At 45.5% G+C, this 70,763-nt stretch overlaps 5 protein-coding genes across 5 annotated transcripts; 3 read left to right on the top strand and 2 right to left on the bottom strand.

The window, feature by feature from the left end:
* Window positions 1-8,864: 8,864 nt before the first annotated feature.
* SPAG11B (sperm associated antigen 11B) lies at window positions 8,865-10,880 on the bottom strand. Its single transcript, XM_004766790.1, has 2 exons — window positions 10,826-10,880; window positions 8,865-9,046 (listed from the first exon to the last, which is right to left on the bottom strand). The coding sequence occupies exons 1-2, from the start codon at window positions 10,878-10,880 to the stop codon at window positions 8,865-8,867; spliced, it is 237 nt and encodes a 78-aa protein (XP_004766847.1).
* Window positions 10,881-33,727: 22,847 nt separating this feature from the next.
* On the bottom strand, window positions 33,728-36,476 carry LOC123393611 (beta-defensin 15-like). The gene is made up of 2 exons (XM_045086154.1): window positions 36,428-36,476; window positions 33,728-33,879 (listed from the first exon to the last, which is right to left on the bottom strand). The coding sequence occupies exons 1-2, from the start codon at window positions 36,474-36,476 to the stop codon at window positions 33,728-33,730; spliced, it is 201 nt and encodes a 66-aa protein (XP_044942089.1).
* Window positions 36,477-41,011: 4,535 nt separating this feature from the next.
* LOC106007254 (beta-defensin 105A-like) lies at window positions 41,012-44,318 on the top strand. The gene is made up of 3 exons (XM_013063619.1): window positions 41,012-41,078; window positions 41,423-41,464; window positions 44,191-44,318. The coding sequence occupies exons 1-3, from the start codon at window positions 41,012-41,014 to the stop codon at window positions 44,316-44,318; spliced, it is 237 nt and encodes a 78-aa protein (XP_012919073.1).
* Window positions 44,319-53,450: 9,132 nt separating this feature from the next.
* Window positions 53,451-56,985, top strand: DEFB107B (defensin beta 107B). Its single transcript, XM_045086162.1, has 2 exons — window positions 53,451-53,520; window positions 56,843-56,985. Exons 1-2 carry the CDS (start codon window positions 53,451-53,453, stop codon window positions 56,983-56,985), a joined length of 213 nt encoding a protein of 70 aa, XP_044942097.1.
* Window positions 56,986-64,400: 7,415 nt separating this feature from the next.
* On the top strand, window positions 64,401-65,992 carry LOC123393618 (ubiquitin carboxyl-terminal hydrolase 17-like protein 6). Its single transcript, XM_045086161.1, is given in 6 exon segments — window positions 64,401-64,478; window positions 64,545-64,558; window positions 64,560-64,818; window positions 64,820-65,188; window positions 65,191-65,229; window positions 65,231-65,992. Coding segments are annotated over 6 exon segments (1,521 nt in total).
* The last annotated feature ends 4,771 nt before the right edge of the window (window positions 65,993-70,763 follow it).

The following is a 70,763-nucleotide window of genomic DNA, read 5'->3' as shown; positions in this document are numbered from 1 at the left end:
GCCAGGCATTATCAGCTCATGAAAAACACAATCTATCTAAGATAGGGATATATGCACATGCCGATTTAAACTACCATGACTCAAAATGTATCTTGTGTTGAGGGCATACTTGGGTTTCGTTATAAGCATTTCACAAGATGTCTGTTTTAGGAAGCTCTCCAGCCTCGGGCCAAATCCTGGCTTTAGCACGCTACTTAGGTACACACGTGCATAGTTCACAACACCTGCTCAGACCTGCACACCCAGCATGGAACATGTCCAGCTGAGGATAACCTATAAAACCTGGGGGTTAGGTGGGATTAACAAAAATATCATCAATATCTACATGTTGTCACAAGTGGTACATATTTTAGAAAAATAATTTTGATCATGGCCTGGATTTTAATTCTCCTGGAGACTGACCATTGGGGACAACCTGCCCATTGTGTTCATAGTGCTGTGAACAAAAGAGACTCTTGTTCACAGGACAGGATGAAAGGGGTGGGGTGCTACATTCCAAAGGGGCGAGATTTGCTTCTGTACAGTTGGTTCCCTGTAGCCTCTTGGGAACTAGATTTTCTTCAAGAGACTGGGTGCTCAGTGTCACAGGCTGCTTTGTTCAGGTCCCTGAAGTGTCTATTAGATGTCCCACTTTACTGACTTTGAGTATTTACCTCTTCCTTGGAGAGATGCGGAAGCTCCAAGTATCCACCTGCAGACCCACTACAAAGCTACGCCCACTTTCTCAACAAGCAAGAACTATTATGTGTACCCAAATATTTCGTTGTCTTTTCAGTCTAACTGGAATGGCCTGTCTTTCCCTGGAACCATCCCCAAATATCTGTATCTTTTCCTGGTCTCTCGGCGTCGCTGCTGTGGGCTGAGTTCCATCCTTCTCTGCCCTGCTCTTGCTTTCTCTCTGCCTCATGTCATCACTGTCTGTGTTCCTGCGTCTGTCCTTATCTGTCTCTTACGGTGTTCTCTGTTTTTCATCACCGTGTGTGTGTGTGTGTGTGTGTGTGTGTGAGTGTGTGCATGTGCGTGAGCATGTGTGCACGCGTGCCCATGCACACGCACACTGCCTGGGGGTCTCTCTATCTCCGCCTTTGAGGATGGTGCAGCGGTGTCCAGTCTCGGAGTCTTTCCACACCAGAGGTCTCTTCCTGACTGGCTGCAGTGTTCCAGCCCCTAGGACCACCCTTTGTAGCCAGCCGGGGGGATTTTCAGGCAGCCTCTTCTGGCCACCAGGTGCCTCCAAGGCTCACGTGGGAAAGCAGGGCCAGGACAGACACAGCCTTTTCCGTCAGCAAGCCCAGCCACAGAGCTCTGTAGTGACATCCGTTGAAGGTCATGGGGAATAAGGTAACAGAGATATGAACCAACCTTCATTTTTTTTTTTTTTTTTAAATCCCTCAAGCTCTATCCTTCCTTCCACACAAGCCTGAGCTCAGAGAAGGTTACAGGCATTTTTCATCCTTTGGAGACAGTCTCCTACAAAGAGAAAAGCCCCTTTCTCTAGTGTGCGACATCGATTTCTATTTTTACTTCTACATGGGCAAATAAACGAGGTGGCTATTCGTTTTCCTGACCCCTACTCGTATTTGTTCTTCTTTGAAGGTCCCAACTTCCCCAGCCCACCGTCCTCACCTTCTCCAGGAGGACGTGGTCATTTGATTGGATCCTAACTGGGAGAATCCAGCCCCTCCGCTGGGATATGAAGCGGGGGAGGCGCTCCTTAACGAGCAGGGAGCCTCAAGGAGCAGCAGGACAGAAACCAAATGCTACTTTGTTGAACAATGGTGTCCTGACTCTCCCGGAAGTGAGAAACATCTTAGCAATCAGGGAACTGTTCCCTTCCTCCCTCTGAGTGAAGCCTGTCGTCTTCAAAACCCAGTGCCTGTCCTGGGGAGGCGCCGCTCGAACACGGTCAGGAGCTGAAGAGAGAGCTGGGCGCGCGCCCCTTACAGTCACTCACGAGGCCAGCCGGAGGCGTGGGACCACCCACACCATCCTTAGAAAGCCCAGCCGCTCCCAGCTTAACGTTCCCCCGGGCCGTGACTGTCCCCAGACACCCCTGGTTGTCCTGCTGCCGCCCAAAGGGCCACTCCAGCTTGTTCGAGTGAATGGAAAGAGGTGGGGGAGGGAAGAGGAACACCCCTCACCATAGCGGGGCTGGGGGAGAGCATGGCGCTGGACTGAAGAAAGACAATCCGGGCACAGGAGACTACGGCTGGAACGGGAAGAACACTCCAGGACACAGCTTTCTAAAGGATCTTCTAGAACGTGGGGAATACATTAATTTGCCAGACTTTAGGTTTTTACCCTTCTTTTGATAAGGTGTCCAGAAACATCAGTAAAATATTCTGTCCCTGCAAGGTCCCTTTCAAGAGTGATAGGGAGTTTGCAGGACCGTTGGGGAAGGGGACATCATCTGTTGCGTGGAGGTCGGGCAGCGGGGGCCACAGCTGGGAGGACTCGGCCATGGTTCTCAGCTCTGAACGCACAATAGCTTCCCTTGGTACCTTCCCAGAAACAACCAAGGAGCCCATCAGATCCCTACAGGTGGTGCCTGGGGCATAATGAGGAAGTGTGAAAAGCTGCCAATGAGGCATGAGAGGCATGAGGCATCATGAACCACAGCTCTAGAGGAAGATGATTTCTAAAGAGCGAGGACACTCCCCTGGCTTAGGGACAGACCTCACCGTCTGTGCTCCTCCGGGTTCCTCCCTGTGGCAAGACAGTGACAACGATCAAGTGAAAAGTGCAGCTTTTCCAGTTCCTTCGGTCATGCACACCTGTGGCAGGTGCCACACCCAGCATCAGGCATCACCCTGAACACCCAGTTCTGTGAGTCACTGTGACTCTGCTCTCCGTGGGGCAGGCAGGCAAGAATCCCAGGGAGCACTGGGCTGCCTCCCCCACGGCCGGGTCTGCTGGGAAAGGGCTGGGCCTCCGCTCCCTCACCCCGTGGGTGTGAGCGCCTCTGCCGTGCCTCAGTTGCCCTCCTGCCTTTCCTCCCAGTCGTTCTGGCCTCGGCTGGCTTTGCTCCCGCAGAGGGGCCTGTGTAGAGAGAGCTCCTCACACAGCGAGAAGGATGCAGAGGCACGGCCAGGCTGAGAAGCCTTCCTCGCAGGGGACTTCAGCTCCGGCCGCATTCCTGCCTCTCGGTGCGAGCGCCCACCCTGGGCCACGCCGGGGAGAGTCTGATGGTCTCATTGGTAGCTGCTGACCCACCTGGGCTGCAGGGGTGGGGCCAGCGGGATGCGGGAGTGGGGACAGAGTTTCTGAGCCTCCCTACATTCTAGTAAGAGCGAGTCTGATCACCCTTGCAGATGCCATGAGGAGGATTCACTGACTTCCTTCCTTCGTTTCTTCCGCTTCCCTTCCTCCCCGTGCTCCCTGGACACTCACTCCTGTCCTCGTCATTTCCTGTCACCGTGTTCCCTGTGGTTTGGGAGCCAACCTCCACCCTGTAGGAGGCCCCATTCTCCCCGGGGCCCGGAGCCAGCTCACCCGGCTCCACCATGTGCGCATCTTTCTTCTTCGCTCTCTATGCACCTGCCGCGCCGACCCACCCCATGGCCGTGGCCATGGCCGGAGAGCTCAGTCCTGCCTCGGACACCCTGGCGGGTGGTTCTTGTGTTCGCACCCACCCCTCCCCCCTCCACTGCCCGAGCTGCAGAGGCGACGTCTACACCGCGGACAGCTCCGGGGGTAAGGGAAGGCCGCAGTGGGCTTCTACAACAGCCTCCAGCCAGAGTCTCCACGTCTCTTGTTCTTTTCAGGCTTCCAAGTGGAGAAATGCAAACAGATTCCAAGTGTCCTTGGGTGCTCGGGTGGAAGGAAGAAGCCTGTTCGCGGGAACCGGGACAGGGAGTGGAAAGCCCAGAACTCCCTTCCTACCCTGCCCACATCTGGGGTTCCAGGAGCCTCGGCAGAACCCCAGACACCTTCCGCACAGACACCCAAATGGCAAGAGAGGAGAACCCAGGCTCTCTTCTGCAGCTCGTTAGCTGTGTGGAATACACACCCCTTCCTGCTGCTTCACTAGCTGTGTGGTCTCGGGCAGGTCTCTTTGCTCTGCGAGTGTTAATTCACCCCTCCCCAAATCCGGACAGTGACACACACCTCAGTGCGGATCGTGAGTGTGGTAGAAAAGGCCACTCGCTGCTCATGCTCTTTTACGATCACTGCCAAGATCACGCCGATCCTCACGTCAGTACTCGTGAAGTTAGAGAGAGCTGGACGGACGCTGTGTGGACGCGGCTTCCTCTAGATTTGGCAGGAGGCAGGAACGAGGTGGAGGGGAGAGGGCCCACCGTGGACTTGTCGTCAATGTCTACCATCTAAATATCACCTGCCTACATGACCTCAGCCCAGCCTCTGAAACCTCAAAATAATATACTCCATTGTGCTGGCTTCCTGGCAGATCCAGACAGGCCTGCCCCCCCTGAGCGCTGTGTGGCTCCGGGTAAGCTGCTTCCCTGCTCTGAGCCTTACACGTTGAACCTGTGTTATGAGCACACTCAGACCTGCTCCTGAGATGAACCGAGACAGGAGCTCATGAAGCCTCTCACCCTGGAGCTCTTGCCAAGGAGCTGGCAGGTGACGCCGGCAGGGATACCCCGAAAACCACCTGTGTCCCTTGGCATTTAGCATGTGAATTCTTCTGGACCTGGACGCAGGCAGACCCAGCCGGAGTCATACATCCCTGGGCCCCAAGCTGATGCTCTCTGAACCCTCCCTGGGGCCTCCCTCTGGGTGACCGTGGGCATCAGCCGCTCCCAGCCAGGCCCCTCCCTGCCTGAGTTCTCAGACTTCGGCAGGGCAGGCAGGTGCTTCCTGCAGAGGAGACACATGCCTGTCTCCCGTGGAGTCACCTGGGGAATAACCTGTCAGTGGGGCACCACCGGCCTGCCTTCCAGCGAGGGGGACGGTTGCAAAGCGCAGGTCCATCTGGCATCCAGCCATGATGAGGACACCCTGCATTGCAGACGTGGCTGCTCTTCACGGTTCCTGCGTCTGGCTGAGGCTTCCTTCTCCCCCGAGTGAGGGAGGTCGCCCTCCGACCATGGGTGGATTTCTGATCTCCCGGAGCTTTTGGTTTCTTTGGCTGGTGAAGTTTACGGTGGTGCTGAACTAGATTCTTTCTGAGTTTTTATGGAAGAGGATTGCTAAGACAGTTCCGAAGGAGGAATTTTAATATGTCGAGCGATTGCAGCATTATTGTTTATGTGGATGGCCTGTGGCTTTCCAAAAGGACTCTTTTGAAGGGTGTTCTTGTTTGGTTTGTAATAAACCCATTCCGTCCCTGTACTGGTGTGCTGCCTCAGCAGACAGGTGCTATTTAGATGGTAGACAGTCAGTCTGTGGGAGCCCGACTCTGCCCGGCGTGAGGATGCAGGGTTTGGCCCAAGAGACATGGCAGTGACATTAGCGTGCTTGTCTGCCCCTGCCCGAGGTTGTCCGGGCGCAGGATCTGGTGGTGACATCTCACCTTCAGAGGCAGCGAGAGGACAGGCTTCTCACCTTTCTCTGCAGCGTATCCGCACTGCTTGGCTGAGCTCTTGTGCTCTTTTACATGCTGGTGGCTCTTTTAAACCGTGGCTTTTCCCCTGTGCCCCAGGCAGAGAGATCTGTTCTGGTCCCGACACTAATTTGGGGTGTTCCCTGGAGGAGGTGCATTCAGAGGCTTCTTACATGGCCGTCTTGAACTGCAAGCTAAACCCAGCTCGGCCGTTTTGATTGCTTCTTCCAGAGTCTTCCCGTGACAGCCTGCTGTCTTTCGGAGGACATGGTTTTTATCAAATGGTCTCTCAGCTCCCTTTTTTGTCTAAGATTCTATGGCCGAGAGGCAGGGGACAGCAGGCAAATGCTCCTTCTGGGGAATCAGGATCCAGGAGGACTCCCTAAGGCATCTCCAGCCCATGTTCTGTGCCCCGTACTGCCCACAGGGGAGCCACTAACCCCCCTGAAAAGGAGCCGGCTCTGAGCTCAGTTGTGAGGCTGTATAACAGGGCAGGGCTAGCAAGGGCTCTGTCCCACTCCCTGACCAGCAGTGAAGAGACAGGGCTGCAGGCTTCAGGGGGTGTCCGGGTTCCCTGGCATCCCCATGTTCTATGTGAAGATCAGTAACGACAGTGCCAGTGGACTGAAGACCTGTGCTTGAGACGTGGATTAACTGATTCATTTCTTCACCCTTTTCACATTGAGCTTGGCTGGTCACTAATCATTTAAATAGGAGTGAGGCCCAGAACTGAGTGAAGGATCACCTAGTTTAGCAGGAGAGGTAGGCATGGCAATGGATAATGGCTGGATAACTGCATCACAGAGGCAGAGCCCCTAAGAGGAAGGCATGAGGGGTGCAGCCATTGATTCTGCCTGCAGAAATTCAGGGCAGGGGGTCAGGGAAGGTTCCACTGGAGGGGACATTCGAACCCATATGATTGCAGGGAAGGAACATTCTGTCATCCCTAGTTACGTACTAAGTCATCTCAAAGAGGCGGCTGAGTCTTGGAGAGGTTCAGTGGGGAAGATGATACTTGTCTTAGAAAAAGGAGCTATGGGGAAGATGTACAGACTTGCCAGGTATAAAACACTGGATCCTGTCGGCCACAGCCTGGCCCCTCTGCCTCCAGCTGGCTGCCTGGGGCCCCCAGCCATCAGGAAACTCAGCCCCTCCTTGGATCAGTGGAGGGTTCTTGCTCCCAACTCCGGTTCCACCAAGAGAAAAGGCTTGCCACTGCTGCACGTCTGCCCACACCTCCTCCCAGCTGCCCCTAACTGTGTGATGCACGTGTCTGAGAGCAAGGCCGAGGTTGTCCTCGTAAGTCCCCAGGTTGAGACAGATCTGGGACCCAAAGGCAGGAGGCAGTGCCCTCAACCATTTTTATGTGATTTATAATCCTACCCGAGTCTCTCCTGTAAATCCCTGGGGGAGGCAGTCAGGGAGCACAGCTCAGTGGCAGACTGAGGTTAGAACCTGGGGAGGCTCTTCTGAGCCCCCCCCTCCCACCTTTCTGCTGTTTCCTGACAGCAGAGGCTGCTCAGCGCTGGTCACTGCTGGGGGTCAAAACGCCAGCAGACCAGCTACAGCAGGAAGCCAGCAGGCTCTGCTGTCATTATTCATCGTTCCGCAGCCACCTGCCTCCCCCCACCAAAGAAGAGCTGCGCGGTGACACCTTCGTACCTATCCTGATCCATTCAGTTAATTCCCACAAACCCATCGTGGGGCAGAAATGAACGAGACACTATAATTTATCTAACGCCAAGAAATGCAGGCTGGAAGGGTTGCTAATTCAGGCTCCCTTTGTTCTCAGCCCAGAACTGACTCCGCCAGCGGCTTCGTTCAGCGACCCCGAGCCTCTCTCTCCACGCCGCGTTAGATCAGGTTTGCGCGCTCCGAAGGCAGCAACGCGCCCTCTCGAGGTAGGTTCTGGTACCGACCCGCTGTGGGCCCGCCAAGGCAGGCTCTGGCTTTGGGAAGTAACAATTGGAGGAGTTTTTACCTCAACTTAGAAACATACTAGGGCTTTGTAAGACCACGTACAACGGGATAATTTCAAAAAGTATCACGGATATGAAGTAATTTGTTCAGTATTTCAGAGAGGCAAGCAAGAACCTGAATCCAGGCCCCTGGGCGCATCTAGACATCTGGGCAGGGTCCCATCTGGGTCCTTCCCAGGAGAGAGGAAAGCAAAAGGAGGTCACTGCGCACATCCTGGACACCCGACCCCCTTCCTGGTCCTCCTTACCTTCACCTCAAGTCTGTCCCTCTGAGCCCCAGCGAACACCCCAGGGGCCAGCTTTGTGCTGGGCAATGCTGTAGGTTTTCCTCCTCACATCCACATTGCCCATTCAAGAAAGATAACATTTCCCCCATTGAAAGCCACACCAGGCCTGATTTCTTTTTCTCTATTTCTTTCTTTAAGATTTTATTTATTTACCTGAGAGAGAGAGAGAGACGGTGCGAGCACAGAGACGGAGAGAAGCAGGCTCCCCGCTGACAGGGAGCCATATGTGGGGCTCGATCCCAGGACCCCGGGATCATGATCTAAGCCCAAGGCAGATGCTTCACCGACTGAGCCACCCAGGTGCTCCTCTTTTCAAAAAATATTTATTTATTTATTTGAGAGAGAGAGAGAGAGAAAATGCATGTGCAGAGGGGGAGGGAGAGGGACTAGTAGACAAGTAGACTCCATGCTGAGCGAGGAGCCGATGTGGGGTTTGATCTCAGGACCCCAAGATCATGCATGACCTGAGCTGAAATCAAGAGTCAGCTGCTTACCTCACTGAGCGGGCACCCCAGACCAGACCTGGCTTCCACTAGAAATCAGAGGGCGACAAGCCGGAGAGACTCTGGATGGGGGGAAACAAACTGAGGGTTACAGAGTGGGGGGCGGGGGGGTTCAGCTGGGCATGAAGGAGGGCGCGTGATGTGGTGAGCACTGGGTGTTATACGTAACTAATGAATCACTGAACCTTACATCAGAAACTAGTGATGGTTTCATACGTTGGTGGGAAAGGGGCCAGAAGACTGACTGCATTTCTGTCCCTCTGTAGATGAGATCATTCTGGGTGCTTGGTGTCTAGTCCCCCCCTGTCTGTGGGTCAGTGAGACACACTCTCAGGAACAGGCAAAGGAGGTAGGCTATTACACATTTCTGAGACTCTTTAAGAAAAAAAAAAAAACAGAAGAGGTCAAGTAAGCAAGCTTTTAGGAAAATTTTTTCATCAGACCTTCACCCTTGCTGCTGGATTCATTCAACAAACATTTATTGAACACCTGCGATGAGCCACACGTCCTTCCACGTCCTTGGGATGCTTCAGAGCCCTCCTGCCTTCCAGAAGCTTACATGTTAGGTCTCAGCTTTATCCTTTTTGCCTTAGTTTTTGCTGTACGTCTCTGGTTTGTTTTTTCTTTCTGCCTCAGTAGCTGGCAGGCAGCACCTATTCCAGGGGTTGGAGCATATTTCCGCCTTTTTCTCACCAAAATGGCAGAAGAAAAGTCTGCAGGTTCCATGTTCCGTAAGGCAGATAACATCTCTGATTCCAGGTGGAATATCCCCTGTTGATACAATTAATAGAGTTGCTATTGAGTTCAAATGGTAGAGAGAGAAAAAGATGACCCTGGCCCACAGCTCTGAATATTTACTATATTCCTCCAAAGTTCCATGTCTTTGGACTAAGTCCAGTTTAACTGAGGTTTGGTTTCTTAACTTTAAAACAGGAACAATAACCTACACCTCAAATGTTCTACACCAACAATAAGTCATGGAACACTCCATCAAAAAATAATGATGTACTGTATGGTGACTAAAATAACAGAATAAATTTTTTTAAAAAGAGTGTAAGTGAGATTTCTCCAAAAAAATAAAAATTGTTTCCAGAAGGGTATAGATTTCATCCTAAATTATTACATCAGGATTCTCAAGCTTCCTGGTGACAGACAGGAGTTAGTGAATTAGGGGAAAGCCAAGACATTTCAGAGAACAGAGAGGAATGAGGGAGAGGTGGTCTCCATCTCTAAAAAAACGAAATAGTTCTGATTCTCAGCTTGCGGTCCCATTTTTAGTTTCATGTCTTACAATGAAAAGAGGAAAATAAAACCTTTTTCTTCACCATGACTTGTGAACTTGGAGGTCAAGGACAACCCCCCAATATGGAAAGTGTTTTCCATTTGTCACAAGGAAAAAAAAGTGTAATTATGTATGGTGACAAACGTTGACTAGGTTTCTTGTGGTGGTCATTTCACAATACATATGAATACAGGATCACTATGCTGTTTATCTGAATCTAGTATAAAGTCCTTTGTCAAAGCACTCCCTATTTGGGAATGAGATGGTTGAATGACAGTTCTGATGTCAGGTCCGCAAATGTCACCTACAATGACCACGAAAACCAACAAAACCCACAAAATTTCCACAGTGTTGGTCTTGCACGATTTATTTTATTTTATTTTTAAAGGCTCTATTTATTTGTTTGGTAGAGAGAAAGAGAGACCACAGCAGGGGGAGAGGTAGAGGGAGAGGTAGAAGCAGGTTGACTGAAAACAGGGAGCCCAACACGGAGCCTGATTTCAGGACCCTGAGATCATGACCTGAGCCGAAAGCAGACGCTTTACCGACTGAGCCACTCAGGAGCCCTGGACTTGCACAATTTAAAAAACAACCCTGTGCAAGATCTCACAACAGCCGGGGCCTACCCTGGGATCCTGTATTGCCTCTGCTGTGGCTTGTGGGGGAGACAGCCACATGAAGACACGGGCCCCACAGCAATGAAGGTAGAAGTACCACAAGCCTAGGGACCTGGGGATCTGCACTCTAGTCTTACCTCCTCCAGGAGCTAATTCTCTCTCCTTGGAGAGTTTGTTTAACCTGTGATGCCTCAGCGTTCTCCTGTAGAACTAACCCCCTGGGGTGGGGGGTGCTGGAGGAATGCTGTCCTAGATATAAGTCACTCACTGCTGTTGCTCTCCAGGAGCTCAGTGTCCTCTCCTGGTACAGCACAGGGCCGCCATGGATGACCCATCATCCCTTCCAGCACTGACATTCATGGGACTGTCATTTCCTCCTGGGAACTTTTCTCAGACTGTAGTGAGTGTTTCCTATGTGTATCAGAGCCTTTGTCTGTGTTAGATGACCCCGATAACTCATATTTCACTTTCTAAAAAACTCTTCCCAAGGAAGATCCAAATAGTCCTGAGCTGAGCTGCGGAGGGGTCCACCAGCACCATTACCAGTACACAGAGACCCCAGCCCTCCACACGGGCATCGTCCCTGGGGTTCCTGCCCTACCTGCTCTGGTCACCTCCAGTAGGTTTCTGCACCAGCCAGGAGATATTTACCTGAGTTCACTTGGACCAAACAGAAGAGGACACTGAAAAGTAAGAGGCCCTTCATGGTTCAAGGTTCCCTCCGGCTCTCCCAGCCCTGCTGTGCAGAAAAACCAAGCCAACAAAACAGTGGAGTGGAGTAGCCAAGACACAAAAATGGGACATTTATAGGTTTTTGGGAACACTGATCAGGAATGAGCACATTTATCTGGTCTACTGAGTAAGACTGTGGGCAGAAAGTACTAGATACTCTTCCTTTCTGCCTAAAAATAGACAGACTTCTTGGTATTGGGAGAAGCAGGGCTTCGCCGACAGCTGGGTACACCAAGGTTGCCCCAGAAAGAGAACCAACAGCTGTGAGGGGCTCTTTACAATAGGTGCTGTACTGGGAGAGAGCCATGGGCCCTCAGGAAGCTTTTGTTTGGGCTGCAGGAACACATGAATTGGTCACAGAAATACACTTCCAGGTGTATACCCAATGGACATAAGCCCCTGTGCACTAAGAGACATGCCCAAGAACGTTGTTATAGCCTCCTTCATGATGGCCATCAGCAGACTACAAACCATGTAGCACATTCCACCCAGTAATAAAACCAATAAGCCATCACCACAGATGGTTACAGCACGGATGTGCCGCACAGACATCCTGCATGGGAAAAAGCCAGACACAACACACTGCATTATATTTTTAAATGTGGCAAATCTAATTTATGTATTAAAAATCAGGAAGTTGTCTACTTAGGTGCATGGAGAGTATCTTCATTTTTTATAACAGCTGCATATGAGTTCTTTTAGGTGGTCTCCTACCTGATTTACTCCATCCACAACCATATCTGACCATGCATCTTCCTCAGACAAGGGATTTCAATGAGAAGTCAAGTGGTGGCCTCAGAGTTCTGGAGGTGAGCAAAGACCTAGGTGATCAATGCAGGTGGCCAGAAGAGATGAGGGCCTGAAATTCAACTTTGGACATTCCAGGGCTAAAAGATGAAGCAAAGACAGTGGGTCCTAATGAAGGATAGCCTGATTCACTGGACTTTCTGTATCTTGTAAAAATATCTATGAAAATAGGAGTTCAGAGAGCCCCTGGGTGGCTCAGTCAGTTAAGCGTTTGATCTTGTTTTTGGCTCAGGTCATGATCTCAGGGTCATGGGATTGAGCCCCGGATCAGGCTCCTCATTCAGTGCGGAGTCTGCTTAGGATTCTCCCCTTCTTCTTCTCCCTCCCCTTCTGCCCCAACCCTGGCACTCACTCACTCTCTCCCTTTCAAAATAAATACACAAATTAATTAATTTAAAAGAATCTTTTAAAAAATGTGAAAATAGGGGTTAAGGAAAAACTGTTTGGAAACTAAATGCTGCTTTTCTCTCTTTGCCAAAAAAAGGTCACCCTATCAGTAACTATGAACGAAGCAATCATAAAAAAGATATCAAGATGTGTATGTGTGGGGGTCAAACAATATATAAGAACTCTGTTAAAATTTGAAATTCTTTTTCTCTGGAGCATTTGTTCTGAACAGATCTCCAGATGTTCCTGTTGTGAAAAAAGCATAAGAATCCCGATTCGATCCTTGAGAAAACTGCCTTCCATGTCAAGAATACATCCTAGGCTCATGACTTCCAAAGAATGATTATAATTCTGAATCCACCCACATGGATGGAGAATGTATAGCTAGGAGATGCAAGAATTACTGTCCAGTACAAATTCTAGCATGTATATACCCAGATGTATGGGTCATTTGTTAAAAGTCGCCTTGAAGAAGCATGTTTCATATCTGGTATTCTTTCTTGCCAGCTAGACTAACCTGATTTGGAAAAGATTTAAGGTAAATGTGGATGGTATTTTTTTTTTCTAGCAGTCCACCAGCATACAAGTAGTTGTGAGATTAGAGTTTGGAAATTGTTTTCTGTATAGTTTGGAAATTTTATGAGCTATGTTGGGAAGGTAGGTCACCCAGGAGAAAAATACATGAGCCATATTAGAATTTATCACCCACTTCTTTCTTTACCCACAGATCTACTGTTTCCAAGTCACAGACTCCGATATAACTGCTAGGGAAGAATTTTGTGAATAGTGTTGGAGAATTAGACATGCCATCCCAACAGAAGACAAACTAGGAAACTGAGCTCATTGAACAATCTCATTAATCTAGTCATGCAGTCATTGGTTCTTATAATTACAGGGTTGAAAGGAACTTAAGCTCTGTTTGTCCCAACATGGAAGATAATTATTCTGGTGTGCATTATAGTCATACAGAGAAAGATGGCATAAGGAGAGATGAGAGATGTCCCTGGGTTTGAAAATATTTTAGAGTGGCAAAAGATTTTTATATATTTTTTAAAAACTTTGATATAATTCACCAATAATTAGATAAACAGCCTAATTTAAAAATGGGCAGAGGACTTGAATAAACATTTCTCCACGGAAGAAATGCAAATAGCCAAAAGACACACAGAAAGTGTTCAACATCAGTAATCATCAGGAAAATGCAATTCGAATCACAGAGACACCATTTCCCAGGCACAAGGAAGTCCATTAGAAATAATAATAATAATAATAACAACAACAACAACAAAGCCGAGTGGTGTTGCTGCCCCATGACCCAAGAAGTTTTTATTTCCAATTTTAGTCTCACCATTTCACTAAATGAGTACCAGAAGGTTAGCATTTGGCCGAGAATCCCACCCATCTGCCAACCGGGTGACTCTGAGATAAGGCTCCACTGCTCTCAAATAAATGGTGAGTGAAGGTATTTACTCTTTCCTCTTACTTATTTGCCCCATGAGAATGTAAGCTCCATTCAGGCAGAGGTTTCTGTGGTTGGCTCTTTATCTCTAGGACCTAGAATAGTGCTTGTCACACGATAGGAGCTCAATGGATAGCGGTTGAATGAATTTGTATGTTTTCCAGAAAAGATTGAATTCAAATCAACACAAAGCATAAGGAAAAAAAAGTACAAAGTAAATGCTCAGTGTAAGTCATCAATGGAGGGAGCGCCAAGCTCCAGTGGGCACACCTTGGTCCACTGAGGGCTGTGCTTGGGACACTTACAGGAATAGCTCTCAGTTTCCCTTCATTTTGGACAGACTAATTTTCATTTTTGTTCTTACAAATACGACTCACTGATTGTCATGAAGAGCTTAGGTTGAGAAGGACATGTTTTCCTACTGTGCTCACAAGGAGTCACAAAAAGCCACAACACAGTGATTGCTAGAGTCGGGGCCAGGACCACGCATCAGCATTCCTGGTGAGGGCTGATTCCTCTGCTCACACAGCCACATCTAGTGGCATCTGGAACTCACAGAGTCACATGCCCTCCTGCAGGGACAGTGCCTTCCCCAGGAGGTTGAGCCCCCATCCTGGCCAGGGTCCATCTCTCTGAGGTTGTGGCCAGGAAATATTCTGAGAAACATATACGTGTTTCTCAGAAACATCAGAGTCGTGTAGGATGAAAAAGCCCATACTCGGACTTTTCTGCCTTGAGTTGAGCTGGGTTAGTGTCCTGGTTATGTCATCTGATACCCTACCTGATTTGGGTTGGATCACTTAGCTCTCTGCCCTTAATTTGTCTACAGTGAAACAGGAACAACAACTGGCCCATTGCAAGGGCCTTGGATAGAGAGGTAGGGGGTAGCAAGGAATTCTCTGAGCAGAGTGGAGGCAAATCACAGAAGGGATCCGTAGGAAGTAGGCAGGAGAGAACAGACTGATGCTTTCCTGCTCTCCCAAAAGCCCATGCTTAACCACAGCATCCACTGATGCACTTAGACCCACAGAGACAGTTAATCAGACCCCTCTGCCTCCTAACTGGGCTCGGCGTCCTTTCCCTGCAACCAGGGTTGATCTTGACCCCTGCTGTCCACATGGACAAAGCTAATGCTCGTCATCTGACACTTGGGAATTTTTGGGGTCTATCAGGAAAGAGGCAAGCGCTGTGTTAATGGTCTCAGTTTCCCTTTATTTGGACATACTAATGTTAATTTTTGTTCTTAATGACGAGGGGACTCCCTGGGTCCAGTAAGGTAATTTCCTCTGACCCAAGAGGTAATCTGAGTCAGTCCAAGCCTGCAGGCTATGGTGACCACCACATGTGTGGACAGGTAGAAAAAACTCAGCGTGACTGTTATTAAAGTCATAGGATGCCAAGTCATTGGATTTGGTTGACGGAGCCTGCCCACCCAGCGCCCACCCCAGCAGACCTAGGGCTTTGAGGAGAAAATAGATTCCCTGATGAAGGGGTGCTCCGGGGGATGGATGGGTCACAGGGATCAAAGCTCATAGAAGGTCTGGGGTGCAGTGGGAGGCAGGACACTGTGTGTGCAAGGTGGGCGTGGAGAACACAGATGGGGGCAGCCAGGCGCGGCTGTAATGACCTAAGCAATTGCTAGCTCAAGGGCTAGCAATTCCCACCAGGGGTACAGCAGGTGTCCATAAAGCCTTGCCTTCCTCAGGGTCCTGCACGAGGCAGGCTTCTATGAAAAGAACAACACGAGTGTAATCAACAGAGCTGCTGACTTAGAACTTGCCTGGAGAGCCCACAGTGCTCATTCTCTTGTCTCTAAGCAGGACCGTAGGTGGTAGAAAAACATCAGTTGTTATCTGATTCTTATGCATCCCAAAGTTGGTTCCAGAATCTCTCTGCGGAATGTGCTTTAATGTTTCATAGTCTTAATACCCAGAAGTTCTTTCTTATGTTAGATTTAGGACTTTCCTGGTGCAAAGTCTGCCTACAATCAAAGCACATCTTTGTTTATATATACATACATACATATATATACTTAAGCACATTTATTTTATCTTTCTAAATGTATATTTAAAATTTAAAAGTCACGCAATGATGTTTTTAAAAGACTTTACTTATTTATTTGTCACAGAGAGAGAGAGAGCAGCAAGGAGAGAAGTAGGCTCCCCACTGAGCAACTAGACCAATGCCAGACTAGATCCCAGGACCCTGGGATCATGATCTGAGCCGAAGACAGATGCTTAACTGACTGAGCCACCCAGGCATCCTGAGAGTTATGCAATAACTTGACAGGGTATTTTCAAAGATAAAATAACTTAAAATTGTCAATAATCTAAACATTGGAGTGTAAAATCCATTTTTTTTTTTGCTCTTGGACATACTTTTAATTTTACATCAGAAGTATGAAAATTTGTATCTTGTACTTTGTAAGAAAAAGTTATCTTGAAATCTTTATCTTATGCATTTTTGTGGTTTTTATTTGTTTTTCTGTTTATTATACCTAAGGGATATATAATATCCCTTTAAGTAGATATACCATAGTTTGCTGATTATTCTAGTTTGAACATTTAGATTTATTTCAAAGAGTTTCTCCAAATATTTTTGTTATCTCCTGAGGACAATTACCCATCCTTTTTTAAAAAGTGAGGTAAGAACCCTTAATATGAGACTTACCCTGTTAAAAAATGTTTAAGTGTGTGATACAGTATTTCAACCACGGACACAATGTTGTATCACTAGAACTTACTCATCTTGCATAACCATAACTTTGCATCCACTAAAGATCCATAATTTCTGAGGAGAATAATAGCTAATGAGCACAAGTATTTCCTCTCTTGCATAAGTAATAAAAAATACCCTACTTATCAGAGAAGTTATGTAAATTGGCGATGCTCCTGGTTTTATATGTAACTACTGCTTTTCACCATGACTTCACTACCCCTTAAGTATCACCCTTGCATGAGTATGTCTGTATGTGGATTAAATATGAAACACATTCATCCAGAAAGGAGCCTGGAAAGGCAGCATTCTGGAGAGAGGTCTATCTATGCACCTAGTTTTTTTCTTTATGAGCTGAAGAAGCTTGATAATAACCTAGATAGATACCCATACGTAACAAAAGCACAGAAGATTTATTTTTTTTAGAACATAGCATCTCCTTTATTTTCTTGATTTTTTGATATATAATTAAGAAATGATGATCTTTTTTTTCTCTTTTTTCCAGTTTTATTGGGATATAATTGACATACAGCATGGTATAAGTTTAAGGCGAACAGTGTAATGATTTGACCTGCATGAATCTATCACAAAATGATTACCACAGGTTCAGTTAATATCCACCATCTCATATAGATACCAAAAAAAGAAAGGAAAGGAAAAAAAATGTTTTTCCGTGTGATGAGTAGAGAGAATTTGCAACTCATGAAAGCTAAAGAAAGGTGTAGAGAGAATGATGGGCTCAAAAGTTTATAACATGAGTTATGAACAGTTTATGAATAATTACCTTGAGTCTAAAAATAATCACCACATACACATGTCTCATAGTAAATTATTGAGTATAGTAATAGTAAAACTATTTTTAAGAATAGTAAAATATTTTTAAATTTTTTAAATTTAAATTTTTTAAATTTAAAAATAGTAATATTTTTAAGAATAGTGAAACTATTTCTTTACTATGGATCTATAAAGATATCCCTGAAGCTGCTTTTGATTAGGGATGCTTAACACAAAATTCTAAGATAAACAGCAGAGGGGTTCTGTCCCTGGAATATCCCACCCTTCTTACTTCACCTAGAAGACCTCTATTGCTGGTCTGTTGGGAGAGTAGGGGTTAGCAGATGGTGGGAAATGACTAAGTTTAAGAAGAAGGAGCATGTTAACAAAGTAGGAGAGACTAAACGGGACTGGAATCGGTGCCATTTTGATGGAGAAAATGCAGAGGATTTTTTTTTTTTTTTAGAGTTAATATGTATGTATTCTTGCTGAGATTTGAGAAGATACAGTTTGATCAAGAAGATGACAACAGGATCCTATGAGAAAGGCATAATTTGAGAGACAGGATTACTTGCAAAAACATGAGTATTTAAAAATAAATGAAAATCTAATATCTGAACATGAAAAATCCCTATATGGTGAAAAATGGAAGGCACTACCAAAGGAGAGATTGGTGATCTAAAATAATAATAATAATAATAATAATAATTACAAATTGGAAGTTGAGAGCAAAAATGGGCAGGCATGGAAATTATGGGCAAAAGATGGTAGGTGGGGAAGATGGTCCCAGGTGAACCAGGGTTTAAGCCGTTGGTATTCCAGAAAGAGAGAAGCAAAGTAAGGAAGCAAAGAATATGTACGGTTAAGTATCTCACCTATGAGAAGAGCATGTATTGGTAGTTAAGAATGAAGTTCTAACCCAGCAAAATTATTAACACATACAGAAGAGAAAACATGACCAATAAACAAATGAAAAAATGTACAACTACACAGTAATCAGAGTTCGCCTGATTCCAGAACTGAGTCTCTTGTTTTTCCACCCATCAGAGTGAAAAGAATTAGTTAACTTTTGATAATATCAAAATAATATCAAAGAGTGTGGAAAAACAGGTATTTTAATACATTGCTAATAGGAATATGAATGGATATTCATTCCTTAAAGGGCTATTTGTACATACGAAGATTTTAAACACAAACACTCTCCAAACTAACCCTGCCAGTTCTCAGTACGGAACACAATCTCTTAAAGACAACTGGGCTGAGATGCTTGTAACATTGTTGTGTGTAATGTCAGAACGAAGAGTCTAGTAAGTATGGTGCCTCCGTACAATGGAATATTATACAATGGAATATTATACACCCAGTAAAATCAAAAGATGAAATGACATACACTTTTGTATAGGGATCTCATAGATGTCATTTTTTTTAAAAAAAAGTTTATTTATTGCAGAGAGAGGGAAAGGGCACGTGTGAACTTGAATAGGTAGGGTAAAGGGAAAGAAGCATAGTCCCTCCTGAATGGGGAGCCCCATGCTGGACTCGATCCTGGAACCCCAGGATCATGACCTGAGCCAAAATCAAGAGTTGGAGCCTTCATTGATTAAGCCACCCAGGGCCCCTCATTGATGTTGTTTTAAGTCAAAAGTGAAAGTTACAGTTAACATGCCATTTTCCTGGTGACTGCTGAGCAGAGTTTCCCTAAATTGTTCTTTGGTCCTTAGAATACGTGTAATGAAGTGAAACGTGATCGAGTTTGGTTAATAGAAGGGAGATTCTGAAACAGACACATGAAGCAGGGAAGGAAATGGATGATGTCAGCCCACCCCGTCTTGCTCTATGACGCCTCCCCTGTCTTAGTTCTCATGGCTCAGGAGGTTTGGGAAGCTGGCTGGTTAGGACGGACCATTGGATGATCCCTCTTTTGAGAAAAGGGGCAGACCAGAGGGCAGTCTCACTGTCTGGGGCTCCATTTCCTGTTCTGTCCTGTGAAGAAGCTCCACTCCAACAAGAGCCCAGTGAGCCCCTCTTCCCACAGTTGCAGGAGGGTGGGCACCCTGCTCTACGGGTCCTCTCACTCGGCAGAGCCACCATGGTCCCGACCCCCAGCGCCCACCTCCTTCAGGGCTGCTGTCTTACTGACGAGGAGTCAAGTATTCTCTATCCTCATTTCTGTTTCTCACAAGTGTTCTTGTATGTGGAGGCCTGTCTCCTGTCGTCTTCCAGTCTACAATATTGAAAATCACAGGAGGGCCTGGGGCCTGCTTATCCTGATTGACTTTTGTTGGTGGGTTACTTTTAGAAAAATAAATGTTGCTGGATATCCTCTTTGTCCTTCAAGATCTGAGTAAAATCAGAAATTTCATAGGATTATTAGCTCTTGGGTAGATGGTGGAAGGAAGGCCTACCTAGTTGGCCCTTATTACAAAGAGTGACTCTGTCTGGGGTATTTGCTCCTACCATCCTCAGGACAGTTCCTGCAGTCCTGCAGGATTTCCATTCTAGTCACGGAAAATGCATCCCTACTGCAATCCTCCCCAGGACCTGATTAGAAACACGAAGACAAAGCCTGGCGCGGAGACTTGGAAGTGGTAGGATGTGTAAATATGGCATCTAACTTCTCTGGATGGAAAACAGTTCCTTGTCAGATGAGCCAAGCCAGGACCACTCACGAGGACTGTGAGACACAGCAGACTCCCGTGAAGACTGCAGGACAGGACAGGGCCTGAGACCTCTCCTGGAGTGCCCTCTGCCCCAGTGACTCTCCGTCTTCATTCTTACACTCACTCACAACTATTTCGAGCAGGTATGACGTATAAGACGTGCCGAACATGGCAGCATGGCAGTGAAGGGTCTGTTGGGCTCTCTCTGCTTATGGTAAGCCGTTCACCGTCTGGGCATTAGACACGTGACAGTCCTGCCATTACCTCCCTGTGGTCCTGATAAGGACAGCGAGGGCAATGGTGGGGTCTACCCGGTCTTGGGGGGCTATTCCAGAGTCTAGTGCTTTAACCTCCCTCGGAAGTTCAGTAGATCAGATGAAGGGACCGTGGCCGTGCAGGAGGATTCAAAGGGTGACGGGGGAGATCATGTGGCACTTGAGAAATGAAAAGCCACCGTGCCCAGGACTCAGCGTCAGAGGAGAGGGATCACCGGAGTACACTGGACTTAGGAGGCCATGCTATGGAGCTGGGGCTTTCTGCTAGGAGCAGCTGTCGCCCCTGCCTCCCCTCTTGCTTTCATACCCCAAATCTGGCGTTGGCTCCTACCTCACCTTATGCAGAATGTGACGACTTATCACCTCTATGGCCCGGCCACTCTCCTCTCTCACCTGGATTGCTGCAAGAGCCCTTCAAACGAGTTTTCTGCTTCTGCCTTATCCCCTCCTCGACCCTCACCACAGAAGCCTTCCCTTCCTGGACTACCCTCCCTCCATTCCACCACCCCTCCCCTGCTCATCTCCTGGGTGGATGCTGCTTCATGCTCTTCACATGCCTTCGCAGAACCCTACGGTGTCCCGCAGTGGCTCCCCTTGTTCTGTGCCTCCCCGAACCATTAGCATCGCTCAGCGTGGTCCCTCTGTGGCCCTGAAAGCTGCCTGGACACTAGAGGTTGCAAGTTTTCCACTCTGATTTCTTGTCTCCCCATCTTTCCTGGAATCCTTGTCAGTCCCTTCAAGTCCCCATTGGACATCGTGAATACCCCAGCCCTTCCAGTGCAATGTGTCCAGAACCAATCTGGTCCCTTCCGCTTGTCCTCGCCACGTGTGTGTTGCATCAGTTAACACAGTTCTTTTCTGCCCCATGTCCTTCCTTCTTCTTCATCACCAAAACTGTGACCTCCTCGTCTTTGCTGTCCCCCCACCCCAGTGCTTCTCCCCTATTAGCCATGATCTCCACCTTAGTCACCCAATGGCTGTCCCTGGACTTGCCCCATTACTGTTGGCTCTTACCTGTGTTTCTGCCTCTGGTCTCACCCATTTCCAATCCATCCCTAGTCCTGTCATTAGAAGGAACATTTTACATTAAAATATGACGATGTCACTCCCCTGGAGTACCTGATAAGCTCCTTTTGCTTAGCAGCCTGAACCCTTTAGTACAATATGTGTTTTCTTCGCAACTTCACACCATTTTCCTACATCCTCCTCATTGGACACTTGGAGTTAATCTCCCACTTTTGCAGGGACACGGAACTCACCATTTGCTCGGAAAACCCATTCTTTCACGTCTCCTCCGTGCTTTTCTGCAAATCGTATCCTTTGCCTACAAATCTCATCTCTTTCTTTCAATGCACACACTCCTATTCATCCTCCAAAACCCTGCTCACATTTCCTCAGGAATCCTTTCTTACATCTCTTGTATTTCTCTGTTCCACTTACTGCCTTGGATATAGGTGCGTTATAAAACGTGTGGCATTTTATTGTTTTTATTTCCCTGGGTGTTCGTCCCCCGCCCCCGACTACATATTTATGTTTTTAATTTGTTACATTTCTCAGTGCCTAGGGAAGGAAATAGGTACTCAAAAATATTTTTCAAACACAGAAGGAGATACTTGAATGTTTTCCGTGAAAGTTTATTACATTAAAGGCTGAGTGATTTTTGAAGCTTTAATCTGTCTCAGGCTAAGTCATTTTCTCTATGGCCAGACAGAGCTGGTTTTCTGTTGTTTTGCTACTACAAAATGTCTAGACTGTCCTGATCAAATGATAGCACCCCGCAAATTCATGCTCAGCCTCTTCTCCAAAGACACCTGTGTCTTGGGTCAGTGCTATGGCCCCTAGAGATTAGGCAGGTGGACCAAGATTTGGCTTCTGTGTCGACAACCTCAGTTCTGATGCAAACAGCAGGCATATTTCTTTGTAAAGCAGTAGCCAACTTGTGTTTCCATATAGTTACAAAATTCTTGACAATAGCCTTCACTTTTCTTGCAGTCGACAACTTTGAAATCCGGTTCAGGTTCTGTATAAAGAAATATCCAACATTAGCGTCTTGAGACCATCTCAAGAATCGGATGCAGGTTATTTTAGCCCAAAGGGATATGGTGGAGGAGGTTATAAGTGAGCATTCACATTTCCCTGCGGCCATCCTGATAGCAGAAAAATCAGATCTTTGACTCTGGCTCAAAAGTCACCTTTATTCTCCCCCCCAAAAACCAGCTGCCAATTCTGAGGCAGTTGGGAAAAGAAACAGTAATAGATGTGCTAAAATATTAAAGTTCCTCATAAGCCAATTTGGGATGCTGTGTAAGGGGACCCATCCGGGCTCTGTGAGGGGATGACACAGCACTACCTAACACTGGCGTGAGTGGGATGGTCCTCCCAGGAGGGCTGGGGCTGAGCCATCCCTGTAAGGGAGATGACAGGGAGCTGAGGGCATATTGTAAAGAGTCAAAAAATTTCTTTTTTCCCCTCATTCTAAGGGAGCACCTGGAAGGTTATTTGATGCCTCAAAGATGTGTCAGTTTATCTGAGCAGTGTGACATTGGTACCTCACTCCACAATTCAAGCACTGAGATTATTAATCAAGAATTCTTATCTTAAACTATATATTATGAAGACAGTTGATAAAACACGGAAGGACCACGGCTGGGGAAGCCTTCTGATAGACTCAAGCTGAGGCTGCTTTGGTCATCGTAATCTCCATCACCGACCTGAGATGTGACCTTCAGCCGGATTAAATGTGAAGAAATGGTATCCTCTTCCTGCCCTAATCTGTTTCACGGGTGTGCATCGCAAATCTGCCTAGATCGATGAATCTACTGATTAATTAAAATTATTTTCTTACCACTTCATTTTTAGCTAGTAGTCATCCTTCCCTATATATACACATAGATATACAAAGCCTGCACAGATTGACTGAGAATAGCGTGATGAGTTTGGACAATCTCATAGCCCCATGATACCATCACCACCGTCAGGGTAGTAAACTTATTTATCACCTACAAAATTTCCTTATGTCCCTTTGTTTCTATTGTTTTATTTTTGTTTTCCTTGTGGTAAGAGCACTTAACACAAGATCTAACTTCTCAACATATTTTTGAATACACAACCCAAAGTGTCAACCATAGGTACGCATTTGTAGAGTGGATTTCAAGAATTTATTCATCTAGCATAACTGAGACCCTATACCAAGCAAAGAAGGACCCATCTCCTCTCTGCACCGCAGGTCATGGAGCTCACCAGAGCAACTCCCACCTGTAGGTTTGGGAGACAGAGAAGACGAACTCCTCTGTAGCCCCATACAGCAGGAGACACACAGTAAGTTCTCCAGGTAAGCCGCAGCAATGACAGGTAACGGTGAGAAATGCGGATAGCACAGCTTGATGCCAGATTGGCATAGTCTTTTACAGCTGGCTAAGTATTTTAGGATGTATTCTTTTGGGATACTGTGTTTCTAAACACAGATCAAAGTATTTTGCCAGTAGAGGAGGTAATTAGACTTTTTCCTCAATTCAGGAGAAGGAACAATTAAGAGAGAGAATTCTCTTCATAATAAATACTTTTCCAGTACACTCAAATCAAGTAGGAAGTAGAAAACCAGTAGAAAAATAAAAATGTTTAAGAAAATTGTATTGCAGGGCGCCTGAGTGGTTCAGTGGGTCAAAGCCTCTGCCTTCGGCTCAGGTCATGATCCCAGGGTCCTGGGATCAGGTCCTGCATCGGGCTCTCTGCTCAGCGGAGTGCCTGCTTCCCCCGCCCCCCCCATCACTCTGCCTGCCTCTCTGCCTACTTGTGATCTCTGTCTGTCAAATACATTAATTAAATCTTTAAAAAAAATTTGTTTTGCAGAAATAGTCATTTTGTAGGACATTCTCTCTCTTTAATTGCTTCTTCTCTGAGTTGGGGAATGAGGTGGAGGGGGTCAGTATTGCATTCTGGGTGTGGCACTGGGCTTGAGGACACACAAGGAGGCTGCACACCCAGCCTCACAAGTGGGAAGGCAAGTAAAAATTCAGGAGTGAGGGATGCACCCTGAGAAACTGAGGCAGGAAATGATTACAGGGTATTGGAGAGAAGAGGGAAATGGCTATGTTTTTAAAAGAAGTACACTGGGGAGTGCCTGGGTGGCTCAGTGGGTTAAGCCTCTGCCTTCAGCTCAGGTCATGATCTCAGGGTCCTGGGATCGAGCCCCACATCGGGCTCTCTGCTCAGTAGGGAACCTGCTTCCTCCTCTCTGTCTGCCTGCCTCTCTGCCTACTTGTGATCTCTGTCAAATAAATAAATAAATAAAATCTTTTTTTAAAAAAGAAGTACACTGGGACATTTATCGGAGGATAACACTGGAAGTTTGACTTACGTTCTTGAAGGCTCCACTCTTGACTAGCATTCACCAGTTGCACAATCTCGGACAAGTTATTGTACTTTATTATATTGTATTTATTTTTAAATCACCATGTTCAATTAGTGAACAGATAGTACATCATTAGTTTCAGATGTAGTGTTCAATGACTCATTACTTGCGTACAACACCCAGTGCTCATCACATCACGTGCCCTCCTTCATGCCCATCGCCCGGTGACCCCGTCCTCCCCACCCCCTTTCTGTAACCCTCAGTTTGTGTCCTGAATCGAAGGACTAATTTTAAATCTCAGCTCCCTCGTGAATCAAATGGGAAGGATAATGCCGTCTCATAGATTTGCTGTTAGAATAATTGACACATGCCCTGTATTGTTTATACTGTTGTGATCATGGTGTTTTCTTTTTCCCTTTCCTTGGGAGGAGAAGCAGAGTAGCGAGTCCCTGGGAGCCGAGGGCCACCTCCAAAGGGATCGGAGTGAGGAGAGGACATGGGAGGGATAACGTGGCAGGATCTGAAGTACGGGCTTCCCTTTGCCAACGCCCTCGTGTGTGTTCCCTGCTCTTGCCCACTGAGCGTCCAGCCTCTTGTTCCCTGTTTCAAGGTCAGGAATGAGTTTGGGATTAAGAAAACGTCTTGGAGGGGCGCCTGGGTGGCTCAGTGGTTAAGCCGCTGCCTTCGGCTCAGGTCATGATCTCAGGGTCCTGGGATCGAGTCCCGCATCGGGCTCTCTGCTCAGCAGGGAGCCTGCTTCCTCCTCTCTCTCTCTCTCTGCCTGCCTCTCTGCCTACTTTTGATTTCTCTCTGTCAAATAAATAAATAAAATCTTTAAAAAAAAAAAAAAAAAAAAAAAAAAAAAGAAAACGTCTTGGAAATGACTGTCTCCCGTAGGTTCTTACGGACCGGCAGCTGGCTCCACATGGGTGTTCCGGACTAACCTGAGACGCGGCTGAGGTCTCCTTGGCTTTCTCATCCCTGTGGCCCATCTTCTGCACCTTTCTCTGGGGCATTCCAGGGCGCCCATTGCTCACCCAACACATAGCAAGTATTCAGCAAATTCTTGGAGGCCCAAGGAGCGGGACTCCAACATGGCAGGAGGAGGCCGTCTTGCCCGGTATCATCTCCTCTCTCTCTCCAGGGCGGGCTTGAAGTCAGGGGTTGCAGAAGTCCTTCAATACTTCTGCCTCTTTGTCCCTCACACTCCTGGGTCTCACAGGACCCTCAGCTGTCTGTCGGCGGGGGATGTCAGCCCCCGTGACCCTTCTGACAGGCGGGCAGCTCCAGCCGTCTCCCTGCTGTCTTCATAGACACAGCCCGTCCTTAACGCAACCGCTGCTCAGCCTCCCCCACCTGTCCAGACACCTCCCCCATCTGTTTTCACTAAACACTTCCAGAGTGGAGGCACTGGTCACACTCCCCCCCCCCACACTTACCCGGAAAAGGGGGAGTGCGTGGTAAGAGATAGCGTTTTTCTTGGTGGTGCGGCAAGGGAGACCCGATTTTCTCTTGTCCAGGAGACGCTTCCCCGGATTCTCTCAGTGCTCTCAGACGCTCGGCGTCTGGGTGGTGAACACTTCCGGCTCTGGACCGTCCTGTCTCACAGTAAATACACAGCAGGGTATTGTTAGGGCTCTCTCTTGAGCAGACCCCTGAGGCTGGGGGGCATCCCTGCAGGGGGCGAGTGAACGTGGAGGCGGAGCGGAGGTTACAGAGGTGGCTGCTCAGTGGGTATAAAGTCTCGGAGCTGCAACACGCTGCATTCTAGAGACGTGCTCTCAAGCACGGTGTCTACCCGTAACAGTGCGGCGTCGTGCACGTCACGGTTCGGGAAGAGGCTCGTTCTTTTGCTAAGTGTTCCTACCACCCCCACACAGAACACCACCACAAAGCGACACGAGGAAACGTTGGGAGGTGTTGCATGTGCCTATGCCCTTGGCTGTGGCGACGGGACCATGGTTGTTTGCAAACGTCCAAACTCGTCAAACTGTGCACATTAAATACGACCATTTCTTCTGTAATAATTATACCTCCATGCAGCTGTAAAGAAAAAGAGGAACTGGAGAATGGCGTGGGGTGGGTTGGAAGGAGGGCAAGTGTTATTTGTGTGTTGAGTGTGTGTGTGTGTGACACAGAGAGAGAGAGAGAGAGGAGGAAGGGAGGGAAGGAAAGACAGAGGGAGGTGAGTGCTGACCAAGAAGGGTGGGCAGTGGAGCCTGAGTGCTTCCTGGAAGCTGAGTCCTTTGTGATACAGGCTGTCCCTCTTTACAAGGAGTGGGTGAATATTAACAGGATAAGAAAGTGTAGTCGGGGTTGGGACCTGTCTCCTGGGGAGCCAGGGCCATCAGCATATTCAAAGTGTCCCTTACACACCCAGCCCAGAGACCCCTGCCCCAAAACCCTGCCAGGAAATGCACTCATGGGGCTTAGTACCTCACTGCCCAGCCCAGATGCCCAGCCTGGACACGGGCCATTGTGGAGACACCCTGGCTCCAGGACCGGGTCACGTTTCTGGTTTACCTGGAAACATCAGGGCCACAAGGAGAAGGCTGACGAACGCAGAGAAAAATGGCTTCATGTCACCGAGGAGACTGCCCACTGGGAAGGTGCTGGTGGGCAGAGAGCTGGGCTCCCTTTATAGCCCCACGCTGCAGGGAGGGGGCCTGCCGCAGGGCGAGAGAGGCATTCCGGAATAATCTCTGGGTCACAGAGGACCCACGTGGACGCATTATTCTCCCACTACTAGCTAGCGGAACAAACATCTGAGCCACCTTCCCCAGGACGTAAATCTCGTGACTGAAAGCCCTGGGTGGGTTTGGTGAGTAAGAAATGTCTGAGCCAGAGAAGAGGAGTAGGAAGAGGAAAGAGAGAAAGAGAAGGGCCGACGTCAACGCCATTAACCAAAAAAAGCACCAATTCCCTCCACAGCTGTCCGACCCCCCGCTGCTGTGATAACACATGTTTGTCCCCTATAAGGCTTCAGTCCTGTCTTCTGGACGCATTTATTTTGGGGTAAAATATCATGCAGGAAGACATCGGACACGTCAGGGATGACCTGGCTCGCACAACTGTCACTTCCCGGAGTTTCCAAGTCACTCCAGGTTTCCTTTCTGCTCTCTCTGCCCGACCCGTCTCTCCCCCATTTCTCGGCCCCCCCCCCCACTTCTCTTTCATCTCTTGTGAACTTAATTCATCTGACTCTGCTTCGTGTTTCTCCCTCCTTTCCTTTCTTGTCTTTTCCTCGGACGCCCGGGTATTGCTGCCATCGGGTCCAATTCAGTTATGCCTAAAAAATATCTATTATTGAGGCCGAGTCTTCTCTTTTGGTACGAAACGAACAAAAGGCTCTTCTTCTTCTCTTCTCTCCACTTCCCCGTCTTCTTCTTTTTCTTTTTAAAGATTTTATTTATTTATTTGACAGAGAGCGAGAACGCACAAGTATGCAGAGTGGCAGGCACAGGGAGAAGGAGAAGCAGATTCCCTGGTGAGCAGGAAACCCTCCACGGATCCCAGGACCCCAGGATCAGGACCTGAGCCGAAGGCAGACCTTGAGCCACCCAGGAGCCCCTCATCTTCTTCTTCTTAGCAGGGATGAGCTTTATGTCGCTGCATTATCTCGGGCACACATATCCCAGGCAGTCTGTCTTGGACACAACCAGAGAAATGTGGGCTTTGGTTCAAGAGTGTTATAACCACCCAAAATTCAATATGGCCTCAGTGGTGTTTGGAAAAGGTGGCCCTTGTCACATGTGTCTCATTTGTAGGCACATTTTGGTCCAAAGAAAATGTCTAAGATCACTTGTGTAAGTGAAAATAATTATATTCTACCTGGAGGGAGCTGGAAACAGACGAAGAAGGCAGCAGTGGGAAGCAATGGTGAAGTAGAGGTTTGGAGCTACTAATGTGTGCCCAGGGTCCCGGGGTCATCGTGCTGCAGCCTCTCCTCTAGGTCCAGAGGAAAATTCAATATTGTGGAGCACAGAGGTGCTAGCATAAGATCATTTGCATTCTTGATTTTTAGGCTTTCAGAAATCTTCAGTTCAAAGAGGGCCTTTGGGATCCTGGTAGAGGTGGGGGACGGTGGGTCCCTGATAAGGGTTGCTAATCACAGAAGCCTCCAGAGGCTGACAGCTGGAGGCTGGAAGAAATGACACGGTCAAGCAGGGCGTGGGAAGTTGCTGAGAGCCTAACTTCAAAGAAAGATGTTCTTATACCTTCACCTGTAAGCCATGTTACTTTCATATTCCAGCCCCAAAGCTGTGCTCATGATTGTGCTTGTATTTATTTCCAAGTATTGGGATCAAGGTAGAAACCATCTACCTTGATCCCAATACTTAGGAGGGACTGGGATTCGAGGGGCTGGGATTCGAGCTCACCATGGCTGGCTGTCTCAGATTTGAACCGGAGGTGTGGGGAAGATGCCTGGTCCTGCCTAGTATCCTGACCTACTGGGAAAGGCACTCCCCTCTCTGCACCTTTGTTTCCACACCTAAAAAAGGTCAGGGTGACGCCTCTTGTCTCACAAGCATGTTGTGGGGATCAAAACAGATTAGGCACATGGAAGCACCTTGTAAAATACACAATGTGAGAATCCCAAAGGGCGACACCAACATAGGACAACTTGAAATCGAAGTTAGGTTGTCCTAAAACATGTTCAGTATCCTGGTATCTGGGCTGCTGCCTCCTCGGGGGGCTGTTTCCCAGGCTCCCCCCTCCCCTGGTCACGGCTGAAATCAAAGGCTCACATCTGCACTGGATTTTCAATGCAATAGTTTACAGGGGAGACGGCAGGTATAGGATGCCACCCACAGAAGAGGCCTCGGAGGCCGGCCATCAAACATGGCGCATGGGTGGACTTCTGGGATCCTGAGTCTGAGAAACCAGTTTTGAAAAAAACATTTATGAAACAACCAGGATCATTTGAACACTGATCGACTATTTGATTATAGTAAGGGATTTGTTTTGATTTTTTTTTCTAAGTATGGTCCTAGCACTGTGGTTTTATATATACACAAATATGTGTGTGTGTGTGTGTGTGCATACTTTTTAAGAGTTATTTGCTCTGAATTATATATTCCAAAGTATTTTCAGAGAGGCGACAAGGCATGTTGAATCTTCTCGGAAATAATCCGGGAAGGGGAGTTCATCAAGAAGTGAAACGAGATTAGCCATACGTTGAGGCTGGGTGACAGTTATGTGAAGGTCCAGTTTACTGTTTGGGTAAAAAGGCCACAGCGTAACAGCTCCCGGGTGACTGTGTCCGTCCACCCGGAGGCAGGCCGTGACCTCAGGGGGTTGTCCTTGTCTGTTTGAGTGGGGCTGTTGACGCTCATGGGCTCGATCATTATGTCTGAGGCTTTAGAAAATAGTGATATTCTCCTTACGTTATCATTTTTTGTCATTTATTAGCTGGGCTACTTTTATAGAGAGAGAAGCTTTTCCCCATAAATCATTGGGTCGCCCCGAAAGAAAGTTTGGGCAGGAACAGCAGGTCCAAGGCTGTATGACTCCGCTTTCTTCACCAGATCTCAGGACCTGAGTCTGCACCGAGCTGATCTGCGCTCCGTCTGCGGGAGGTGACCCTCTATGGAGCCACGTGGGTCGTCGCATGGCATCTCTTTTGTTTTGCTCCGAGGAAATCTGTGCTTTGAATTACGGCGTATGCCAAAGGAAATGCACTCAATATTGATTTATTGCCCTATTTTGATGAACAAAAGATATATATGACTGCAGAGCAAAATTTCTGATCAGAAAACTAATGCTGTCAAGATTAATTGATACCATTCAGGCCAAAAACATAAAAAGATGTTCCCTTAGGCTTGTGGCCGGTGAGACGTATTTTTTGGTCCGGCTGTGAAGGCGTCGAGACTCTCACGTAACCCACATGGCTGTCCACCGCAGAACGTCCTCTCGGGGCTCCTACATGGGCTCTGCACTGAGCCACGGCGCTCAGCGAAGTCTCGGTAATCGGGCTAGTGGCTGCCGCTGGGCGGATTCTAGCTGTGAGGCCTCGGGATGGGAAGGCTTCCAGGTCCCTCCATCAGCGGCTCTGGGGACCAGGCAGCACTGGGCTTCAGGGCGCCACGGACTCAGAGGGTTCGCTTTTTCAAACAGCATGGATGGGCACTGGGGCACGCTCCGATTTGGAATTCCTCGGCTTTACACCTGCTCCGGCAGCGGGCCGTCCCGTAACCGCAGATCTTGTATATGTCAAACTCACTTCTCACTAAATAACAGAACAAGTCAGTGTGATTAATTGTGCCCCGAGGACGGGGAGGCAGGACTTTAGCAGTGGTTTTGAGGGAGAGTGGCTGAAACAGCGATAGAGAATGCCTAGGGGAGAGGGGACGTGGGGAAACAGGCCCCCGCGGGTGGTTTTCCCAACCACCCCCTCCCTCTGTGCTCTTCACTGGTGGACTCCACCATCTGATTCTCTTCCAGCACAACTAAAACAAAACAAGAGAAAACAAAACATAACAAAGCAAAAACCCAAAAAAAGTTAGTTGGCGTTCATCACACCACCTCTCAAAATCCCTTCAACAGTTTGTTAATACTTTTTGGTCGAATCCAAGTCAACCCCTTACCATGGGCTACAAAGCTGCCGTGCCCTGACCCCGGGGCCCCTTCTACCTGGGGCAGGACCCCGGGCCTCAGCCCACCCAGGAGGCAGGGCCTCCCTGCAGGGCCCAGTGCTTGGCTCTGGATGCCTTCACTTGCCCTAAAACACTCCTCTCCTCTGTCCAGGAATGACCTGTCAGGGGACCTCAGGGTCACGAGGCCGGGGAATCCCTCCCTGGAAGCATCGGAACTGTTGTCCGCACTACACAATTTTGTTGTTGTTGTTCTTTCCTCACATTTTTCCCAAGTTGGAGTTTCATATGTTTTTAATAACTTGGTCTTCCCGACTGAATTCTAAGCTCCTCAGGTCGCAGATAGTGTTCGGTTCCACTCACCAGTACAGGCTCACCCAGGACCCAGGGCCCGACCTGTGCTGAATAACCAATGCCTGTTGAGTGCATGGTTAGACAGAGTGAGTGAGAATGAAGCAGACGCTAGGCGAGCAGGGAGAGCAGAATGGAATGGAGGAGAAGAGATACACCCCTGCCCTCTTGGCCCCTGGCCTAGAGCAGTAAGTGGGAGATATGAGTTTAGCGACTCACAGTCCAGGGGAGTGATCTCTGCAGCTCACAGTAGCCGTCAGAGCTACAGCCTCCTCACCAGTCCAGCAGGCAGCATTTCACAGCAAGACCAGGAGATGCTGGACACATGGTCCTGGTGGAGGGAGCCCAGACGGGGATCCAAAGAGCCCCCCTGCCGAGAGCTGTGTTTGAGATGGTTCTACAGACAGGTGCCTCCTGCACTCAGCAGGTGCCAGGTTCAGGTTCAGGGCGGGGTCTCAAGAGAACTCTGGGGACGGGGGTCCAGGCTGCACCGGGTTGGGGGCTTTGCAGAGGTTTGGGAATTTGGTTTCAGCTGCTACAGGTACAAAACCTAGCACAGTATACGGTGGGAGACATCATTAGATTTTAGAGAAATTCACATTAAAATCACACACAAGCTGTTGATACACACTTACCTGAATGGCAAAAATTAAAAAAAAAAAAAAAAAAGTGACAATTCTGTGCAGCGGATGTCGGCCACAGTGAGAACAAGCCAGGCCGCGCTTACATTCCTGGTGGGAGCTTGAAAGAGTGCAGCTGCTCAAGAAGCCCGTTGGAGTTCTCTCCTAAAAACGAAACTCGCAACCATAGGACCGGGCAGTGCATGTCAGGACACGTATCTCAGAGAAAGGAAGAAGAACCTACAGACGTTAATGTTGGGGCACCTGGGTGGCTCAGTGAGTTAAACATGTGCCTTAGGCTCTGACTGAGCAGAGAGTCTGCTTCTGCCTCTGCCTCTGCCTCTCCCTGTGCTCGTTCCTTATTTGCTCTCTCGTTCTCTCTCTAATAAATAAATAAAGTTTTTTAAAAACTAAAAGACATAAATGTTGACAGCAACTTTACGTGTAATAGCACCAACCTGGGAAAGAGCCAGCTGTCCTCCGACAGGCGAATGGTTAAACTGTGCTACCCCCATACTGTGGCCACCCCACAACCACAAAGAGGAAGACGCCCTGAGATACACAACCTTGCAGAATCTCCAGAGAACTACAGCGAGTAAAAAAAGCCAGTCCCCAGAAGCTACCTCTGCATGATTCCATTTATTTGAAGGGATTCCATTCCTGAAGGGACAAGTTGTAAAGAGGGGGACAGATCAGCCCTACCAGGACTTAAGGTGGAGGTGGAGGCCGGAGGGAAGAGGGTGTGGCTCTGAATGGACAACATGGCGGGGGTCTTTGTGGTGATGCATTTGCTTTGTATCATGTGAGTATGTGGTGGTCATATTATTCTCTGGTTGTGCTATTGGGAAAACTGCATTAAAAGGTAGAGAAGTATCTATATGAAGTTTTACACCTGTACATGACTCTATAAATACTTCAAAACAGAAAAGGGTCATTTAAAAGGATTGTTAACAATGAATCTTGGAACACTACATTGAAACCTAATAACATACTCTATGGTGATTAACATAACACAATAAACAATTTTTAAAAAGATTGTTGATTCCAACAGGATTAAATACATTGACCTTGAAGAATCAAAAGGGAAATAAGGCAAGATTTCTGATCCAGCAGGGAACCAGGGCTGGATCTTAGGCCTTGGGAACATGACCAGGAATTCTTAATTGAAGCAGGTAATATGAATGCTTAGAGTCAGGGAGTAATTTGATAAATCATAGACAGTCAATCTGGGACCAGGACCCGGGTCATCAGAACTGCTATAGCTACCTACAGTCCCTCTGCCCATCAGTAAATTTGATCCCAGACTTACAGATAGGGGATGAATCTATAGGGAGTATTTAACTGTCTCCAATTAAAGCCATGGGGTCAAGACCATTAATTAAATTAATTAATTAATTAATTAATTAATTTAGGTGTGTGTATGACACATGAGAGTCCTCAATAAGTAAATCTATCTGCTATCTACCTGTCATTAATATAAATACCCATACAAATATATGTCCCTTTCTCTACCAGCCACTTATCTCAACAAGTGGTTGGCGCTGACACCGTAGGGAAAGCTAGAGGTTTGTTGGCTAAGAGTTTTTACCAGACCCCATTAAAAAGAAATATCAGATGGTTTGGGGGAAATCCCTTTACCAAAAAATTATAGGAAAAGAAGCCGGTAGGCAGGCACCACCAAAGTTAGCTAGTCACAGTTCCCTGTTCTAAGTGAAACAATTGACAGGTTGATAGAAGACGATCATTTATTTTTATTGAGATGTCGCCTCACTGAAGAGAAGACAAAACTAGGTCATTTTTGTGGCTCTGGAAAGCCAGAGTGTTCAGGTTCAATCATCTTTACTCTTCAAGCATGGCTGGCGTGTCAGGCAGCATTTCAGAGACTTCTGGCAGAGAGCGACAAGTTCTTCATTTTTCAGACAAGAATTCACACATCTCCCACGAAACTTGAAGCATTTCTCATCAAAAAATGAATTCCTGGCTATATAAAGGAAAGGGCCACCTGGATTAATTCTCTTCTCAGATATGTCCAGTTACCAGGTATGGTCAAGTAACCAGTTAGTAAAGACTTCTTTACAAGCTGACATAGTGTCTCCCATTGCCAGTAGATGAGATAGTAGGGAACTATTTTCTCTTTGATTTTTCTGGTTTTTTTTTTGTCATAGGTGGATTAAAGACCAGGAAGAACAGATTCGTGTTCTGGCATTTGGGGTTAGGCTGTATGGGGGCTTTGAGAAGCAGAAGCTTTTGTTCTTTTACCAGAAACTATTGGGGTCATGATCACCTTGTTCCTGTAAACCCCTCCAGGGTGAGTAACTCCCCAGCTCACTGTCAAAGTGCTCCCTGGTGAGAGCAGGGCAGGTCTGAGGCTGCGGAGATGGTGCAAGACCAGAGTCAACAGGATAAATGTAAAGAAATGGAAACATTCACTGTTGTGGGTGGCAGGAGAAAGATTGCTTAGAATGGCTCCATCCAATTTCTTTTCCACATTTTGCAAAATGTATTCAAGAGCAGGCAAGGGCGGATGCTGGGAGCGGCTCTCCAAGACTCCTCGTGTCTATCCTGCACAGAATACCAGCGCTGGCCGTAGCACTCTAGCAGCAGCAATCATAAGACAAGCCCACTTCAGGTGAAAGAGAGACGCGCATCTTATCAGAAATAATACTTTAGAGTTTAACCTAAGGTATGTACGTACATACATGCATAATGATATGTAAGGACAGCGTCAGATGTCCACAAATTGAAACTGAGGCCAACATACAGAGGTGGCTGATCCCTGTATGTGTAAAACTAAAACCGGGTGGAGCGGTACCAGCATGTGCTTAATCATTTCCAGCATCAGCACTGAATTCGTAAGTACACGTACTCCAATGTTTCAAAGCTCAGGGAACTGTGTCTCCCACTGCAGGGGCCCCTAGCTGCCCTCCTAGTGTTGTAAGGTCATCCCAGGCTGGAGCTGCTGAACCTCACTCTTGTACTACATCCAGTTGACAGCATTGGTCCAAAACCAGAAAGCCTCCAGGAAGGGAGGGAGCACCTGTGTGTACAAGCCTTCCAATGGATCATCACAGGCACCCATCTAGAGGTCAGGGGAACTCTGTGTGTGTGCATTTGACACAGTAAGAGGTCAGCTCCATTTGATTTTATTAGATAATTTCATATTATATATTCCCATATTATGTTGACTAAGTATATAAGAAGTCTGACTGGTCTGAAAAGGGGGTCTTGGTCACTGTCCAATGTGTACCTCGAGGCCAGTGGAGTGAACAGATCACTGTAGGTCTTGGATCCCTGTATATCTGGCACAGAATCTACTCACACAGTCTTATTGCAAAAAAGACCAGCCACATAGGCAGCAGGTGTGAGGATTCCGAGCCTCCTAACGGGACATCAGTGGCATGTGGCACCAACTTGGACTCATTGTAGGTTCTAAAAAAGCCCTTTCTTCGGCTCTCTGGAAACTGGGATGAGTCTGGTCTTGGACTTAATTTGACGGGAGCCATTGATGGCTCCTAGGAGCAGAAGAGTGTGATGAGAGACCTGATGCGGACTCTCAGGTCCTGACTTCATTCCCGCTTATCTGTAGGACTCTATGAGGCGGCCTCGCCCAGCTGAGTCCCAGTTTCCGTATCTGAAAAATATATGTAAAATGGGCCTTCCAGGCTGCAGGAGTTGCTCTGAACATCACTACATTAGAAGGAGGACAGAGCTGGGGTGCCTAGTGGTTCAGTCAGTCAAGCAATTGACTCTTGATCTCACCTCAGGTCTGGATCTCAGGGTCCTGAGTTCAAGCCCAGCATTGGCCTACTTAAAAAAAAAAAATAGGACAGAGTTTCCTTAACGGACTTGGCATTGGAAAAGTCCTTGCACTTTGGTCTGAGGCAGTTTTCACAGGACCCAGTCTCATGGAGTGTGGCGAAGGGGTGACAGTTTCAGGGTGCTGTCTGACCTGGGCCATGCCTGGCACGACCGCAGTGTCGGACCTCCATCCCTTTCCTTGTCCAGTACTCCTTTTTCTGGCTCTTTTCCTTACCTGTCCCATCTCTATCACAATTATTTTTTTAAAGGTTTTATTTACTTATTGGACAGACAGAGATCACAAGTAGGCAGAGAGGCAGGCAGGGGGGGAAGCAGGCTCCCAGCTGACCTGAGCTGAAAGCAGAGGCTTTAACCCACTGAGCCACCCACGTGCCCCACAATTTTTTTGTTGTTTTTTTTAAGATCCACTGACGCCTATACTTGTTTTTATATTTTTCCCCCAGTTTTTGTTTTTGTTAATGAGCTTGGCCCTGGGGACCAAAGGGCATCTTTCCTGGCATATCTTTCTTTCTTCAACCCTGTGATAGCCCATCCTAGACAATGATGAAAAACGAAAGGGATTTACAGAAAAGGCGTTAGGGGAGAGCACCTCCTGTAGCAAACGTTCCCCCGGCAGGTTCACCGGGCTGAGCACACCAGGTGCTCACTGAGCAGACCCTGTCTCTCGGCCACCACCTCTATAACCTTTCCTGCAAAGACATTGATTTTACCTGGGACCAGAAGGAAGAGAAGAGCAAAGACAAAGAGGAACGTCCTCATGACTCGCAGGATCTTGAAAGATCAGCACAGTGTCCATGATAAAATTTTTAAAAACAGCAAAACACCCACATTTATATGTTTCTCTAAACCAAAAAACATCTTGATCGACGAGGCATGTCAGAAACGAGGGCCTGTCCATGCTCCCCTGAGGAGAGCCCACACATCTCAGTGGGTGGCAGTCTGCGGCTCATTGTTTTTCTGATTCTGGAAAGTTCCCAAGAAGGACAATGGGGAAGAAGCAAAAACAGAGCAGAGGGTGCATTGGTGACCAAGGACAGATAGATAGAGGCACCAAGTGGGAACCAAAGGTCTGCTACCTGGCAGTTTGGGTTTCTAGTCCTGCCTATGCTCCTTCATAGCTTCGGTTCACTCATATGTAAAAGGAGAGTAAGTCTATAACATCATAACGCAGTCAGTGGGGTCTGAATTCCAGCTCTGATATGCAGGAGCTGTGTACATTTGGCAAGTTGTTCTACTGAAGGTTGTGTTTTTATTATTATTATTATTTTTTAGTTGAGTTGGTTGAGTGGTTCTTAATTTTGGCTCAGGCCATGATCCGGGTCCCGGGCTCCAGCCCCATGTCAGGCCCTGCGCTCAGCGGGGAGCCTGCGTATGATTCTTTCTCTTTCCTCTCCCTCTACTCCTCATCTCTCTCTCCCTCATTCTCTCTCAGATAAATAAATAAATCTTAAAAATAAGTGCTACACACTTAGTGTTTCACACATTATCTTATTTTATCCTCAAACAGCTCCCCAGACAGTTCTGAGCTTATGCGATATTTGATTATGACTATATATGTGTGTGTATATATATATATCAAATAGCTATATACTCTGAATGTCACAGACTCCCACTAATTTTATTACCTCTTTTTTTTTTTCCTAATCTGCAGTAAATCAACTAAGTAGGTGGAGAGAACATCCTGAATTATCCACTTTAATTCTTCCCTCTGGTGGAATACCTCTCTTTAATGCAACACTGGGGAGATGAGCCTCCCTCATGATCACTCCGCATTATTATTGCTACTCAAAGTTGAAATACCTTAGAAGCATTTGTTAAAATAATCGTAAACTCTAGAAAAGCAACAGATGCTTGTTGTGTTATTGAAAACACGGTTTTTGTGTGAGATCTGGACAAACCGTCCATGTCCTGCCTTGTGCCGCACTGATCTCAGCAAATGATCGAATACATAAATAACTCTGAGGAAAGGGACACATTTTTAGCTTTTCTCTATTCCCTTCCAATCCACAATTAAAATTATTTTATTTTTTTCAATTAAAATAATTTAAATCCATAAGAAAAGACAAACTTCCAAACATCTTAAAGTGACACCCACAGCCTCATCGGTCTTCTTTATTACCCCATTAGGTCATTTATCTCTGCTTCTTAAGGCTGGTCTGTTTCATCAGGAAGTGAAGGTTGCAAACTTAAGGGAATCCTAGTTGGACCCTTTGACACAATCGAACATTACTAAGGTGATGAGAACTCCATGTGGTGGTAGGATTTCACATGGCTTCTCCTCTAAACTCAGATGATGTCTCAGTCCCTTTGAGCTGCCATCACAAAATACCACAGATGCAGTGGTTTATAAACAACAAATATTCATTTCTCATAGTTCTGGAGGCTGGAGATATAAGACTGAGCGCCAGCATGACCAGGTGCTGGTGAGGACCCTCTTCTGAGCTACAGATGACTTCTCACTGTGTCCTCCCTTGGAGGATGGGGACAGGGAGCTCTCTGGCATTCCTTTTATTAGGCAATAATCCCATTCATGAGGGCTCTTAACCTAATCACATTCCAAAGGCTCACCTCCAAATCCCATCCCTGCAGGGATAAGGTTTCCACATGAATGTCAGGAGGAGACAGCTTTCAGCCATGGCATATGCAATCTTGTCTGAGCACTCCGAAGAGCCAACGCCCTCTCCTAAGGGCTAAGAGCCAGCCTGTTCACACCTCACTGTGGAGAGGACAGACATCTCGGAGTGGGTGAATTCTAAGGTCTGGAGTATGATGAGTTCCAGGGTGTGGGGGCTGCTCAAGGAAGAGAGGTGGCATCAGGTGGCACCTGGACAGGGTTGCATGGGGGAACGCCCTGCCAGGGATGGCAGCACGATGCATCCCCTGAAAGGGGAAGGGAACTCCCAGAGGAGAGGGGCACCAGAGAAAGGCTCACATGTCTAGATGATACGTCTCAGCAGCAAGGTGGGGAGTCTTGGGATCACAGCTCTCAGGGGGGCACTGACAATTTGGAGTCTTAATGCTATGGCCTTTGTCTTGTCTATGTTAGCAGGTGTTGGGCACTTTGGAGGGAGGGCACACAAAGCAGGCGGGCTTTAAATGGCTAAACAAATGTTTAGTTGCACCATACTTGAAGCACTCAGGTATGGAAGAATTTGAGCTTGGAGCAGGGCGCTTTGAGCTATAGAAGTGATCACCATAGGGACCACTATACAGAGGGACCACCTCACTGGCCCACTGATGTAGCAAAGAGGTCTTGAGATCCCTATGACAAGGACCAACCCTTTAATTTGAGAACTGCAAGAGTCTTCTTATTTAGACATTCACTTCAGGTCAGGACCAGCTATATAACATGCTGGCCCAAGCACATCATAAAAATACAAGACGCCATGTTCAGGAAACAGGAAAAAGGTGCCATTTAGAGCACTTAGTTTCTCTGTCATAGATTTTTTTTCTCTTATGATTTTCTTTTTCCTTTTATATATATTTTTTGTCAACATATAATATATTATTAGCCTCAGGGGTACAGGTCTGTGAATTGCCAGGTTTACACACTTCACTTCACAGCACTCACCATAGCACCACCTTTCTCACAGCACATACCCTCCCCAATGTCCATAACCCCACCACCCTCTTCCGACCCTCCTCCCCACAGCAATCCTCAGTTTGTTTTGTAAGATTAAGTCTCTTATGGTTTGTCTCCCTCCCAATACCATCTTATTTCATTTATTCTTTTCCTACCCACCAAACCACCCATGTTGCATCTCCACTTCCTCATATCAGGGAGATCATATGATAGTTATCTTTCTCTGATTGACTTATTTTGCTAAGCATAATACGCTCTAGTTCTATCCATGTCATCACAAATGGCAAGACATCATTTCTTTTGATGGCTGCATAGTATTCCTATATATATATATATATATATATACACACCACATATTCTTTATTGTCATAGATATTTTTCTTTGCTATTTAATATCACAGTTCCTCAGGCACAAGGGTACTTACAGGACACTTACAGACCCTCACTGGTGCCCGGGGATCTGCTCATTGACACTGCATATCTCTGTATGGTCCAGCGTCTGCTGGGTTGCCCTCCCAAGGCACCTGCTGCAGGACCTCCATGCCTTACTGAAGAGAGAGTCAAGCCAGGTGTGTTTCCTCCATGAGTTTTCCACTCCTACCCATGGTCGCCCATGGTGACCAGCTCTCCAAGGATATCTCAGTGTCTGTGCCCGGAGGCAATTGGTATTGAATTCGGGGCTGGGGAGAGGCCTCCTCCTGCCAAGATTCCCTGCCTACACCATGGCACTGTTAGCCCTGAGACACCTCCATCCCATTGCTAGGTACATCTGGACTCAGTCCAAGCCTGGGATCTGATAGCCCCTTGATGCTCAGTTCAGTGAGTCCATTTAAATATCCTATGATGTATCTTTATTACATCCCCATATTAAGACTTAGAAACAGGTTTAACGAAGTAAGCAACCTGCCCGGGTCACGTACATGCTAAACCGACCTGACTATAGTCTGCCTGGTTCAGTGTTCCTATTGCCTTCCCAAAGTGAAGAACAGAGCCTTCCGTAAGCACAAGCAATAGGACAGAACTTATTTGGTGATATAAGTGTTGATTTTGATGCCCATGTTCTTGATGAGTGAAAAGGATATAGTAATTATACCTTCGGCTGCTAGGAGACATTGTTACAGGATCAGGGATTCAAAGCTCACTTGGCGAAATGACACCCATCCCCTTGCTACTGGGGACATTGACAGGTAGTACAAATGAGATCCTGGGAAGGAACATAGCCTGCTTCTTGGGCTCTTAGAGGGCACCAGGCCTCCTTCCAAGCCTTCCCTGTGTTCCAAACACATCCCCATAATCACCAGAGCTTGACCCCAATCCCGAGAGGCTGGCTGAAGAACTCGTTGTGTCTCAGCCACTGTAGTGGTTCCTTATTCAATGGAAGAGAAGAGTAAATTCTGAGAGAGAAAGGGAGTAGCAGGCTCCTACTTGCTGGGTCAGGAGGATTGAGGTGGCCCCTGGTTTTCCAGCCCCTGACCTCGAGTTCCTTGCACTACCCTGTCTGGAGCTCCCAGAATACAAGTCTTTATGAAGACCAAGGGTTATTGTCCATCATATCCGTCCTTGATCCTGGGAAATGGAGCATATAAATGTGCTTTCTTTATTGATTCACTTCACTGACCAAGAGCATTCCCCATTACTTGCAAATATAAGTGAGCCTCCTGTCTTCTCAGAGAGGCCCCAAACCTCTGCCCTGAAGAGCCATCCCTCAGAGATGACCCTAAGGAGAAAGATGTCTTCTTTTGTCTTTGCCTTTTTCATTTTGGTTCAGTTTCTATCAGGTAATGGCAAAAGGCTGGGATGGTGAAGGGCGCAGATCATAAAGCCTAAGGCTCTTCCATAGACCATCATAAAATTGAGAGGAATGGTCGGCTCCCCTCTGAGCATCTCATGGGATCTTCTTGACTCTGCAGCGGCATTTTCTAAGCAAACCACTACCCTCCCCTGCCTTTTTAAAACTTCTTACTAGTTACTGGGAGGGCTGATCTTCAGAAGTAGCGCAAAGATACGGTCTCTGTAAAATGCTGTCCTTTGACAGCAGATGTGTGGAGCTGGAAATACTGTTTTATACAACATTATTTCCTGCACTGATTTTAATATCCAAAATGTGTTGTTTTGAATTTAGAGTGCCAGGCAGGACTGGAATATTCTGAGCCACTTCCAGGAGGTAAGTTGAATCCCTTGTGCATAATTTCTACTTTTAGGTCCTCTGGCTGTCAGCTCCCTCTGACTTCCGGTGACAAGGAGTGATGGAAATGATAGTGAGAATAGAGTTGCCTGAAATCCCAGATGTCTGTTTCTGTCTTCTCTTACTTGGATTTTCATCTCACAGAGAAATCTCTGTTACTGCAATGGAATTTTGGCCATAGGGATTTGGACCTGGTGGCTAGTGTCATTAGCTCATGGTGTTCATAAAAGCAAGATTAGAGGATACGCTTGTACCAGCCAATGAACACTGACTACTTAGAGAACATCCTCATCTGTCTCCTATAGGCTCTGCTCCCAAACCCAGCAAAATGTGTTCCAAACTATGGTACTAATCTAGGAAGGATCAAATAAAGTGAAATCTCGTCACCATCACAGAAGAGCCGTGAAGAGTGGAGAACCCCCAATCTCTGTTTGTGCACTCATCTCCTGCAGGAAGAAAGCATATTATAAACAGAACTGAAAGAAATACCCCTGGGTAATTGCAAACAGAATTTAAAAGTGTTTAGACAGAATTGTCGAGCGAGAAAAAAAAAAAAAAACTTCAGGTGATTACTAGTCACTGAGCACTGACTATGTGCCAGTCTGTTAACCTTATGTAAATTATGTCATTTAATCTCCAAACATCCCTATGACGTGGGTACTATTGTAACCGCCACCTTATAGAAGATGGGGAAGCTGAGACATAGAGGCGATGTTCAATCATTTTGCCTAGGTGACATGATGGTAAGTGGTAAGCTAGGCTTCCAACTCAGGATGCCAGGGTCACAAAGTTTTAATTCTCTGAGTCTCACTCAGGTAGAACAGTGCCCACCAATACTTTTTTTTTTAATAAAGATTTTATTTGTTTATTTATTTGAGAGAGAGAGAGAGAATGCACACAAGCAGGGGGGAGGGCAGAGGGAGAGGCAGGCTCCCTACTGAGCAGGGAGCCCAATGCGGGACCCGATCCCAGCACGCTGAGATCATGATCCAAGCCGAAGGCAGACACCCAATGACTGAGCCACCCAGGCGTCCCCCACCAATACCTTTAAGCAGAGGTGGCATACAAAATTCTCAACGAAACTGTAGCACTGAACTATCAGACCGTCCACGGCCTGCAAAAAGCAGATTCCATCACAAAGAATCACCCTGTCCATTGCATAGAAACCCTGAATGGGTTTCTAATTCAGCAGCAAATGGGCATCTAGAGATAATCCCTGGCATGCCCAAGAGTAGGTCAGATTAGAATTACAACATAATCCATATCCTATCTGGTACCAAGGCTGCATATGCTGATTGAGCAGAGATGCCTCAGAGCCACTGAATTGTACTGTAGGGCTAGGCTGTCATGGGGCATGGGTGGGTAGTAAGCATTGGTTCTTTTTTATAAATGTTATCAGGCAGTTTGGTATAAAATGCTGCTAGCAGAAAGGCATCTTCAGTAGAATGTTATCTTGCATCTGTCCTCACCTCTCATCAAAGCAGGTTGGAATACAAGTCATCAGGGACTTTGTTTCAGGATAATGACTCTTAACACAATATGTGATGAGTGCATGACATCAAGCACAAGAGGCAGGTGATGAGGACCTGGGCTTACCAGAGCAAAGACTACCTCTAATGGTGACTTCACAGAAGCAACTGGCAGCCACGGCTGCCCCCACTGCCCCAGCAAGCTTCCGCACAATGCAAACAGCAATCAGCATGAACACAAAGATGTCCGGGTTAGTGTTCAGAAGTTAGGTGGGCAACTTCAGGAGATCCAGCATCAGGGGTATGGACTGCATCCAAGGAAGGGACCAACTCTGGGCTCATTACTGAGCAATGATGTGAGAGGGAGGAGCAGATGGTGAGACAGGGAGCATAAGGGCTGAAATAGTCACTGGGGATGGGCAAATGGGCTGTCAAGGAGCTCAGTGAATGGTTGCAGGAGGAGACCAACCTGTAAGCTTCCACGTAGTTCTGAGGCTCTTGAGAAGAGGGTGGTTAATCAGAAAGAGAATAAGGGGTCACAACACAATTGTTGCCCCTGGAGAACCAGATCAGCAAACAGATTCTTGGCTGGCAAAGGCCCTACCTACCTGGTCCATGAAATTTACCCTGGAAAATTTTTTGTGGTCAGTCCTATAAAAAACCTTCTGTTTAAAGTAACAACAACAAAAGTAGCTAATGGAAGACATAGTGTTTGGCATAATGTTCTCACATAAACTACTCCATTTGACCACTAGAGAAATTTACAGTGTAGACAAGTATTTCTAGAATGTTGATGTGACAAATGAGAAAGTTAAGACCAGGCAGTTTACTGAGGACACACCACCATTACCAGACTCAAACCAGCACTGATTTTACCTCTACCTTTATCTAACTTTACTTCTACCTTTGAGGACCTTTCTAAACCACAAGGTGGCCTTCCCACCTTCAACCTGTAATCTTCGCAGAAGTATCAGGAATGTATTTTTATGGTTCTACAGTACTTTTGACCCATGCAAGGCATGGAGAACAGAGATGGTGCCTATCTCTTGCTTCAACGTTAACTCTTGCCCCCCTCCAACCCAAATAAAGCAGAGCTCTTTGAAAAATCAGGGCTGGTTCTTTAGAAATACTCTTTAAAGTCATACAAACCCTCACCTTTTTTTGATGGCTTTTGACTTCCTCCCCACCTCTGGGGAGTCCCTGGAAAGATGTCTCAGCTGTTCTTTGTCAGCCTAGGTGAGTTTGCTCCTTGTGAGCGGTGCTGGCTGGGCCGGGGAACATGCAGGAGGATGTGTACCGAGGACGAGAAGGTTATTGGACAATGCAGAATGAACTTCTTCTGTTGCCGACCGAAGATCAACTGAAGCAGGTCAGCACTCCTGGCCTTCCAAGGGGGACTTGGTATTCAAGGGAAGACAAGAGAAGTTGTGAGCCTTACCCACATCACACTGTGAGTGAGCCTCAGAATCATTCTCATGTCTCTCTCCCTTTGTTTTGTTTCTTTGCTTGTATTTTAAGATAATCCTTAAAAAATCAAGATCTGAGTGTGTAGCTAGTAGCCTAATCAGATACGACAACTAGGTAATGGTAGACTCCCTTATAGCTTTCAAATCTTTCCCCTACACTTCCTTCATATGGCTCAAGGTCACCTTATGATTTTACTCTCTCCATTTGTATTTGAAGAATATTATTTCCATTTGTATTTGAGAGTCAGAGAAACTTTCATTTCTTCAAGGTCATAGCCTGCGAGCCAAGAAAAGGTATGATCACCCCTATCGTGTTCTTTTGTTCCCATCTATATGTAATAATTTTAACCAAAAAGATAAACAGAAATGGGATCTGCATTTGTGTTAATAGAATTACAGTTCTATAGCATACAAGAAATTATCCATATACTATCCAACACACTGTCAGTCATTGATTCTAGTACTTATGGTGTATTTTTTAAGCAACTTGTACCTACTCAGTTAATGTCCATGGCACCAACTTTGTACTTCTTTTCTTGCCAGTAAGTGAAAATGTCAGAGATTAATTTAAAATGCTCAACATGGTTGACTGTATAACTTCTACCTTATGAAATAAAATTTGTAGCTTCACACAATAAAGGTCAAAATTATTCATCCTATGAGCAGCTCCTCAAATCTGATCACTCAGTTTTCACATGGCAGGTTGGCGTTATTTAGCTTCACATCTGAGTTAGCGTTGTACCATTTCTTGTTTCACGCTCAGACACACTCCCTGTCCTTCCCTGCTCTGCTCTGTGTAACTGGCACTACTCTCTGCAAACTACATTCTCCACGCCTGGTGGCGTCCAGCTGGCTTCTATCAATGTCAGCGTGTGGTGGGAGGATAGATGGGAAGAAGGTAGAGCCCCAGCTTCTCTCCCCTACCCTCTGCTCCGGCAGTAGCTCCATCTCCAATAACAAAGTCCCTGCTTCTGGGTCCTGGCTTCTCCCTCTGTCCTGCTGCTGCAGACAAGCCCCTGTAGCCAGTCCTAGCTTCTGGGTCACACCATGGTCTCCTGCTTTCCCCCCAGCCACTGGGCAGTGGGGGCTTCCAGCTAGGGCTAACCCTGGAGCTGCCCCATTGCTCCCCTTTGTATGCCCAGCTCTTCCAACACTTTATCACGTCCTCTCCACGTTAAATCATCTCTATCAAACCACCCTGTGTGGGAGCTGTTTTCATGCCTGGAGCCTGACTGATTGGGCTTCTCCATCGGCTCTACTGTCAGACTGATTTAGATGGGATCAGTTATCTTCCAAAAGGGATCTGAGTCATCCCCTTTGCCAACCGGAGAGTGTTTCCCTCATTTTCACAGGGATTAACTCAGAGAAGTGGGCAGTGGAACAACAAAAGAATCTGCAGTTATCACCTGCGGGGTGGGGGGGGGTACTCCTGCTCAGTTCTCCACAGTGAGAGTTGTTGAGGGTTTACAGAGGACCATGAGACCAAATACTTACTGCTCATTCCAAACACCCCATTCTGTGATTTCCAAAATTGAAAACACCCTGGAACCCAACTGATGTCTCCTTTATGGAAGGATTCAAGTGCATGTCTCAGAGTCATGCAGAGAGGTGGACCAGTGGCTACACCCTGATATTCCCTTCCTTGTAACCTTGTACAGAATCCCATAGATGATCGCCGACTCACGAATTACCCTTCCTCTCTTTCTCATGCTCTCTCCTCTCTTCTTCAGTTGGCTTCTTTTTAGGAAATTTTCATCCACACCCCTTCTTCTCGAGACCCTCAATCCTCCCTATAAAATAATAAAGTCTAAACTCATACAAATTTCTTATTAATTCAGCACTTTCAGGGTGCAAGTGGCTGCCCATGGCCTCTTCAGATGAATGGTTTGTTTATTTCCACAGTAACTCATGGAGATCTCTGATATCAGTCCACTGGGTGTTCTGAAGGGAAACTCTTCTACATGGTGGAAGGGTCAGAGGGAAATGGTCAGAAGGAAAGGACACTGATACAGCTGGTTTTTCCCTGAAGTATCTCCGCTGTGTAGCATGACTTGTCCTCCATCATTTTGAAACTGTGGCTCTGGTCTGACTATGTTAACTGTGTATTATCCCTTCTTCATCTGCGGTTCTGTTTCAGAACTCCCTCCCCATAACTGAAAGGGAACGGCAGAACCTGTAGAGCAAGACTGATCCATTTGGGCTGAAGTACCAAATGGCAGAGGACAAAACCTTGAGTATCATTTTCTCCCACATTCCCCACTGAAGTACTGGACCCCAGAGGCAGGAACAGCAAAGACGTTTGACCACAGGATGTGCTCTGAAACACTTAGTTTTGTTCCTCTGCCTTGAGAAAATAAGAGAAAGCAAGAGAAGGCAGGGGACAGATTTCTTTGGAGAACGGCTTGGTGTGCTGTGATTGGGACCTGACCCTGGCTCTCAAGGGGGACAGGTGAGGAAAATAACCCTTTCACATCAATCCTTATGAAATGGGCTTCATTTCAAGAGGTACTTGGGAAACCAAACACACTGCCCTGTGGTGCTCACACCTGAAAATATATGGCGGCGAAGAGCTTGTGGCTGCAGCCTTTCACAGTGGCAGGACGGAAAGGCCAGCCTCGGAGTGGCTCTGCTTACCGTATTAGGCAGAGCAAAAGAGGCATGACTCCCACAGACCAAGAGAATGCTACACAAGGTCACTGGGCTGAAACCATCCTACAGGGAAAATTTCCAAATACTGTGGCCTGCTGAAACAAAGGGACTCAGCCGTAAGTGGTTTTAGGATACAGCCCTGGGAGGTGAGAGGCAGAGGGAGAGTTCTAAGACGGTCCGGAAAGAACATCAACCATTTAGGAAATTGTGCAATGCTGTGGGCCACACAGGAGTCTCAAAAGAACATACTACTGTGTTCCCCAAAGGGAGCTCTACCTTGGAATACTCTTGCACTTGTTTCTGTCACTGTGTCACAAAGTACCACAAAATTAACTGCTTAAAACGCCATACATTCTCTCACACTTCTGTCGGTCCCAAGTCTAGGCATGGTGGAGCTGGACCCCAACTCAAGGTTTCCCCTACCCTGGGACTAGCGGCATGGGGTCATCGGGGACTTTGATCTAATCTGAGGCAAGAGATCCCCTTGTTCCAACCCCCCCACACCACCCCCCAGGGCTGTCAGAAAAGTTCTGTCACTTGCCATTGTAGGCCTGTGGTGGGCAGCTGTGTCCCTGCAGGCTGGGAGCTGGGGGCTGTCCAGGGCTGCCCTGCATTCCCTGCCCTGTGGCTCTTTCCATAAACCGGCAGCTTTCTCCTTCAAGGCCAGCCAGAATGTCTCTTGTACTTCAAAACTCTAACTTCTTCCTAACAGCAGAAAAGAAAGAGGAGAAAAACCAAGCTATACGGTGTGACGTTTTGTTCACCATTGGAATGGAGTTAGTATTAATCCAAACTAGATTGTTTAAAACGGACTGCAACCTCCCAAGTCATTTATAATAGAACTCAAACATACATAGCACCATAAATGACAAAGGAATTCAAATGGTTCCTCAAAAAAACATCTATTTAACACAAAAGAAGACAGTAAGGCAGGAGTGGGAGGGAAAGAAATAACATTTAGAAAACAAACAGCAGGGGTGCAGCTAGGTGGCTTAGACGGTTCAGCATCTGACTCTTGATTTCAGCTCCGGTCATGATCTCAGGGTCATGAGATCGAGCCCCACATCGGGCTCCACGCTTGATGTGGAGCTTGCTTGGGATTCTCTCTCTCCCTCTCTGCCTCTCTCCCCACCCCAAACTCTGTCTTTCTAGATAAATAAATAAGAAAACAAATAGCAAATGGCAGATGTAAATCCTACCTCATCAATTATGGCATTAAGCACAAATGGATTTAACACTCCCATGAGAGCCTCGCAGACTGGAGTTCTTTTTTAAAAAAAGCTCCAACTGTATGCTGTGTGCCAGAGACACACTTTAGATTTCAGGAAATGAAGAGGTCAAAAGCAGAATGAGAGAACACAGAGCTAGAGACAAGAGAACATTGTACAGTGATGGGCGCATCAACCCCTCAAGGAGACCGTGTTAAGTGTGTATAAACCTCACCAGAACCACAAAATACATGAAAAGAGAGACCTGACATACTGAAGGGAGAAATCAAAAATTCCACAAAAATATAAATGTTTTATGGCCTAGCGTGTGATCCATTTGGATGAATGTATTGTATGTACTTGGAAAAATGTGTATGTGTATTTTGCTGTTGCTTTATGCTATGTTGACTGTGAATATCAAGTAAGTCAAACGTGTTTACTACTTTTGGTTCTACCCTTTGCTGAGAAGAGTGAAATCAAAATCTTCTACTTTGAGGGGGCGCCTGGGTGGCTCAGTGGGTTAAGCCTCTGCCTTCGGCTCAGGTCATGATCCCAGGGTTCTGGGATCGAGCCCCGCATCGGGCTCTCTGCTCAGCGGGAAGCCTGCTTCCTCCTCTCTCTCTGCCTGTCTCTCTGCCTACTGCCTACTTGTGATCTCTCTCTGTCAAATAAATAAAATAAAACTTTTAAAAAAAAAATCTTGTACTTTGAGTATAGACCTGTTTCGTCCTTTAATTCAATCAGTTAATGTGTAAACATGTTACCCAACATCCCACTTTCTATTTGATAATATACTTTTTTTTTATCTGCAATGAATATTGCTACTCCAGCCTCCTTACTTTTGATATTTTCATAGTTTATGTTTTTCCATTCATTTACTTTCAATCTTTCTGTGCTTCTTTATATTTACAGTGCTTTCCTTATAATTTGTGGTCTGATTTTACTCGGCCAATTTATTTCCTAGCTTTGACAATTCACAATTATGGGCAATGTTCCCCTTGGAGTAGACTAGGTAATGGGTTCACAAGACCTCTCTGTTCCATTGTTGCAACTTATTATGAGTCTATAATTACTTCAAAAGAAAAAAAAAATGCTTGCAGAGTTAGTTCCTTTATAGATAACACATGTTTTTGTCTTCCTGCTTAATTTATCTGATTATCTCTACCTTTTAAGGAGAATGTTCAGTCCCTTGATATTTTTACATAAATAATGATAGATTAGTTAGATGTTGGTCTATCAATTCACTATTTCTGGTGTGTTTGTTCTCCCTGAGTTTTTCCTTTGTTCTCTATCTCTTGTCTTCTTCAGATTATTGGGATATTTGTGTCAAAACTACCATTGTAATGTGTTTATTATGATTAGTGCCTTCAATGGGGATATCAATAGACATCCTTAACTTTTTTTATCTAATTAGAGTTGATATTAATCTACCTTATTTAAAGTTTGGAAGCCTTATAATTGTATAGTAGATGTATTTCTCCCCATTCTCATAATAGTCCTTTTTACTGTATTTTCTGTATGTATCACAACCACATACATTATAACCCACAAGGCAATGTTACAGCTTTTGCATTAAGACATCACATACGGGGCGCCTGGGTGGCTCAGTGGGTTAAGCCGCTGCCTTCGGCTCAGGTCATGATCTCAGGGTCCTGGGATTGAGTCCTGCATCAGGCTCTCTGCTCAGGAGGGAGCCTGCTTCCTCCCCCCCCCCTCTCTCTCTGCTTACTTGTGATCTCTTTGTGTCAAACAAATAATAAAATCTTTAAAAAAAAAAAAGACATCACATACATTTCAAATATATTAAAAGACAAGGTCCTTTTTTTTTTTTATAATTTTTTATTTTTTATAAACATGTATTTTTATCCCCAGTGGTACAGGTCTGTGAATCACCAGGTTTACAAGGTCCTTTTTAAATACTCACTCTGGTATTTATAATTTCTGATGTGTTTCATTCTTCTTGAAAATCAAATTTTCTTTCAGCATTTCCCTTTGTTTTTGTTTTTTACAGAATTTCCTTTTACAGTATTCCTATAGGGAATCTCTGCTAGAGAAAAAATTCTTTTCATTTTCTTTGCCCTGAAAAAATGTTCAGTCTATCTTCCCTTTTTCTTCTTTTATTATGTCCAACCAGCCTATATGTACTAGTGCATCATTGGTTTTTGATGGAGTGTTCACCGATTCATTAGTTGCATATTAACACCCAGTACGCGTCACCACACCTGCCCTCCTTAATGCCAATCACCTGTTACCCTTTTATAAAGGACTTTTTCCTGCAGATGGAGTTTGGAGCCCACAGTGTTGTGCCTGTTTTCCTTCTGCGCTGCAAGATGCATCAACGGTCTCCTGACCTCTTTTGTTTCTGAGCAGAAGCCAATGATAACTCAATCATTGTTTCCCTGTTATTCTTCTCTGGATGCTTTCACGATTTTTTCCCTTTTCTGGGTTTCAGAAGTTTGACCATAATGTGCCTAAGCATGGTATTTCTATCCTTTGCAATTTGCAGACTTCCTGGTTTGGTCAATTTGTCTTTCACCAAATTTAGGAGTTTTCAGCCTTTATTTCCTTGAACTACTTTTACCCCATTATGTTTCTCTCCTTATTCTGAGACTTCAATTACCTGTATTTGATATTATCCATCGGGCCCTCAAAGGCCTGTATTTCTCAATCTTTTTTCTCTCTGATCTACAGATCTCATAATTTTTAGTGATTCAGTGACTCATGATCCTGTCACATTTTCTATGTTATCAAATCTATTCAGTTAATTTTTTTCAGATAATGTATTTTCTAGTATCAAAGTATCTTTATATTTTCTGTTCTTTAATGAGATCTTTCATGTTTAAAATTGATTGAAATAGGTATATTAAAGTCCTTGTCTGATTACTTCAACATCATTGATGTCCTGGCCACTCTGAATGTTGAAGAGGAAATGTGATGTTGCTGCATCCTCAGAAGAATGTTGATGTTGTAAAAGTTGTTTTTTTAAAAAAGATTTTAGGGGCGTCTGGGTGGCTCAGTCATTAAGCATCTGCCTTTGGCTCAGGTCATGATCCCAGGGTCCTGGGATGGAGCCCCGCATTGGGCTCCCTGCTCAGCGGGAAGCCTGCTTCTCCCTCTCCCACTCTCTCTGCTGTGTTCCCTTTCTCTCTGTGTTTCTCTCTGTCAAATAAATAAATAAAATCTCTCTTTTTTTAAAAAAAATTTTTAAAGATTTTTTAAAAAGAGATTTTATTTAGGGACGCCTGGGTGGCTCAGTTAGTTAAGCAGCTGCCTTCGGCTCCGGTCATGATCCCAGTATCCTGGGATCAAGTCCCGCATCAGGCTCCTTGCTCCACAGGGGGCCTGCTTCTCCCTCTGCCACTCTGTCTGCCTGTGCTCTCTCTCTCTGACAAATAAATAAATAAAATTTTAAAAAAGAGAGATTTATTTATTTGTTTGAAAGAGAGAGAGAGGGAGAGAGGGAACAAGCGGAGGGAAGGAGCAGAGGGAGTCAGAGAAGCAGACTCCCTGCTGAGCAGGGAGCCCCATGTGAGACTTGATCCGAAGGCCTCAGGATCATGACCTGAGCTGAAGGCAGATGTTTAACTGACTGAGCCACCCAGGTGCCCTGATGTTTTTGTTCTAACAGGAAAGCGACTTTATTAAACTCAAGTTGCAAATATTACCTTGTCTGTAGTGTAGCAGTTCAAATCTCAGTGGTGTTTGTGTGTTTGTCATTTTGTTTTACCTTAACTAGGTGCAAGCATGGCTCCAGGGTTAGCTAAAGTCATGGGCAGAGTTTACACATAGAACCTAAGCTCCCTTCTCTGGGTCTTCATTTTCAACAGGTGCAGTCACCCTTGGCTCTGACCTTGTGTTCTTAGTTTAGAAAGAGGATAGCTATTTTTGTTTGTTTGTTTTGAGTTAAGGTTTCCATGCCACATTGCAACCAGAGAGAACATACTCTGTGCTGTTTTATTTTTCCATTTTGACTTTTTTCTAAAATATTCTTGTGGGGCACCTGGGTGGCTCAGTGGGTTAAGCCTCTGCTTTCAGCTCAGGTCATGATCTCAGGGTCCTGGAACCAAGCCCCACATCGGGCTCTCTGCTCACCTGGGAGCCTGCTTCCCCCTCTTTCTCTGCCCGCCTCTCTGCCTACTTGTGATCTATGTTAAATAAATAAATAAAATCTTTGAAAAATAAAATATTCTCTTATTTGTTTCAGCTTTCATATTCTTCAGGTAATTACTTCCCCCAAAGTTTTACTCGTTACCAGTGGGAGGGTCCAACTGTTAGGAGCTCACTTTGCTTTGCTTTATTTGAAATGGAATTCCTTGTTTGAGTTTTAATCTTTCAAATAACCCCCTACTTAAAATCCTTCAATAACTTCACTTTGATTTTAGAATAAAATTCAAATTTCTTAGTAACATAAATAAACATAAACAGTTCCCCAACCCATATTTGAATGAAAGCTATTCCCGTAACATATGAGATATGGTCACTTTTAGTCATAATGCCATTATCCTTAATATTAATATCCTTCAAATATAAAAACTTTGAGCATTTAATAACAATTTCCATATCAATTGTTTCCTAAGTTCCTCTAACTAGGCAATTATCAATTAATAAGTCAAAGAACCCGTGTATTTTGAATATCTACTACTGCAAAGCAGTATCACAAGTAATCAATGGAAGGAAAAGGAAGAAGGAGAGTCATTTTCTTCTGTGGAGCTTGTTTGTAGTCACATTGGACAGGTAAAAAATGTTCATATACTCTAATTTTTGAAAAACCATTATACCAGTCACCCATTAACAACTGCCAAGTGAGTCTTAGAAGAGACCAGCTTGCACATATCATCTTAGAGAAGAAGAGGAATGGGAGTTATAGACCTTCTGGAAGTGGAGGTACCCAAAATGGGGCTTCAGAGAAAAACAGACATGGAGGCAGAGACATAGAGTCGAGGAATACAATCAGGAGAACAAGCTGTCTGCCCTACTCCCCCGTAAACATCATTGGGATAATATCTGATCCAGCAACCCACACATTACTCAGTGGAGGATGAATAATAGTTTCTTCTTAATGAACACTAAACCCCAAGTTGACTTCCAGCCCTTTCAGAGCCATAGAACTTGTTTTAATCAACTTCCCTTTATAAGAGTGCTGGATTCCAGCAACTGTACCCTTTCTCCACTGATGTCTGGAGCCATGAGAATCTTTTCCTTAATTTCTGCTGCTCTCATTCTCCTTGTTCACATTTTCTCAGGTAAGAGGGAAATCCTAATAGATGTAAGGATGACAATTTGTCTTTTGAGAAGAAATCTCAGGTTTTAGAAAAGTGCATGACTCATCCCTGTGTTCTAAAATGGTCCCAGGACGGGGCAGTTACTGGAAATCTTTTCTGGAGCTGAGACCAAAACAATGGGTCCACACGGAGCCAGAGTAGCTCCACCCAGAAGAGTATCTGGTTAATTTCCCTAAATGTTCTACCTAGGGTTTAGACTTCTCTTTGCATTCAGATCTCTTTCCTTCTGTATTCTTCAACACAGCTTCAGCATATGCCAAAGTGATTGCTCAAAATGAGAGAACGTTTCAGAGGCAAATTCCAAACACACTTGTTAATTTAGAGAATTATAGCTTTTGTAGCCTGAATGAGACTAAACTCATGATAAGAGGTTCTTGGTCTATTTTGGTATGTCTTACTAGTTGGTCCAAATCGCCTAATCTTTGATTATTCAGAATTTCTTTCTAGTTCTCCCATACTTACGGAAAATTTTATCATTTAAACAACTAGGGACTTGGTTAGTTTGCTTTTCGATCTTTGAGGGCTTTGAAATGTTCTCTTTTTGCTCAGTACAGCAAACACTTTATCCCTAAGAAAATTTTTTAAAAGATTTATTTATTTATTTTAGAGAGAAAGAGCTGGGGAAGGGGCAGAAGGAGAGAGAAAGAGAATCCTAAGCAGACTCCCCAAAGAGCACAGAGCCCAATGTGGGGCTTCATCTTGTGAACCTGAGATCATGACCCGAACCAAAATCTAGAGTCAGATATCCAACCCATGGAAACATCCAGGTGTCCCCCTAAGAAACTTTTATATTCATCCCTTCTCAACTATGCTTCATTCTTTCTGTTATGAAGCTGTTTCTAATGGGGGTTCCCCATGTATCATGAAGCACTTTACTTCTTCATGGTTCCTGAATTTCTATACTTATTTCTATACAATCAGGCTTCAGTAGGCCTACCAAGCCAATAGATATGAAGTGTGTTCCTACCACTTAATGAGAAATTGTTTGGGCATGATAGCAAAAGTAGGTAAAGTGGAAGGTCAAAAATATAATCAGAGCATGGTCTTTACCCTTAATTTCCTTGAAGTTTATGATTTTATTATTTCTGTATTGGTTAAAAAAAATAGGTTGCCCAGAATAGTAAATATGCATTTGATACATTTCAAATGTGTATATAAGTGAATGGAAGAGATGGGAATATGCACAGAACAGTTCCCATAAACACCATAAAAGATGCAGAGTATAAAGAGAAGCCATGGAGATCGAAGCTTGGTTCCAACTGTGGGATCAGGCGGGGCTTTCTGAGAGGTGGCATTCATATTGCACTTTTGAAAGCAGACACAAACAAAAGTCCCTGTGTTTCAAAGGCTCACTTATCAAATCAGTTTCTTAGCTTCTGCCCCAGTCTCTTTTCTCAGAGGTCAGACAATGGATTCCAGTGGAGAAACACATTTTAAGCCGTCTTCTCCATCCCCATTCATCAGGTCTCTGATTTGCTAAGGACTCCTGTTCCCAAACTCACTCAGGCACATTTGAGTCCTAATAATAAGCACAGTGTGGGCTCAGATTAGGACCACCATGATCACAATAACCACAGAAAATCTCAGAGCTGGAAGTGAGTTTAATGATCAATACAAGAGGTAATGAACACTGACTATTATGCCAAAACATGTGAGGTTGGATCTCAGTTGCCATCCTTTTAAGTTCTGTCAACTCTTGTGCTTCAATTTCCTTTCTATAAATGGTAATAATAATAAAATCGTTTGAAAGATGAAGACACTTGTTGCATTAATTAGAGTAAAGTCAAACTTATTTTAACAAAGACACTTAAAAAGAGAGTCAATGAAAAAAAAAAACACAATTTATTTTTCTCTTAAGGAAAAGTCCAAAGACAAGTAAGTTGACTATTGTGGGTAGAAAGAATGTCCTTCTCCATCAAGTCATGTTGAGACTAGGGAGGAAGGTTAACTTTGCATCCTAAACATGTGACTGTTTTATCTGATTCTAAAGATGCTCTAAAAGAAAGGGCTGAAAAGTAATTAAAGGGCATGATTAAAAAGATTGCATAGAAGTAGCTATATCATTCCATTCCTGTTCCATTCATCCAAACTTATCCATGGGGCCATGCAGAGACACAGGACCAGGGAGTGATACATTTTGCTGAGTCTCCATGTGTTATCCATTATCTGAAAAGAAAATTACTGATTGGGGAAATTTTAACAATCCCTCTGCTTATGTAGTGCTTAAACAAAGCCAGGCACATCCTCTGTGCCCTGAGAAAGTTTGCTGTTTCTTTTGTTTGCTTGTCATTGTTTTTTATCATCACTCTGATTCTTGGTATCTGCCCCAATATTTAAACACTTTATAGGTATTACACATCAATTGATTGCCCAGTTGCCTGATGAAGCTCAGTGACCTATTCAGTGACCCAAGTTCAACTTTGGGCTATTAAAAAATTCCCCTTAATTTGAGCAGAAATCTAAAGTTATGTGATTCCTTTCCATTGGTCTGAGTCTTAACTGGGGCATGAACAGTGTCTCTTCAGCACAGCAGCTTCTCAGATATATGACAACCATATGTATTCTTCTCCCCCACCCCAAAGCTGTACTTTCCGAGAATAATTTCCTTTTGAGAGTAATCATTTCCTTTTGAGAACTGATTCCTGTTTTTTCTATTATTTGTCCCGAGAACACATATTGCCAAAAACTTTTTTCAATCATTCTTCTAAAAAAATTTTTGATCTTTTCAGCTTAGTCCTTGTTCTGAAGGAAAACCTGTTGCCTATCCCATTGATATGTTTACAAAGTGGACCAGTACCACATTTCTTTTATCTTCGCACTTAAATTTGTGAAACTCAACAACCACACAGCAGTCCATGTAGGCTATCATTGACCTGCCTACCGTGTCAACAGTATTGTCGTTACCTTTTGTTATATATCTGAGACTATTAATTTGGAGATGTGAAACAAATCACAAATTGGAAAGGACTGTTTATTGGAATTAAAAAGTACACTGCCTCCCTCCCAAGAAGAAGTTCTCTACTTCTATATATTCTAGAAATGACTGTGGTAGAAGAAATTGAATACCAAGTAAGAACACTGCATCAGAGAATCTGGTGGGAGCAGAGAATCTGAGCTCCCACACCACTATTCAGGTGGCATGTGCTTTTTCTGATCTCTAGGTGTGTACTCTGTGTCTGCAGGAGATTTGGTAATGAGGAGCTGTGAGTTTGGCCTGGGTGATGTTGTGTTGCTTTCTGGTCACCAGTGACTGGGTAACTGAAGCCCTGCTTTCTTCACTTAGCCCACGGAGGAATATACAGACAGGTACAGTGTAAGAAAATGAATGGGCGCTGTGAAGTCGAGTGCCTCTCCTTCGAAGTTAAGATTGGGGGCTGTCGAGCTGAACTGACACCATTTTGCTGCAAGAAAAAGGGAAACAAGTAAAAGCCAAGCAGCAGCTACAAAAAGTAAGAGGCAAAGATCCTCTGGCTGTGAGCTCCATGCAGCAAACCTGTCTGGATTTTCTCTCTTGACCTTCAAACTTGACATTATTTGAATGAAGCTGTCAGTCCAGCTTCTGACGCTGCAGAGAAATGTCTTCTCTAATCCAGGAGATCCCCAAGGAAACAAACTGTGTGGGGTTTACCTTGGCTATCCTCACTTGCTGGCATAGTGAGTGAGCAAGTGAACAGATTAAACAGGTACAATGGAAAGGTGGGACTGTGCTTGAAAGAAGTTCTAAAGTCCTGGCTTCAGACAGAAGTGTGACCCTAGGCCTTTTTGCTGTTCAGACTCTGGTGTCTGAAGTAAGAGGATAGTCAACCACATAGTAAATGGCCCATATGCTGGACACGAATCATCACTGCCTTAGCCATACTGTCAGCATGGACTTCTCCAGCTCCTTCACAGACAATTAGAATGACCCCCAATCCTTGTCCAATCCCGGACATCAAGTGTCACAATGAAGCTGGCCCGCGTCAAAGTTTAAGGTGGCCCAAGATTGAGAGCATCTTCATTCTGGCCACTTGCAATGAGAATGTGTCATTCATGGACTTTCCGAGCACAAGGTCCCTAGAGATAAGTTTAACTCCACACCTTCATTACAGAGAAGGAGATATAGGCCCAAGAAGATCTCACTGTTGCTGGCTTAGTCGCAACCATGTTCAGACTTCTGGTTTTGGGGTCTTATGTTGTTAGCATGTCCACAGAATGGTGTGCTGGCCAAGGGCTGAAGTCTGAAGATGGAACACTTCTTAGCAGCTCCAGTAAACAGTTGGGTGGAGAAAGAAGTGGAAACCAGCTGCAGGAAAATTACATACGTTCCAAAATCCCTCCTGTGACCTTGCAATCCTTGCTTTTCAGGTAAGGACACATAGGTTTGCCTCTGCCCTGACTTGCCAAAATTCAGAGGCCCAGTTTTGAGGTAGAGCAAGATATATTTCACAGGCCATTTTCATCTTCGATTTACAGCACACCCTTCCAGAACAGAAGAAACACAGTCCCTTTGGTCTGCTCTGGAGAATTTCATTACCTATTCAATTAAGCCCACTTCCTGTAGAGGTGTAAATAAGAGAGAACAAAATAAAACACAATTTCCTAGGATAAGACAATTTGTAAAAGCCTGTACAATAAGAAATAAAAATGTGTTTCAAAAAAATGTTCTGGTGCTATTATTTATCTTTACGGTTAATGGGCCAAATTTTTTATTCTGAAAACCATATAAGAGTGAAGCAAGCAATGATGCTCGCTGTTGCAAGGGTCTCAGGTCCTAGGCTTTCCCAAGAAGTTTCTTACCCACAGTCTCAGATAAAATAACTGCCTTTGAGAATCTAAATGTAATTAGGTCTCTTCCCGTTTTTCCTCCCTTTATTCTTTCCTGCTTTTTTTGGCCAAATGAACTGGAGTATGTATAATGTGTCTCTTTTCTTCTCAACTTACAGAAACATCATCCTTTGCCACTTTTTTGCTGCTGGAACTTCTCTTTACAAGGAGACCAGTGACCTCTTAGGCATGTCTTGGTCACCATGCCTTCTTTCTAAATACCCAGGATAATTTCTGTTGACCTACGTGGGCCCTGTCTGATAAAAATCCTACACTGTATTTCCAACTTTAACTTCTTGCTAAAGTTTTATAAGGCGTTGGTCTTCCTAACTGGACTTCTGATAGACACCTAAAAGTGACTTGTGTTTACTGTAATTTATTCCTTTCTTTCCAAAACTGACCTTCATTTACTATTCCAGATCTTAGTAGATATTTCTCCCATTTACTTAGACACTCAAGTTAATAATGGCTTGCTCAGCCTTACTCTCCCTCACAAATCACACAATTCCCTCATTGCATAAATCCACATAGACTACTCACTAGTACGTGAAAATTGTGCTGTACCTTTTCTTCCCTTCTTTCTCCTCACTAACATTGTTCTCATTTGCCTGGAATTGGGGGTTGGGCTTTGTTCCACATTTCACATCCACACGCATACACACACCATGTGTGTTGTTCAACCCTAAAAACGAAGCAGAAGTGTCACACTCAGATTTACAGATGTTTTTAGAACATTAAAATTAGAAATGGGCTTAAAAATAATTTAAGTCAGGGCACCTGGGTGACTCAGTTGGTTAAGCATCTGCCTTCAGCTCAGGTCATGATCCCAGGGTCCTGGGAGGAAACTCTGCATCGGACTCCTGCTCAGCGGGGAGTCTGCTTCTCCCTCTGCCCCTTACTCCACTCATATGCTCTCTCTCTCAAATAAATAAAATCTTTAAAAAATAATAAAAGTCAATGTTTCCAGAACCAAATTGATTCTAGTCACCAAGAATATTTTTGAAAGTCAGCAGTCTGTCTCCTACTCTAACACTTTCATATTGGGAACACTTCATTAAGAATCTGAGTTTTTAAAACCACTTTTCCAAACAAATCTCCTCCATAGTGCTGTTTGGCAGCTACAGATCATTGACCAGAGCATCTGAGATTCAAATGTGACCAGGTCCTATGTCCCAAAGTTCCAGCTAGAAGACAGGTTGGAGCTTCAGAACTCAAGTCCCGAAGTCCTACCTTTAGGCTCTGTGGTATTTCACTGCCCTGCAATTTTTGAAAAGAAGATACTGAGAGGAACTGAACAAATGGCTCATCTTCTTGCTCAACTCAGGGAGCAGAAGCTCAGATTTTAAAGACTGATTGATTGATTTAAGAGAGAGAGCAGGAGAGAGAGCATGTATGAGTTGGGAGGAGCGAGAGAGAGGAAAGGAAAAGCAGTGAGCAGTGAGCCTCGCAGGGGGCTCCATCCCAGGACCCCGGGATCATGACCTGAGCTGAAGGCAGATGCTAAACCCACTGAGTCATCCAGGTGCTCTAGAAGCTCAGACTCTAGGAGGAAGACAGATATATGTCCAGCCAGCTAACATACAATGTGGCAGGTTCCACAGCCTGATGGGAGGCCTGTGGGAGCTCAAAACAAGATGACTGAGTATAACTGCAGTTAGTGGAGTCTGGAACAAGTTCATAGACGAAATACTTTGTCCCTAGTCTAAATCACTTTAACTGAACAGAAAGATTATTGTTCCATTCTATTATCAATATGTAGGTAGCTTATGTTCCCATTTGACGATTCTTTCCACTCAAAACTGCCCACTTCTAGGAGCCTCCAAAATAACAAGGACTCTCTGTCCTCCCTTGAAGACCATTCTGGTCTCATGGGATACCTCTGTCCCTAGATACCCTCAGGAGGTATTGAAATATCCTCTTTATACAAACAGAGCCATCCCACTGTCCTGGTGAGCTGCGGACTGAAATGAAGCCATTTTCCACCTGTCTGTATGGACACTTCACCCATGGGAACCACTGTCATCTTCCTTTGTCATTCTATTCTTTTCAAACCAAGTCTCCCCGGGTAACAAAACAAATTTATTTAAGACTTGGTCAGTTTGAGAATCTGAGCTCTTGAGAGAATCATACACACAAGACAAAATCCCCACTGCTGACACAGTGAGAAGGGGCTGCGTGGGAAAGTCAAAGTTTGAGAGAACCGTAATGTCCTGACCCCTGAATGATCACTCCCCAGTGTGTGCCCCACATCCTACGACTGGTAAAGACAGATTTAGATAGAGTGCAGTCAGAGTCTTTCCAGGTCACTGGAGCTGAACAGGATCTGAGTAGCAGAAATGAGGGGGCATTTTTCTCAAATTTTTTTTGTCTCCAAACCCCCTCTGCTTATGTTTTCCAAGAGTCAGTGACTCTCAGATAATGGCACAATAGAGCCATAATAAGGCTCTCAGACCCAGGAAGAGGGAGATGATAAGGTCCTACTGGTAAGGGGAACTGAGTCCAAGTGAACTGGCTCCATACAGCTGATCTTTGGGGCTTGACTGTGTCTGTATAGCTTTATTCCACCCTTGGCTCTCCCTCTCGGTTCCCTTTCAACCCTCGTCTCCTCAGATGGATTCCTCCTGAGATCCCAGCTGACTCCAGAATCAAACACGCCCTTCTCCACTCAGGATAGAAACAGGGACTAATGGTCTTAACCATCCTGCCCAGACATGCCCAACCACAGCCTGCACCAGACTCCCCACATTTGACCAAGGAAATGACTGAAAGTATTAAAGAGAACAGCAGTCTCTAAAACTCCTGGCCAAGTATATTCAAGGAGGCATAAGCAATATTATTACACTTGAAGCAGGATATTTATTCATTTGTCTTGAGGAACAAAAGCCTTAGGGTTTGCTGAAATGCAGTAAGTAGACCTGAAATGCACTATAACAATAGTGTCATATTATCAGTGGCAGTAAGTCAAAATGGGAGGGAGAAGAATGCTGAAGGTGGTGCTGGTGTTTCTGAGTACCACACATTGCAGACAGATGGACAGATGGACAGTCCCTAGAAATGTTTAAAGACCCCTCCTTACTCAGCCATCAGAAAGGATGATTATCCACCATTTGCTTCAATGTGGATGGGATTGGAGTGGATTAGGCTGAGTGAAATAAGTCAAGCAGAGAGAGTCAATTATATGGTTCCATGCCTATGTGGAACATTAGGAATAGCGCGGAGGACCACACGGGAAGGGAAGAAAAGCTGGGAAGAAATCAGGGACGGAGACAAACCATGAGAGATTCTGGACTCCAGAAAACAAAGTGAGGTTTTCAGAGGGGAGGGCGGTGGAGGCATGGAGTAATGGATGATGGGCATTAAGGAGGGCACGTGTTAGGATGAGCACTGGGGGTTACACACAAATAATGAATTGTTGAACACTATGACAAAAACTTACGATGTACTATATGCTGGCTAACTGAACATCATAAAAGAAGATAAAGTTCCCTCCTTGTTCCCAAACAAGGTATTGCTCTGGAAGGCACAGGATGGTGATGGCCCACCTACTCCAACAACTTGAGCACTCTCCTGGTCCTCCCAAAAGCAGTGTAAGGCTCCCATGCTGGCCTTTGTCACCCCCTGCTGGTCTCGTTGACAACCTCACACTCCGACAGCCCAGAGCCTCCACAGGCACATTTGGCTACCTTGCCCCCCGGGGTCTGAGGGAAAAGGTGGCAGAAGGGTAATGGGGACGCTAAGGCTAAGAAAATACTTGGGGTTTAGGGGGAGTCCCAGGCATGGTTTGTAGATGCGGGTTGTGGGTCTGGCTCCTGCCTTCTTTGCATGGCACCTGGGCTGGCCAACACCTGAAACCTGATGAGTACGGCATGGCTGGCTACCCGCAAACCACGTCCGTGCCGTAGGGCTCCACTGCTGGGAAATGTATGCAAGTTCCTTAGTTCACGCATGTCCTGACCTTATTGGCTGGGTTTTCTAGATCATAGGCTGCCTGCTTTGGCCTATGGGGTAGTTTTCTCAGTAAAAACCTAGGGCTCAGAGTCTGAGATACTGAGGAAGATGGTCCTGGTACCTTGTCATTTGACGAGGAATTTGAGGACTCTGTACCTGAATCTCCCACCTCCTTAGGTTTGTAGTAGTCATAGTGACAGTCCTAAGAGTTATAATAGCATTCAAGTTGTTGTGATCATCCTCTGGTCATTACATTGCTGTTGATTATTACTTTGATTGTTATGTTTCTTATATGGATTGTTCACAGGTGGTTGTTACAAACCATTGAGTACAGGTCCCATTCATGAGGGGTGTCTGGATTTTGGAGACCATTTCTGATGGTTAGGAAAGACCCTCACACACTGAGGCTACAGTTCTCCTGCTCCACTGCTTGATCTCCTCTCATGTTCCTCTTGACATGTTCATGTCCACTTCCTGGGGCACATACACACCCATGCTGGCCGGGAAGCCATGTGGATAATGTCCCCAGGTTGGCCGAGCCTGGAAACATATACATGTTCCCTGCAGATATCAGACCCATATCCTGTACAGCTGGAAGAACCAGGCAGGCCTCCTTGGCGCCCTAGAGCTAGGACAATCTTTCTAATGCCACTTGGGTGCCCTGGAACGGCTCTTGCCCTCCTAAAATCCTGGAAAACATATTACCGATTGCCTGAGCAACCTCAAAATTCTCTCTTAGCTCAGAGCTCAGGGTCCAGGAGTACTAACATTAGAGTCACAGGGAGGGTATCCTAGGTCCCAGGACCTTCTGTGATCATTCATTGTCCCCCTTAGGGCCCTAGGAAATGCCTGGGCTGCAGCTGCAAGCCATGGCGATGCAGACCAGCCAGCCTGAGCACCTGCACAATGTCAAGTCTCCTTGGGAGCCTAGGAAAAGCTTCTATTGACCAGCGTGGCCCCCTGTTGATTGGAGCACGCCATGCAGGACTCCCTCTTCTGACCTCCCCTGTGGATTGCAAAGCCAGGTGTGTGGACTTCCTCAGGTGGGTGTGGACCACACAGCAGAAAGTCATCCAGGAGGTGTTTGCCGCTGTCTTGTAGGGAACTGAATGGATGCTTCTGGGTGCTTTCACAATATCCATTTCAAACTGTGTATGTGTGTGTGCAAATGTATCTATGTCTGTTAGTGTGTGTGTATCTGTGTGAATGCTTATGTAAATCCAGAGAGAGAAGGTTGGATACCAAGATTCCTTCAGGTTGAGCTATATTTATTGATTTTCCTGTGGCTTTATCCCTTATGTAATTCCCAGAGGTAAAGCATAATAGTTCGTAAAATGAGCACTGGATATTTGATAGGTACTCATATAGGGATGGAGCTTAAGGGGGAAAAAAAGCACGCATTTTCCAAAGAAGCATGAAGCCCGCCACAGGATCTATCGTTACACTTTCTGGGCCACCTCTAGACAGACTAACACATTTATAAAGGTCTCCATGATCCCTGAATGCGTGAATCATATTAGAAAAAGTGTGATGGAATTTAGAGGCAAAGCATCTGCCAGTAAACATTCTAAAAACAGGATGATTCTACATATATTCTGGCTGGTGGGGAGGACTGTCTTCCTGTGCAATCCCTGAGCTCCTTTGGGAAAATGATGCTCCCTATCTTAGAAAACTAATGTCTCACACTTCTCAGCCCACTTGATATTACTGGGAAAGCGAAGTATGTATTCATAAAGGGTTTCCTCTGAACTTGGAAACTCTCAAGAAAATCTGCCCAGAAGGCTGTGATGGAAGGTAGGGAGGTAGAGAAAGGGCTGAAAGGTGTGTCTGTCCTTTGCGGGAGGGAGGGGAAGGAGGTGGGCTGGCCTGATGCATTTCTCTGCCTAAGGAGAGTGACCACACCCTAAATCCCTTATTCCAGCCAAGTGATTGGATAATCTTGTACCTAATCTAATCATGTGGGTGGAGAGAGACTTAAAAAGCTGAGAAGAGGGCCATACTTGTCATTCGGAGAGTGGCTCAGTGAGAGAAGCATCCTTCTGCACCAGAGGCTCCACACGGGGGATCTCGTGAACACTGTTTCTGGGGACATGGAAGCTGCTGCTCTCCACCGCCAAGAAGACTCTCAGTTCAAGTTCTTTCCAAAACTCAAATCGTGCCGGTCAAATGTAGGTGGTGCTGAAGTCCAGGAGGGACCCCCTTCTGCCTGAGAAGCCATCACCATCATCTCACAGACTCTGCTACCTGACTAATGGTTTGGCTCCCACAAAGAAACTCGTCAGTTGGAAGGGACCTTCTGTGGTCGGGGCTGGGCTTCAGAACCTGGGGAACACCTGCTATGTGAACGTGGTCCTGCAGTGTCTCACATACACACCGCCCCTTGCCAGCTCTGTGTTGTCCCAGCAGCACAAGAAAACCTGTGGGAAGCGGACATTCTGCATGCTGTGTGCTCTGCAGACTCATGTGACGCGGGCCCTTGGCCATCCTGGAGATGTGATCCGTCCCCCTGCCAGCACTGTTCGCTGCCTTCCACACACACAAGCAGGAAGACGCCCATGAATTTCTGATGTTCACTCTGGGTGCAATGCAGCAAGCATGCTTGCCTGAGGACAAGTCTTCAGACCGTCACTCTGAGGACACCACCCTCATCCGTCAAATCTTTGGGGGGTACTGGAGGTCTCAAATCCAGTGTCTTCACTGCCAAGGCATCTCAAGCACTTTGGACCCTTACCTGGACATTAGCCTGGACATTGTGGCCGCTCAGACTGTGAGCCAAGCTTTGGAGCAGTTGGTGAAACCCGAAAAGTTGGAGGGTGAAAATGCCTATCATTGCAGTACTTGTCTAGGGAAGGTGCCTGCTTCCAAGACATTGACTTTGGCACTTTGCACACTCCCTCGAAGGTCCTTATCCTGGTGTTGAAAACGATTCTCACATTTCACAGGCACCAAAATGGCTAAGGAAGTACAGTATCCTGAGTGCCTTGACTTGCAACCCTACCTGCGTGAGCAGAGGGCAGGACCGCTGGTTTACGTCCTCTATGCTGTGCTGGTTCATGCTGGGTGGAGTTGTCACAGTGGACACTACTTCTGTTTCATAAAAACTGGAAATGGCCAGTGGTATAAAATGGACGATGCTAAGGTCACCACTGCCTGTGATGTGACTTGTGCACTGAGCCAACATGCCTATGTCCTCTTTTACATCCGGAAGACTGACCTGGAAAGAGAACTTGTGAGGGAGTCACTAGGGGAGGGAGCCACGTCCCCTGAGGCTGACCCCACGGGCTTGGTTGGGTTCCAAAGGGAGCCGGAAGCAGACTCCAGCATCAAAGCTCCTGAATTAGAGGATCATGTGGAAGAGACACACCAGTGCCACAAATCACATTTAGACCAGTGGAGAGTCCTCCAAGAGCGCAGCCGACCTAAGGCTGAATTCAATGTCAGGAAAGTAGAATTTGCTCTTCCCGAGCACGCAGTCATAATTCACCAGTCCAAATACGAGATGATAAAGAATGATCCTGAACAAAACATCAACCCACTCAATACTTTAGCTAAGAACATCGCTCATCAGGGGGCAGGGGACATGGGCAAAGTCCCTTGTCTGGCAGGGAGAGCTAGGGCTTCTAAGAAGAAGAGCAGGAAGGGGCGGAGGTGTGGGGAAGAAGTCCAGGAGTCTCAATACTAACTTGGAAACACATGGCCCCTTCCCCCACACACACACTTACACACACTCATTTACTCAGTCACCTACCTTGAACTATTCCTGTACAGAATGTATGCTGTGTGGTGTAGGTGTGTGTGTTCTGCACATGTGGAGAGACCATATCTGGGTGTATTCATGGGATATGGCATTCAGCTTGAACGGGAGGATACTGAGCCTTAAACCTAGCTTGTTATGAGGATATCATTGGAGAGGTTTGGGTTTATTACTGTGTCTGGTTGAACCCTCTGCTCCATCAGCCTTGGGGAGACATGGGAGCACCTCGAAGACTGAAGTGTGAGCAGTCAGGGATGATGGTGGAAAAAGTGCCGAGAGCCTGGAGTTGGTGTGACCATGCTTGTCTGTCATGGCCCCATCATCCCATTGCTTATTTTCTTTTTATATTGAGAGAATGTATGCCCACACATTTGCATGGGTGGAGGCTAGGTACATATGTGTGTGGAAATATATGAAATGCAACACGCAACCCTAGTACATCTACACAAAGAAATGACAAATGACCGTGAAATGGATGACTACAGCTACACATGGCAGCAGACAGACTTCAGGAAGTTATTGTTGTTGCAAGGTAATGAGCAGAATGAAAACAATAATTGATTAACGTGCAGAGACTTTAGATGCGCAAAATATATACTGTGAAAAGTCAACACATATGTACATGAACATTTGGTGGTTGGTTGGAAATGGTAAAAGGCAATTAAACGCTTATTTTTCAGGAGATAACTGCATCCAGCTTGATTGGATCATGTTGATTAAATTAGGTTCCCATCAGATTGAGACAGGAAAGATGGCTGGCAAGGACCCTTCTCCCATGGGGAATTGCTTAGCATCCTGGTCCAGAATACTTTGCTACGATCACCTTATATGACAAGATTATGATAAGATTCAGGTACAGAGTCCTCAAATTTCTTGTCAAATGACAAGGTACGAGGACCATCTTCCTTAGTATCCCAGACTCTGAGCCCTAGGTTTTTACTGAGAAAACTACCCCATAGGCCAAAACAGGCAGCCTATGATCTAGAAGGCCGAGCCAATAAGGTCAGGACATGCGTGAACTAAGGAACTTGCATACACTTCCCAGCAGTGGAGCCCTACGACATGGACGTGGTCTGCGGGTAGCCAGTACGGCAGGCTGGCTAAAACCTTACAAAGTACTATATGCTGACTAACTGAATATATTTTATTTTATTTTTTTAATTTTTTAAATTTTTTTTATTTCTTTTCAGCATAACAGTATTCATTGTTTTTGCACCACACCCAGTGCTCCATGCAATCCGTGCCATCTCTAATACCCTCCACCTGGTTCCCCCAACCTGCAACCCCCCACCCCTTCAAAACCCTCAGATTGTTTTTCAGAGTCCAAAACTCTTATGCCTGGGTTCCAAACTGCCATGAGATACACGTGCCCTGGACTGTTCCCTCTGAAGAGTACTGACCTTGTTTTCACAAAACACAAGCCAGGGAAGGGAAGTCGGGGAATCCCTCAGCCTATGTTCACGGACTGTGGCAAGGATGTATGCTCATTGTAAAGCTCACCACAAATCTGATCGCAGGATCTGACCACAGATCTGATCACAGGTGCATCACAGGATAAACCTCCAGGTGCCACCATGGGATCTTGCCTTGGTGCTGGCGGCAGCCCCGAGGTTCAAGCCAAGTACCCTATTGCGAAATCAATGCCAAGCTCACATCCTGCCATATATAATAGAGCCTGGAATCCTAATTCTGTATCCTGTCACCAGAAATGAGGTCTGCATAGAACTCCATCCTGGGTTAGCGTAGTCAGACTCCCAGGAAAACCCTCAGGGCTCTGTTCTGGAAGGTTACACAAAGTCTTCAGTCTGTCCTCATGACAAACAGACCAAGTGCCCAGAGGATCCCTGGTCAGAGACTGGGCATTGACCTCCACCCACCTCACCAGAGAATTCATCTTCTGACTGTCCAGGCCTTTAAATCTTTTTAAAAAAATCTTTAAAATCTTAAAAAAAAAAAAGATAAATGGTTTTCCAGAATTTTTTCCTACTCCATCAGTTTTGTAGCCAATAATATATATTTCATTTACATTTAAAGAAAAGGACAAGAGGTTAATTTCTTTTTTTTAAAATATGATATCCAGGATCTATAAAGAACTCCTGAAACTCAACACACACAGAACAGACAATCATATAAAAAAATGGGCAGAAGATATGAACAGACACTTGGCCAATGAAGACATACAAATGGCTATCAGACACAAGAAAAAATATTCATCATCACTAGCCATCAGGGAGATTCAAATTAAAACGACATTGAGATTCCACCTTACACCAGTTAGAATGGCCAAAATTAGCAAGACAGGAAACAACATGTGTTGGAGAGGATGTGGAGAAAGGGGAACCCTCTTCCACTGTTGGTGGGAATGCAAGTTGGTGCAGCCACTTTGGAAAACAGTGTGGAGATTCGTCAAGAAATTAAAAATAGAGCATCCCTATGAGCCTGCCATTGTACTACTGGGTATTTACCCCAAAGATACAGATGTCGAGAAAAGAAGGGCCATCTGTACCTCAATGTTTATAGCAGCAATGGCCACGGTCGTCAAACTGTGGAAAGAACTAAGATGCCCTTCAACGGACGAATGGATAAGGAAGATGTGGTCCATATACACTATGGAGTATGATGCCTCCATCAGAAAGGATGAATACCCAACTTTTGTAGCAACATGGATGGGACTGGAAGAGATGATGCTGAGTGAAATAAGTCAAGCAGAGAGAGTCAGTTATCATATGGTTTCACTTATTTGTGGAACATAACAAATAGCATGGAGGACGTAGGGAGATGGAGAGGAGAAGGGAGTTGAGGGAAATTGGGAGGGGAGGGGAACCATGAGAGACTATGGACTCTGAAAAACAATCTGAGGGCTTTGAAAGGGTGGGGGGTTGGAGGTTGGGGGAACCAGGTGGAGAGAATTAGAGAGGGCACGGATTGCATGGAGCACTGGGTGTGGTGCAAAAACAATGAATACTGTTATGCTGAAAAGAAATAAAAAAATTTTTAAAAATTAAAAAAAATAAAATAAAATATATTCAGTAAGTCAGCATATAGTACTTTGTAAGGTTTTTTGTTTTTTTTGTTTTTTTTTTTAGATTTTATTTATTTATTTGACAGAAGGAGATCACAAGCAGGCAGAGAGGCAGGCTGGGGGCGAGGGGGTGGCGGGGGAAGCAAACTGTCCGCTGAGCAGAGAGCCCGATGCAGGGCTCGATCCTAGGACCCTGGAATCATGACCTGAGCTGAAGGCAGAAGTTTTAACCCACTGAGCCATCCAGGTGTCTCAGTACTTCATAGGTTTTTGATGTGAGATTAGTTTCTTTACCGTGTGTGGATTACTCAGGATAACAAAATGACCGGCTATGCTAGAACATCCTTGTTTCAAAAAACAAAAGTTTCAGTCATCATATAATGCATCATTTTGTCTTCATAAAATTCAAGCAAGAAAAGTTTTCTACATTCAGTTTCATCATTCCAAATATGACTCCCCGAGTTGGGCAGAAATTAGGAGTGCAATGAGATTTCTTGCTCCCCTTAATATTTCCTTGTCCAGTGTATAATATTAAATAAGATATTAATATTGTCTAACAGCTTCTATGAGCACCGTAAACTCAAAATATCTTTGTCATATTGGTTGATCTTTCATAGTGTCTTACAGAAGATATTAGGCATTGTGTATATATCAATCCCTTTGAGGAAACTTACAAAATTGATTATGGTTAATAATCAATACATTATAAATACAGAATAAGTACATTATAAAATGTCAGTGAGGTTAACTTTGTAAAACATAGGCATAAAACAAGAAAAATAAAATAAAAAATAAACAGTGACAAAATGACATATAAAATCAATATTACATAAAGAACTCTTTTACTGTGTTTTTGTCAGAAGGCATAAGACGCTAATGGGGCAGTGGGCAAGACACCGTTCAGGAACCTAGGGGAGAAGGGAGCAGCCTCCCATACAAAGAATGCATGGATGGGAGTTACAGAGGGTGTGGGGGAGTCCCACCGCATGGCTTCTGTTCTTCTCTCTTACTTTTAATGACTTTGTGTGCTCAACCAGTACCCCCTGCACTCCAACTACAGGGAGCTCCAGAGACAGAAGGAAGCATTCCCAAACAGATGCTCTGCAGGGAGGAAGGAGCACTCATTTGTTCTTCTTACGAAATTCCCTCTGTGAGCTTTGGGTATTACCTGGGTGAGAAAAGAACCATAACCTGGGACTAAGGTCGAATTTTGACCACAAGTTGTCCAGACTGTCAAACATTTTTGCTTTACAAAGTCACCTGTAAGGAAGTACATCCAAATGCTCATGTCTCAGAAAGACAACAAAATGTCCATTTCTTCAAGTAGAAGTCCAGCATACAGATATACTAAAACTAGATAACTTATCCCAATATGGGCCAAAGTGAAATGCAAGCTGCAGGCCTTACACAGTGAGACATACATGGTGTTCATGGGAATATTTTTAATATGCATTTTAATATGCAATTTATTATGTATTTAGGCACGAGAGCCAATAATGCCTGAGATTCTGAATGTCTAAGAACTGCTAGATCCTATCATTCTCCTCTGAGATAATTAATCTGTAAGGAAATAAAATAAATATTTAAAGCATCTTCAATGTTGAGAAATAAAACCCATGCACCTGATGTCGTATAGGCAAAAATTCTATTAAATGTCAAAAAAAGGATACACTGCCT

The sequence above is a fragment of the Mustela putorius genome, unplaced genomic scaffold, assembly GCF_011764305.1.
Source record: "Mustela putorius furo isolate JIRA1106 unplaced genomic scaffold, ASM1176430v1.1 tig00000905_pilon_pilon_pilon, whole genome shotgun sequence".
Classification (NCBI taxonomy): Eukaryota; Metazoa; Chordata; class Mammalia; order Carnivora; family Mustelidae; genus Mustela; species Mustela putorius.
This window is presented reverse-complemented; position numbering and strand designations above follow the sequence as displayed.

Coding starts and splice junctions, on each gene's coding strand:
- DEFB107B (XM_045086162.1), top strand. CDS start 53,451: ATGTCTGGAGCCATGAGAATCTTTTCCTTAATTTCTGCTGCTCTCATT. Junction 53,521..56,842: donor CCTTGTTCACATTTTCTCAG/GTAAGAGGGAAA, acceptor TTCTTCACTTAG/CCCACGGAGGAATATACAGA.
- SPAG11B (XM_004766790.1), bottom strand. CDS start 10,880: ATGAAGGGCCTCTTACTTTTCAGTGTCCTCTTCTGTTTGGTCCAAGTG. Junction 9,047..10,825: donor TTTGGTCCAAGTGAACTCAG/GTAAATATCTCC, acceptor TTGTATCAACAG/GGGATATTCCACCTGGAATC.
- LOC106007254 (XM_013063619.1), top strand. CDS start 41,012: ATGACCCTAAGGAGAAAGATGTCTTCTTTTGTCTTTGCCTTTTTCATT. Junction 41,079..41,422: donor TTTGGTTCAGTTTCTATCAG/GTAATGGCAAAA, acceptor TTTTGAATTTAG/AGTGCCAGGCAGGACTGGAA. Junction 41,465..44,190: donor TTCTGAGCCACTTCCAGGAG/GTAAGTTGAATC, acceptor TTGTCAGCCTAG/GTGAGTTTGCTCCTTGTGAG.
- LOC123393611 (XM_045086154.1), bottom strand. CDS start 36,476: ATGAGGACGTTCCTCTTTGTCTTTGCTCTTCTCTTCCTTCTGGTCCCA. Junction 33,880..36,427: donor TCTCTTCCTTCTGGTCCCAG/GTAAAATCAATG, acceptor TCCTTTATATAG/CCAGGAATTCATTTTTTGAT.